Genomic DNA, 70,727 nt, shown 5'->3' with positions numbered 1-70,727 from the left:
CTGTATGCCTGAAATTGTAAGTTACAGCACCGTGATTAATGGATACTGTGCTACTGGACAGCTTGAACAAGTCTTGAAGATCATCAAAGAAATGCAAGTAAAAGGATTGAAGCCAAATGCTTTTACTTTTAACAGTATAATTCTTCTTTTGTCTAAGACTGGCAAAGTGCTTGACGCCGAGAAAATCCTGAGGGAGATGACTTCCCAGGGAGTCGCTCCAGATAATGTTGTTTACACAACTCTTATAGATGGCTTCTGCAAAACTGGGAACATAAGTGCTGCATACAGACTGTTCAATGAGATGCAGTGTTTTAACATTACTCCTGATTTGGTAACATATACTGTCCTTATTTCTGGTCTGTGTCAAACTGGAAAAATTGGTGAAGCAAATACGCTCTTAAATGATATGCTTGGCCGGGGATTAGAACCTGATGAATTCATTTATACTGCGCTTATTGATGGTTATTGCAAGGCAGGGGAGATAAGGGCAGCCTTTTCTCTTCACAACAAAATGGTTCAGATGCAGTTGGCGCCAAATATTGTGACTTACACTGCACTGGTAGATGGGCTCTGTAAACTAGGGGAACTTGATACAGCACACGAACTTCTCCATGAGATGTGTGGAAAGGGTCTTGAACTGAATATCTACACATACAACTCACTTGTTAATGGTCTTTGTAAAGCTGGAGATGTAGAGCAAGCAGTAAAGTTAATGAAAGATATGGAAGCTGCAGGGATCCACCCTGATACTTTTACTTATACTACTCTAATGGATGCATATTGCAAATCTGGAGAGATGGGCGAGGCTCATGGATTACTACGTCAAATGTTGCTCAGAGGACTTCAACCAACAATAGTTACATTCAATGTTCTGATGAATGGTTTTTGTATGTCAGGGATGCTAGAAGAGGGTGATAAACTGTTGAAGTGGATGTTGGAGAAGGGCATAATACCAAATGCTACCACCTACAATTCTCTTCTGAAGCAGTACTGCGTTCGAAATAATATGCGTATGACGTCAGAAATTTATAAGGGGATGCTGGGCCAAGGAGTTGTACCAGATGCCAATACCTTTAACATATTGATACGAGGACATTGCAAAGCTAGAAATATGAAAGAGGCTTGGTTTTTGCACAAGGAAATGATCAAGAAGGGATTTACTCCCACGGTAGATACTTATCATGCACTCATCAAAGGTTTTTTAAAGAGGAAAAAGTATTCTGAGGCCAAAGAAATGTTTGAAGAGATGAGAAGGGAAGGTTTGTTGGCAGATAAAGAACTTTACTCCATCTTTGCGGATATGAACTATGAATTAGGGAACTTTGATTTGGCGCTTGAGCTTTGTGATGAAGCATTAGAAAAGTGTGTCTCAGACAAGACTGATAACAGGAATACATGATAGTTCTCTGTGATTTAAATCTTCTGATAAAAGAGTTTCAGCTGTATTTGTGCTGCTACAGAAAGCAGGAACCTGAAATTGTAGTCATCATCCAAGAACCTTGGTAAATCTTCCACACCATAGAAGAATAAGCTTCCATAAGAATTATGCTAAAGTTTGACTAGCTTACTGCTAGATATTCTTCTTTAGTTAGCGTACCAAATACTTCAGCACGTAGTCTTTTTCTTTTTCGGGGATAAATCAGCTTCAAATTTGTTGTTTCAGGTCTCTTGAGCTACAGCAATATATAGATTGGCTGACTGTTGGTCAAAATTTGGTACCAGCATATGGGAAAATCACTAGTCATTGAAGCATCCAGGAACTAGTGCCTCGAGAGACTTCAAATTGTGGAAAAGAATGATGGTACTTAGCTGCCCAGAAATATGCCATGTTCTTCAAATGTCCGAGCAGTCCCAAAAATTTGACAGCTTCATGGCTTTCTTTGATGGCTTGCATGTATCAGATAAGAAGGTCTCTAGCAGTTTTACTGTAGGTTTGGTTAATTGAGCTAAGAGCATGAACACCGACATGCTCAAGAACAGAGTCCTTGGATGGCCAGAGGGATCTTGCTTATAGCTGCTTCAAAGGTTTTGCTTATTGTCAGAATTGTGTCAATCCGGAGGAAGAAAACATAGAGGCTGCAGGTTTTGAAAAATTCCCAGCAATTTTCTGTTATTATTAGGCCATGTTACATTAAATCTCGGACCTTTGATCTCCTTTGCTAGTAGATTCACGGGTGTCAAAGCTTCATGAAGCTAAGCACTCTCAGACTTTTTCATTTGAGGAACCTAGAGCCTGAGAGAAATGTAGCTTTTTAAGTCTGAATTAGCATTTCGAGCATTTTGAGAAGCTTTCTGCATTGTGTTAGTGGTGATCCTGTAGCTGATTTTGAAACTAGCCATAATAAATCAGGTGCCTTGCTCCTCATGATGCTAAGTCTTTTTGTGCGGTCAAGCCAATTCAAGTTGTTACTCTTTGAAATCATCAGATGATTATTTGAAACAGCTGAGTTCATTATACTTGGTAATTGCGTATTGTTAGTCATTTCTATTTCTTCAAGGAACTAAAACTGAATACAATTTTTGAATGCATGCTGCAATTTAGCGCTGTAGTGCACTTTTTTTTTCTTCTTTTTTTTACCCTTCACTTAGATCTGTAGCATGCGATGCAGGAAGGTGAAAGGAGGACTGATGGTCAGCTTTAAGAAATTCCTGCTTGGATAGGGAAAGAAGCATGAAAGCTAGGTAAAAGTTGAAAATTGAATTGACTGTCAGTTCCTCCAGTAGTTTAGTATGGAAAACAGATAACTCTAGAATGGACTTCCTGTTTCAGTTTCCTCCGGTGATTTGAAGTGGAAAGCGGATAACTTTGGAATGGACTTCTTTTATAAGGGTACAAAGTTAGAGTGGAGAGTGGACTTGTACGTGGCTGTGGTATCCTTTTTTTGTGGGTTTTTTTCTTGTTTTGGGTGGGGTGGGGGTGGGGGTGGGGGTGGAGGGGTAGGGGGGGGGGGTTTCTTGGGCGTTGAGAATGTAAAGTCAGAAGTTCCAAGGAGCAGCATTATTTTAACCTATATTCGATTTCCATAGCTGCAGAAGTGGTAGTGAGTGATCTAACATTCATCTTTCTTCGTGAATCAGGTGTTGTGGGCGTGGAGTTCTACTGCGATGCAGTAAATTACAACATACCATCAAAGATTGACATCCATCTGTGTATTGAATAAAGATCCCAGTTGATTGTGCTTTTCTAAGCTTGGAATAGATGTAAAAAGAACACCGGAAGACTAGGATAAGATTCTGGAGAGGCTGTTGTTTCGATAGATGGAAGTAGTAGTTCAAGGAATGCATGATTGTTTAACCTGGTTAAAACTGTTGGAGGAGGTTATATGATAATCAATGGCTGTCTTGATATGTATGGAAGTTTTAATTGACTCACGGTTTGCAAGCTAGGCCATAGACGTGTGGCATCAGTTTCAGGAGAGGTAAATATGTAAATCACGCATTGCAAACTTCGAATTTAAAGCCAAAGCAGTATTAATCAAGTACCTGTTCCGTTCTTTTTTTCTTGTATCTCACACTTCCGCCGAAGCTAAGGTAGCTTTGCTGTTTTATTCTTTTTCTTAATGTTTTTATTTAATTAAAACCTTGTAGATCATGGGTTCAAGTTGTGGAAACAGGCTCTTGCAAAAAACAAGGTAAAACAACATATAATAAACCCATTGTGGTTCAGCCTTTCCCTTGGCGGGAGTTTAATGCACCGGACTGCCTTTCCTCAGGCCTTGTATTGCTGTCTACATTATTTGATATGCCGTGTCTTCTGTGGTCGAAGTGTTCGGTATTTAAGAGAGAGGACGATCATAATGCTTTTAGGGTTGGTCATGGTTTTAATCTTACAATTGAGTTCTCTTCTGCAACAAGATATACAGTTGCTCCGCCACAAACTGTAGCTTAGTATATAACTGATGTCATAATCACAGTAAAATTTCTACAAGATAAAGCTAGTCAAATGCAGCAGGCAGTAAAGAACAAGGACCAAGCAGAAATCTGGTTTAGCAATGTGACCATCTGAAGGTGCAGAGGGACCTGGGCTCTCAGCAGCCCTCACTATCTCCTTCGAGCAAGTGTAGTTGCAGCGACTTGGACGAACCACTCTGTATACGCCGGTGCTTGTTAAAACATAGGTATCCTTTCTGTTATCCTGTCCAAATGAGAATATGTAACCTAAAGCAGGCAATGGACTATTGGGTACTGAGCTGCAGTTGAGAGGGGAATCATGAGCACAACTAAATGGTATGCCTCTTGTTGTAAAGTTCCCACTATTGTATGGATTTTCTTGAGCTGCCCAGAAATTCTTAGCATACAAATCTCCATATAGGTAACTGCAAATTTAACCATCCTTCTGTTAAGTTTGGTTTGCAAAATTTGAAGTTGCTTCAATTATATATCTAAATGGGTGTTCATATTTACCTTCCATATATGCAGGGATCAGTCTTGGAGCGATAAACATAGCCACCTGAGATAGCTGCAGATCCAACCTCTTTATTTATATCAGAATGGTTGTATCCTAATACTGGGAAGATGGGATCCATAGAATCATCAGCTGAAGCATTTTTAAAGCGGAAAGGACCTTCGTACATGCTCCATCCATAGTTTCCCCCTCTTGTGATGATGTCAACTTCTTCATATTGATCCTGCATGATTCAAATGATTGTTAGAAACTCATCATCAAGTTACAAGTCAGCATGGTGCAGAGGTCTGTAGAAATGAATTTTAACAAAAGTGAGACTATCACTTTACCTGGCCAACATCCGCGCAGATGAAGTAAGAAGGCCTTTCTGAATCGAAGCTACAGCGCCAAGGATCTCTCAATCCTAGAGCCCAAATTTCAGGCTGCAAATCCTTGTCTTGTGAATAAGGATTATCTCGAGGAACTGAATAGTTACCCCAATGTCCAAGGTCTGATATTTCTTCTTGACCTGATGAAAAAAAAATCACCCAGTATCTCATGACATAACTGAAGAAAGTTCAAGACAGGCCAATTAGGCTTTTAGTTTTAGTGTCAATTTTTGTAATAAATCGAAATGCTCACTTGGTATGTTATCGATATCAACCCTCATAATTTTTCCTAGCAAGGACTTCTTATTTTGAGCAAAATTGAAAGAATCACCCTTGCTACCACCATCTCCCATCATAATGTAGAGATATCCATCTTCAGGGCCAATGAGTATTTGTCCTCCATGATTAGCTGTAAATGGGAGCCCCATTGTAAATATTCTTCTCACTTCTGATGGTTTCGCCTTCTCCGCCTACAAAAGTTATGAAATGTCAATTAACAAAGTCAAAACACAGTGCCTAGAGACACATCAAAGAAACCTTTGAAATGGGATTGGAGAAAATTCTATTTCAAGGTAGAATTGTAATGTTGAGTTTAATTTCTATAAACTGATAAGAGTAAAGAATTTTAACACCATCAGCAGAAGCAGATCCAGGAGTTACATTTGATAGGTTCAACTTTTAAGTTCTTACTATTGAATCCAATATTCTGATAGTATAAAAATTCTTTATATGTCAGGTGTATAGAAGCTCAGCTGTATAAAATTTAACTCCCCTCCAAATTTAAAGGTTTAGCTTAACTCCATCATTGATACAGCTGCTGTTTTAGAACATATTGAGAGTGAAAACTTACCTTGGATGGATTTGGTGCAATCCCATTAACACTGAACTCTGCAACAACAGTATGATATTGACATGGCTGCTTATTATCATCTGAGTTTATCTTTGAAGGGTCACAACCAACATCTGAATTACAAGCACATCTTCCAGCACATCTAGGAGACTTAGCTTTGTCACAGTTAAATGATGCAAAGAACCTTCCATTCTTGTCAAAGTTTGGATGAAAAGCCATTCCCATCATCCCAAATCTTGCATCTAAATAAACATCATCTGTTAAATCAGCAAATGGACTTGATTCATCAAGTTCCATTGCTTCTTCTGAGTCTTGTTCTGGTATTGTTGCTAACCAAATTTTTCCAGGCTGATTGGAGAAAAATGCGCGGTTCGATCCATCAGGATGAGGAACCATATTGAGGTAAGCTCCATCAGCAATCTTCTCTAAACACATACCATTGGGAGGCTGTAAAGTTTCATTTTTCTCGAGTAAAACCTGTTCTCCACTGAAACATAATGAATCTTTATCAGAATTTCCACCAAATGCTTCACAAAAATCGTTTTTCGATTGCCAGAAGTCTGTTAACAAGGAGGAGTTTGAGTTTTGGCTCTCTCCTGCTTTGGTTTTCAAGGATGGTGCAAAAGGAGAATTTGTTATTGGTATGTTTTGGCAAGAATCCCAAACAGATGAACAAAAGCTATTCTCTGATGTAGCAGTTGAATTGCAAAGAACAGGGACTGGTCTTGGCCTTGATTTCACCTTAAACAACTCTGCTGAGAACTGATCACATGTCTGCAAATGTTGGAAATCTTTTTTATTAGCTTTAAAGCAAAGTTTATTCATTAGATGTTGAAACTATTCTTATGCAAGTTCTCAAAATTCATATTCTTTCTTCAAGAATTTGGCAAAAAAGCAAATTAGCTATCCAGCAACTACAACATCAACAATCCCAGCATAATCCTACGAGTGGTGTCTGGGAATGGCCGTGTACGCGGACCTACCTATACAGGTAGAGACTATTTCCGATAGACCTCGGCTAAAAAATAAATTTAGCTAACCCCATCAAGAAAAATTAAGGAAGAAGTTTGAAAAACTGCAACTTCAATATCCACTCAAATGTATAAGAATGAAATTAGGAAACTTACTGAGCAGAGTATTGACTTCACAGCAGAACTACATGCTGTATCATCAGTTATATTCATACCCTCAAAAAGCTTCTGCAATTGCAGATCTTTTGAAGAGTCACAACAGACTCTTCCATTATATGGACAAAAGGCCAAAGGCTTCTGTGGAATAGCAGGTGCTCCTACATATATACAATATATAATCAGCAAAAGAAAACAAAAACTTATGTAAAAATGACATTTTGATAGTGATTGAACTGCCCCCATAAAAATCTTGAAAAAACTTACTCAAGTCTGTGCATAAAGGGAGTGAAGAAGATGGATTGAAGAAGCTATACAGAAGGAGACAAATGAATGAGAACAGCAGATTAAGTTGGTTATTCATTTCTGGAAAGATGAAGCAGAGAGGACAAGAACAAACATGCAGCAGCAAATCTGGTATTTTTCCTTATTCTTATCATGATGGAGAAATAAGTAACAAGATATATAAAAAAGGAAAAATAACTTTGTTACAAAAGATGTCATTATTCAAGGAATTTTAAAAAAAATAAAAAAAATTAGTGTTTGGTTGGTGATTTCTCTTTTGTTCCTCCTAGTGCCGGGCTTTATATACTGGTTATTGTTTTACTTTTCATCTATTTTTTGGTTCTGGTAATACTGTTATTTATTCAATGGTTTCTATTGATGGTACTGATATATTGCCTCTTTTCGTCTTCTTGAACCGAGGGTCTTTTGGAAACAACTTTTCTATCCCTCGGGTTGGAGTAAGGTCTGCATACACACTGCCTCCCCAGACTCCACTAATGGGATTTCATTGGGTTGTCGTTGTTGTTGTTGTAGTGTTTGATCAAAAAAATATTTTTCAGAAAAAATATTGTATATATTAAAGATCAATAATAATAATAGTAAATCAGAAACGGTTCTCTTGAATTTTGGAGTATTACTAATAATGTCTAAATATTAGTTGGAACAAATAATATGAAGTTAAAAGGTAAAATTATTATAAGAAAATCGATTTATGTCTATAAGTGAGGGAAATTATTTTTATTCTTTTGGTGAAAATAGTTTTCTCCCTTGGAACGAAAAAGCTTCCATTAATAAAATATACTAAATGATTTTCCGGAAGGAGTTGAATTTTTTTTCAAACTCTTTTAACTTTAAGGTATGATGAATTATCTGTACCAGAAAGGCTTCAAGTTGGTAAAAGTAGTGTTGGAAATTGGCACCCACGTTTGAGCAATAATTCAAGACTTTAGCTTGACTATTACCCTCTCTACGAAATCTCAGTGGATAGGTAGTAGTTGAAAGGGGAAGTAATGATAAAGGACAAAAATAGATATTTTATTGTTATCCAGAAAAAAAAGAAAAGAAAAAGTTAAAATTTTCTAAAAGTTGGATTGAATGTTCATTTTTCATTGATATTACGACCTTACAGATGTGTACATTTGCATTGATTGCTTATACTTCTACGCAGTGTAAATTTAAATTAATTAAATTTTAATACGAATATCGAATGAAAAAGAAAAAAAAACATACTGGTTGTACTTGCCTACAATTTAAAAAGTGGTATAGTGGGTTCACACTTCGGCCACTAAATGGTCATTTTCTTGACAGCCATTTATCACTATAGTACCAATCGACATTTATTTTATTATCTTTTTAAATTTTTTTGCTTATATAGTCGTTGAATGGGATGAACTTTTCTGACCCTAGAAACAAAAGTGAAGTTTTAAGAACAATTACACTTTATAAATTGAGTAGAAAACTCTGGTCTTCCTATTAGAAAGTACCAAGGAATTGTCACAAAAGGAAAAGAACTTTAATTTTCAAGTTAACCAATCAATGACAATTTGGATACAAGCATTTATTCTAATCTTTTGACAATGCAGTAAAATGTTTAACAGAGATTTGTACCTTATAACCGAATCGGATCCAGAATTTTAAGTTTATCGATTCTTACAGAAATTTTAAATTAATATTCAAGGTTCCTAGAGAAGTTCTCTGGAGATGCTTAGAGGCAAAAGGTGTGTCGATTCCTTACATTATGGCAATTAAGGATATGTATGTTGGGGCAAAGACTTGAGTTAGGACAGTAGGAGGCGATTCTGATCATTTTCCGGTTGAAATGGGATTATACCAAGATTCTGCCCTCAGTCCATTTTTGTTCGCCCTGGTGCTGGATGCATTAACACACCATATTCAAATGGAGGTGCCATGGTGCATGTTATTCGCCGATGAAATAGTTCTGATTGATGAGTCGCGAACCGGTGTTAACGATATGCTGGAGGTTTGGAGACAGGCTCTTGAGTCTAAGGGTTTCAGCTGAGCAGGACGAAGACGGAATACCTGGAGTGTAAGTTCTGCACTGAGTTAGGGGAAGTGGAAGTGGATGTGAGGCTTAAATCACAGGTCATCCCAAGTAGAGGCGGCTTCAAGTACCTTGGGTCGGTTATCCAGGGGGGAAGGGAGATCGATGAGGATGTTACATATCGTATTGGTGTAGGATGGATGAAGTGGAGGTTAGCATCTGGAGTCTTGTGTGATAAGAGAGTGTCACCGTTACTTAAAGGTAAGTTCTCTAAAGCGGTTGTTAGACCACCCACGATGTATGGGGCTAAGTGTTAGCCTATAAAGAACTCACATATCCAGAAGATGAAAGTAGCAGAGATGAGGATGCCGAGGTGGATGTCCGGGCACACTAGGATGGATAAGATTAGGAATGATAATATTTGGGAGAAGGTGCATGTGGCTCCCATTGATGACAAGATGCGGGAAGCGAAACTCAGATAGTTCGGGCATGTTCAGAGGAGAAGCCCAGATGCGCCAGTAAGGAGATATGAGCAGATGGTTGTGGAGGGCACGAGAAGAGGTAGAGGACGACCTCAGAAGTATTGGGGAGAGGTGATCAGGCAGGATATGGCGAGGCTTCAGATTTCCGAGGACATGACACGGGATAGGGAGATGTGGAGGTCGAGTATTAGGGTTGTAGGTTAGGAGGTGGTTTGAGTCTTTCCTTACTTTGTACCATTGCGAGACCAGTCTGGTAGGGTTTTTGTCTAAGATAGTTAGTGGCAATATTGTGTCTTACTATTTCACTTTTCAGCGCAGGAACTATTTACTAGCTATCGCTTTTGCTTTGTATCTTTCTTTTGAATTTCATGTTGTTCCTGTTTTTCATATGATTTCTTTGCTGATACTAATATTGTCTCCTTTTGTCTTTTGTTTTCTTGAGCCGAGGGTCTTTCGGAAACAGCCTCTCTACTAGGATAAAGTCTGTGTATACACTACCCTCTCCAGACCCCAGTAGTGGAATTTTACTGGGTTGTTGTTGTTGTTGTTGTTATTGTAACTGGATTAACGGACTGAGTTCTAAGCTAAATATTCTTATACATATAATGAATTTTTCAATACAAATACTGAATCTAGACAAAAGTTACTGAATTCTCGGGAACTCGTAACTAATGCACTGGATCCGCCCCAGCCTTTGAAAATTAATCTGTTTGATTATTGACCGTATTTTGTTAAAGCATAAAGGTACTTGACGGTTATTTATTTAGAGTGGAAGGTAGGAGATAAGCTATGGGGTTCGTATTAATTTGGCAGGGAACGCTTTTTTCGAAAGTGGATTTTTTTCGCAACAATTTAGGTTAGTCGAATTCCAAAGCAAATATCGAATATCAGATTAGAAACAAAGAAAAAAAATTGGAAGATAGGATGTGTTCACTTTGAATAATTAACAGTTAACAACAATATTTTGCTTGTTAATCGATATTTCAAATTATTTGTAAAGGACAAAAAACGTCGCTCATAAATGGCATCATCATTATATATGATTCCATGTAATGTGTATCTTCACTGAAATAAATATTTTCAGAAATTTAAGATAACCAAACACTACACTGTAATTCTTGCAAGAAAATATCATCAAAAAGTTATTTTACGACATACCAAACACAACTAACGATTCGATTATTAATACTTATTAGCACAAATCAAGGTTTCTTGGGTTATTATATGTGAAATATCGATGTACTTCCTCTCCAACCGGACATCAAGATCCTAGAAACAAAGTAAAATCAAACTAAAATGATGGTCACTTTGTCAGACGATCATATTCTTGCCAATACTAATGGTATCATTATCTCATATGTTTAAACAAATAATACAAAATAACAAAGAGATCTCTGGCTATATTTTAGTATTAATAATCTGATCAATGCTATATTACTTAACATTAAACGCATGTTCGTCGTCGTATAAACTATGTCTCTGGTCCAATAACCAAATTGCAACTCTAAATTATCCAATATGATTACTACATTAAGGTAGGTCTATTGATCACGCCAACTCAAGATCTAACAAGGATAAATGGTCGCTGCAAATATAACCTGGCTTATAAGTATAAGGTCGAATTCCACAAAGAACTAATGCTTAACTATAGCTATTTAATATCACTAAGAAAATACGTTCAAACATTTTTTGAGTTATAAAGATTAAGATTTTTGTTTTAAACTAGTTAATTAAAAAAATAATAATGTAATAAGATTATTAACTAAAGAAAGCTATGTGAATTGAAGATTATGATTTCCCCAATTATTAGGATGAATGCTTAACATGTTCGATATAATTACGCCGATTTATTCTCCATTGATCGTGAGTTCTCCTGTTACCACAATTATTTCTCGATAAAAAACAGTAATTTTCTAGAATTATTCTCTAACTAATCTTAGTTAGCAATTCAAGCTACTCATAAGGATCATGCCAAAGCTTCGTTATCTCTGATCCCACTTTTAAATCCAAGTAATTAATCTCTTAACTTACTCAGAGTGACACTGTTCAATAACAACCTAATCAAGTATTCTTTTTCAAGCAACACATGATAAATAGGCACAGTTAATCGATGGACATTCAATAAACAACAAGCAAAACATAGTTGAACAAATAGATTATAAAAACGGCTAATTATATATAAGCATGGTCAATAATTCACCCACTAATTAATTCTATCAAAACCCCTAGAGAAAAGTTTAGCTACTCATAATACTACTCAAAAATACACAACTCATTGTCAAACCAATATTAGGGTAAATGCACATCCATAAATACAAGAGGGTAAAAGAAACTCCTTGGCAGTTTAAGGGTATTCAGACTTCTCCCACGACTTTGGTTCTTTATGTGGGCATCCCACACTTAGTTCTAATCATCTCACTTGCTTTTGCTTTTTTTCTAATAGCCTTGCTTCCAATGCTCCTAAAAATAAAAATAAAAAATACTATAAAAATAATACAATAATAAAAAATAAAAATAAAAATAAAAGAAATCAGTAAAATTAGGTTGCCTCCCAACAAGCGCTTGATTTAACGTCGCGGCATGACGCAAATCACTTTTTGCCTCCACGTGAAGCTTATGAATTGACCCCCCAAGTTTTGCTTCAAGTTTTCTACTATGCTCCAAGGGTCGTGGAACAAATCTAACTGCCCCAAGAAAATAATGTAATATTATGCACTTCTTAGCCTTTGCATGAGGTATATAATTTTGACTTTCTAGCAAGAAGAATTTCAGAACGTAAGCACCTTGTTCCTCATTTCTTGACTCCTCAATCGGCTCGGATGACTCTATTTCTATATCAATTATTTATTTCTAGTTTCTTATATCAATTAAGTACAAATGCTGACTTAATATTATTTTCTTTGTATTTTGTAGGCATATTCTCAGGGTTCATTGATCGGAAAGATTGATCGAGTAAGGAATAAATGACATTCTGCTAAGAGTTGGAATTAATGATCCTTGAGTAACTTAGAAAGATAAAAATTGAGTAACTTAGAAATAATGATCCTTGAAAGTAAGTGCTCAATCTTAAATGTTTTATTGTTAAAGTACTTTTCAAAAAATTCTTTATGGCGTTTAAATAAATTTAATATTAATTAAATCGTTTGTCTTTAATAGATTAAACTCCCATGGTTTAGGAATATAATTAATTGAGCTCTTAATCAAATTTAGTGTTCTTTTATCATTTGATACTCTTTCATTAAGCAGAGAGAAACAAGGAAGAAAATGTAAAGGACCCTTAAGAAGATTTGTTGTGATTTCACGAGATTGAAATGCAATAAAGAATTTGATAGGGATATTAATAAATGATCCATGTGCATTTCTCAAAATTGCCAAACCATACATATAAAGCTACATTTTTCAATCATCTCATTATATATTTCCTACTCGTTTCATCTGCATAAGGCTCCAAATCTTGTATGAATTTATTCAGAAATAGGATTAGGATTTTATTTAATTAAAATTATACTATTAGCTTGCAGATTGTATTTGAGGGTGAAATTCAAAAATAGCCAGATTTACAAGCGGTAATTGAAAAATAGTCACAATTATTTAGCCACTTTTCATGTAAAAGATAAATCTGAACAAAATCCGAAAATATTCCAGCATAATATGTTGGAGTTCGAGTTTTTTACATGTGAACTTCCAGCATATCATGCTGGAATTCCATAATGTGCTGGAATTCCAACATAATATGTTGGAAGTCCATACACAGGTGCTCCAATCTCCGGTATATTATGCTGGAACTTTCCGTAAGTTGGAGTTCCAACATAATATGCTGGAAGTTCATACACAAGTACTCCAATCTCCATTATATTATGCTGTAACTTTTCGTGTTACGGTAAAATAGTGGTTATTTTTTAACAACTTTATAAATACTAATTATTTTTCAATTACCAGTTCGAAAGCTGGCTAATCTGTACTATTTTGACTGCATTTGAAGATGCCATAACTCAAGCAAAAGTTGGTATTGGATGGCCCAATCTAAATAAAATGGGCCGCGTCTGAGGTGATCCAAATTCAAATTAGAAGAATTAACTTATGTACAAGCATTTAAATTTAAAACGATCTGCGAATGTGTGTGTGTTAAATGTGACTGGAATGAATTATTCTTCAGAAAATTGTTAAATGTATTAATTCCAATATAGTTTTAAATATAGAATTACAAACTGTTAACTTTATTCAGGCCCCACTTCTTCTAGAAAAACATCACACGCACAGTGGGGAAGAAGTTTTAACGTGGTCAGTTCTTAGCCATGAAGCTTAACAACCTCCATTTTTCTACAATCCACTGCTTGTATTCCCTCCCTCCCAATTGACGTTGCGGTATTTGATTCGATACGAATTTAAGAAAATAAAAACTTTTAAATATAGTTTAAAATAAAGTATAAATATTTGTATGATTATAAATTAATTCATTAAGGATAAAAGAATTCTAAAGGTAAATTATTTCCAAAAGAAAGATAATGATTTTTTTGGGGACTGACTAAAAAGAAAATAGTGTCACATAAATTGCGACAAATAATATCTTTTTCTTATATATCTGTGATTCCTAGATTGGTATATCTAGGCAAATTTAAAATTTTAATTTAATGGGTTTACTTTACATTTTTTAATCAATGAACCTATTATACTTTTAAAATTAGGTTTATAACGTAAGTTTTTTAAAAAAAAATTATCCACTTTTTAGATACGTATTATTTATATTAGGTATAAAAAAATACTGGTACAGTTAAAGTGTTAAACATACCTTTACACTACATCCACCTTTGATTTCAAGTATCTGGTAACTATACTTATCAAAACTTTGACAAATAAAAAGAAAATCACTTACTAAAAATAATTTTCTCTCTATTGATCACGAAGAATACAACTTTAAACGAGAAAGTCAGTTAACATTTTTATCATTATTAAGAGGGTGTTTGAATTGGTCAAATTAATTTTTAAGTTGTTTTTAGTTAAAATTCAAATAATGCTGGCAAAATACTAGAAAATAGACTCTTTAGTTCCTACTTCCTAGTGCGAAAAGTAGTAAAGTAGCGTCGACAATTTTGCATGGTCAAACAAAGAGAAACAATATTGCACTTAACTTCGGCAAACTCATCTACCATTACCTATTAAAGACTAAAATTTAGCTCTGCCCCTGTTCACACCATATTTTAAAGACTAAAATTTAGCTCTGCCCCTGTTCACACCATATTTTAAAGACTCATCTACCATTACCTATTACTCCCACCACCACCATTTCTCATATTTTGCTTTGATATATCATGGCTGGAAATGATGTGAAAATATTAGGAGCATGGCCTAGTCCATATGTTATGAGGCCCCGTATTGCTCTTAACATCAAATCTGTGGCCTATGATTTTTTGGAGGAACAGTTTGGTTCTAAAAGTGAACTTCTTCTTAAATCAAACCCAGTTTACAAGAAAATCCCAGTTCTAATTCATGACGGAAATCCCATTTCTGAATCTCTCATTATTGTTCAGTATATTGATCAAGTTTGGAATTCTGGTCCCTCTATTCTCCCCTCTGATCCTTATGATCGTGCTATTGCCCGATTTTGGGCCACTTATATCGACGATAAGGTGTGCTCAATTTTCTCTGCTTCATATTTATACTTTGATCTTTGTTTTCGGGTGTGTTTGGTATGATGAATGTCATGTCATTTTACAGGGGAAAATTTCCATTATGTAGTTGTTTTTATGGTGGTTGGTTACCGGAAAATTATTTAACTTTAACTTCTTATTATTTGCTCTAATTAATACGCACTCATGTAACACCCTAGGCCAATCGCAATCGGCCAAAACATAGGAGAGATGTGTTGGACGTAAGGAAGTTAGCCTTAGATCTTAGTGATGCGTATTAAAGCCGTACAGACCTAGGCTTAAAGCGGATAATATCACTAGCTCTGGACGTTTAGTGTCTCAGCTTGTCATTTTCCGTGTGGTAAATTTTCCATCTTTATGTGTGTGTAATAGTTGTGACTCTTGAACAATTAACACGATAATAACATCTATAATGCAAGTATTTTGTGACTGCTAGGTTGTTAATCACGACTCTTGGACAATTAACATGATAATGACTTCCAAATAATGTAGTAAATATTTTGTGGACTGGTAGGTTGTATATCCATTTTAGCCTGTCAGATTTTCTCTTAGGTGTAGTTCAGAAGGAGGAAAGTATTATTCATATGAAATATTTTATAATGGAAAACGTGTGTGATAATTGTACAAGGGCGAAGGATAGGGTATTAGGAGATATTTTTAGGTATTAAAACTTGAAAATACTCTCTCTCTGTTGATTGAACCAAGTATTAGTTAGCATTTTGTAAAGGAAAATGTCTGTGCATAAATGACTTTCTTAAAGAAAAGAAATTCCAAACACTAGAACATGATTTTATTACAAAAATATTTCTCTATACAAAATAATTTGGTGAAGACTGATGAGATACAAGATCTAAGCTATTCTCCTAGACTTATTAAGTTGTTTGCTTTCAGTCCTTTTGCCATAATGGAGATAAAAAAATGTGAAAAGAGGAAAAGAAAAAATTGTACACCTTTTTATGGATCACAGTTTTATTGTACTAATAATCTTATTATAGCTCTTTTGAAACTGTTAAACTAAACTAGTAACCACAATATAATGAGAGAATGCAGTAAAAACTAGTTGCATCTGACGGTTCGTTAGTGGTTTGCGTACCACATTCGAGTACGTTGCTGCAAAAGAACAAAAACAAAGAGCACTTGCAGTAGTGTTTTGCATTTCATTTAGATAGGCTAAATATTTGATTCTTTGTGGGGTTCATGTTTTCCTTATCAGTTGCAGTAGTATTCAGAGGCAGAACAACATGTGTTGAAGGGGCGGAGTTCAACTGAATGCCCTTCGTTAATAGAATTCCGGGCTCCGCCATGAGTAGGACTTACATTTTAATTGATGCTGCAGTGGTTTCCAGCAATGCGTGGCATTGCAGCCGCCCAAGGGGAGGATGCGAAAAAGGCAGCAATGGAGCCGGTAGTCGAGGGGCTGGTGTTATTGGAAGATGCCTTCAATAATTGCAGCAAAGGCAAGAAGTTCTTTGGTGGGGACAAAATCGGATACTTGGACATTGCACTTGGCTGCTTTTTGGGTTGGATCAGGGTGACTGAGAAGTTGAACAATGTAAAACTGCTTGATGAAGCCAAGACTCCAGGTTTATACAAATGGGCTGAAGAATTTTGTGCAGATAGTGCTGTCAAAGATGTCATGCCTGCAACTGATAAGCTTGCTGAAGCTGCTAAGGTCATTATGGCCAAAATTAGAGCCCAAGCATCTAGCTAAATCCGTACCGTCTTCTTCTTACAAGATGTATTTAGACTTTCAAGTCTTGGTAACTATTTTCAATCTCTAGCTAAGAGGATATATTATGAGAACAACATTTTGATATTTGAAGGAGCCTAAAATATGTAATAAATTAACTATTCAGAAATGAGTGCTTGAAGCCAAGAACTAGTGTGTGTTGATTAATTCTAACTGGTGCCTATTTGATGTTTGTTTCAGTTTTTTGAAACTGAAAATGTTGTATATCGAACTGAATTCAGAAATTGGCTAACAATAACAGAGCTGGAATGTATGGAAAAAATCTTGATAGGGTGCCTTAAGCAGCAGGGAAGATTAAGTTAGGAGAAGGAATTAACTCTTGTGGTGATGGTAAAAAGTGATTTCATTTTTTCTCTTATATACGTGTATAATGTCCGACTATAATTGAAGATTCAGATTATAGTATTACTAGCTTATTATCCGACTATAATTGAAGATTCAGATTCCACTCATCTTGTGATTCACTAAAATTATGAAAAACTATAGGCCAAAAATGAAAAAGAACTAGATTCATGACACATATAGCGATACAGCTTGCCGTCTTTATGATTAATTTGTTCGCCATAGATGCTTAATATTGTTTTCGCCGGCAAAGAGAATCTTGTTGATTCCTGCATTGTTTATCTGAAGAGGTCTAAGGGGGCATATTTAACTCCAAAACTGTCTATGACCATTAGACCATCATAAAAGGGTGCCTAATTCTGTGTTAAATTGCTTTACTTCCTAGTTCATTAGTTGGCTATGGCAACCAGCAATGTAAAGCTTCTGGGAAGAAACGGATGTCCTTTTGTGAATCGGGTTCAAATGGCTCTAAGCTTGAAGTCCATCGACCATGAATTCATTGAAGAGGATCCGTTCAAGAAAAGTGAGCTTCTCCTCAAATCAAACCCTGTTAGTAAGAAAGTCCCAGTTCTCTTCCATGCGGAAAAGCCTATCTGTGAGTCTCTCCTCATCGTGCAATATATCGATGAAGCCTGGCCTAATAGTCCCTCCATTCTTCCTTCTGATCCTTATGAATGTGCCATTGCCCGGTTTTGGGCAGCCTATATTGATGAAAAAGTAAGTATTCATTATAAAAACAGCCTATTTTGCTCATTTTTCTTTTTTGTTTTTGCTATTTGAGTCCAAGTAGAGGTTTTTATCTTCATAACTTTCCTGCTGAAGCTACAAAAGATTTTGATGTGAAGTTGCAAGCAGGTCCTTTTTGAGTTCAGATGTATAGTTTTTTCCTATTCATGTTGATAATTATCTTGTCATCAGAGGTGGACCTATGCTATAGCAAGAGGGGTCATTGGCACCCGTAAAGTTCGGCAAAAATTCCATGTATACATGTATATGTTTTTAAAAAATAGTGATATATTAGCAGTGGTACCCTATATACAAAGCAGTTTTTGGTTGAATCCAAAAGTACACCGGCGATCTTCAAATCTTGGGTCCACGTCTGCTTGTCATCTAAATGATCAAGAAATTTGTATGCAGTGGTTTCCTTTAACAGCAGAGTATAGGAAGGCAGAGGGAGAAGAAGCAAAGGCAGCGGCGAGAGACAAAGTGGTCGAAGGGACATTGCTGCTAGAGGAAGCTTTTATCAGTTGTAGCAAAGCCAAATCTTTCTTTGGTGGAGATAGCATTGGTTACCTAGACATTGTTCTTGGCAGTTTATTGGGATGGCTTAAAGCTGAAGAGAATTTAACTTCCACAAAAATATTTGATGAAAACAAGATTCCTCAATTAGTGGCATGGACTGAAAGATTTTGTGCAAACAAAGCAGTAAAGGATTTCATACCAGAATCTGAGAAACTTGCAGAAGGTTTCAAGAAGTTTGAGAAACTAAAAGCTGCCTTAAACTCAAACTAAGGGTACTTTTAATGGAGTAGTATGTGTAGAAACTTGATCCTGCTTCTATGAATGTACTTGAATAACATAGCCAATTCAAAAGGCTTTACAAGATCTAATTCGACAAATTGGAAATGATTGTTACTCCTATGAATGGACTGAATAAGATTGTGTTTTAATCTTTTAGAACTGACGTGTAGAACAACTTGATCAAGCCCCAGAACAATATCTTGGTAATTTTATATTTACAAAGTACAAACACCAAACCATAGCAATAACATAAATATTTGATTATCATAGGATAAGATTAAAACAAAAAGTACTAAAATACTAACTTCATGGTAGCATTATGCTGGATGTGTAGGAGAAGGAAACCAAAAAAAAAAAAGGATGAAAGAAAAACTAAACTGATGTTACGGAAGGATGTAGTTTTTGAGTTTTATGGTCTATAAGATGCCTTTACAAAGAAAAAGATGCCAAAATCTTCATGGTATTCTAAGTCAAATTAAAAACCTAGTACCATATGTTGTTCTCAACTACATTGTTTATTTGGCAACAAGGACAATCTGGCATATTTTGCAAGATAGCTCTTATGATCAAGAATCATCAAATACTGAAGAATGGTCCCTCCATTACTCCCTCTGATCCCATAAATAGATGAAAAGGCAAGGACATGTTGTTTGGACTAGTACATAAGCTAGCGTCTATCGAAGTTTCCTTTTGTTTTCCCCTTTCATCTTCTTGAAATCATTGTTTATATTGGAATTTTCCTTTGAAGGAAAGGAAGCAAAGGGGATCACTGCTAGAGAAACTAAGTGAAGAGGATTTGCTGCTGGAGGAAGTTTTTATCAAGATCAGCAAAGGTAAACCTTTCTTATGTGGAGATAGCATTTGTTACCTTGGCATTATTCTAGGGAGTTTCCTGTGTTGGGTGAAAGCAGAAGACGTAATGGCTGAAATGAAGATACTAGACAAAACCAAGACGCCTAGCCTAGTAGAATGGTATGAGGAATTTTGCTCATACCATGTTTTAGAGGATATCAATCCAGACCTGAGAAACTTTTGGAAATGCACCTATGATATTTTACATCTGTAAAATGTAGTACTCTATTTCTCCAACAAGAACTAACTTAACAGACTGAAAAGTTAAACAAACCACACACCCTCCTCACATTTTGGCAGCATCCATGACCGTTATCTAAATCAATTTGAGATATTATTTGGATTATCTAATGGACGTTTCTGATTCCATGAAAAATCTAGAGTGTAGTATTGAATATCGTAGCCATTTTCAGTATCTTTATGTATCAGGTTGTGGAGATGTTGAGACCACGAGAAGCATAACGTGTATGATCCAAGCAATGTCACTAGTCCAATAAGACTTTTAACTTGAAGTTTGGTACCCTCGATTCCTTCTCTCTTTCCTTGGTGACTAGTGGTTTCCTATCTTGCATAGTATATCATACGAAGGCTGAGGAATCGAAAGAGGCAGCAATATAGAAAGCTGACGAAGTTTTGAGTTTATGGCCTATAAGATCCCTTTTACAAAGAAGAAGATGCCAAAAATGTTCTTGATATTTTACATCAATATGAAAACCTTGTACCACATGTTGTGCCAACCTACATTGTTTATTTGGTAGCAAGGACAGACCGGCATAATTTACTGGAAAGCACTTATGTGCAAAAGGCATCAAATGCTGACTGATATCTGTTATAAGAGTGATGTATTCTGCTCATTAGTCATTCCTTCAATATTAGTTGTTGAGGAAGCTAGCCATGACAGCAGGTAACGTAAAGCTACTAGGAGTATGGGCAAGCCCTTTCGTGAACCGGGTTGAAATAGCCCTCAAAATAAAGTCTATTGATCCTGTGTTTATACAAGAAACTTTGTTACCCAAAAGTGAGCTGCTCCTCAAATCCAACCCCGTTTACAAGAAAATCCCAGTCTTATTCCATAATGAAAAGCCTATCTGTGAGTCCCTTGTCATCCTTCAGTACATCGATGAAGCTTGGCCGGATGGTCCATCCATTCTTCCTTCTGATCCCTATGATCGTGCTATAGCACGGTTTTGGGCAGCCTATATTGATGAAAAGGTAAGACTTATTTTATACTTAATAGATATCACATCCTAAATTTAAAAACTTTTTGTTTGGACTTGTATTTAAACTCTATGATATTTCACTAATAATAATCACTGACTTTTACTAACTATAACAGTAACGACACTGAACTATTTCTTGTCATATTAAAGTAACTGAACTTTACCATACTCGAAAAGTTGTTTGGACTAATAGTTAAGTTCATCAAAGTTTGTTCTTGATTTCCTCCTTTCCGTTTCTTGATAATCAGTTTGTGTACTGGAATTCTCAATTAAACTCTAAGATTATGGTTCCAGTGGTTTCCAATGGCGCTGGAGTTTAGGAAAGCGGAAGGAAAGGAAGCGAAGGCAGCAGTGCTGGAGAAAATACCTGAAGGGAATTTGATGCTGGAGGAAGCTTTTATCAAGATCAGCAAAGGTAAACCTTTCTTTGGTGGCGATAGCATCGGTTACCTTGACATCGTTCTTGGAAGTTTACTAGGATGGGTGAAGGCACAAGAGATAATCCATGAAATGAAGATACTAGATGAAACCAAGATACCTAGCTTAGCAAAATGGGATGAGAGATTTTGCTCAGACAAAGTTGTAAAGGATTTCATTCCAGAGCCTGAGAAACTTGCAGAAGTCTATCGGAAGTATTATAATTTGAAGAAAGCTACTTCAAATTAATAATGTTGCTGATTTCTTTGCCTGTGCCTATCAAGTAAAGGGTATCTTAGGCCCCTCTATAGGAAGGGAGGATTTGGTCCTAGATCTTGTTTAAAATATGTGAGAATAAAAGAAGTTTGATCATATTAACGAATGGAACAAACACTCCTTGTTTGACATTCCTACATGTTGATCCACATTATAAATAAATGCTGCAGATCTGCCCTCTCTATTCGCACTCATGGCTGAACCTATATCCGAGCAACGTAGATTTTAGCTATGTCTCTTTATATTCAACAAGATGAAAGATGATATTTCTTGTAGTTAAAATCGCATCGTTGTATGTTATATCTGATGAAACCATATGCCATAGGCAAGCAATGCTGTGTGATCATGTCAAAGTCATCTTAGTACTAACCAGTCCAAATCAATTGCTTCCTTGTTTGCAAAACAATAAAAAAAGCCATATTAGTACTTATGCTAAGTTATTCGAATATGCCAAGTTAAACAAGTATTTAGCATTAGTTAAACCAACCTCAGCGTGAATTTCTATGTTGCCAAAGCATGTAAATACTTGATTAGCTGTTGCCTGTTAGCTTCAAGTAAATAAGTAATTATCAAGAACATTTAGTCATGGCAGCAAGTAATGTTAAGGTTCTAGGTATACAGGCAAGTCCAGTTGTGATTAGAGTTCTAATTGCTCTCAATGTTAAGTCTGTGGCCTATGAGTTTATTCAAGAGGATATGTCCAATAAAAGTGAACTTCTCCTTAAATCCAATCCTGTTCATAAGAAAATCCCAGTCCTCATTCACGGCGACAAGCCTATCTCTGAGTCCCTAGTCATCGTCCAATACATCGACGAGACGTGGACTAATGGCCCCTCCATTCTCCCTTCCAATCCCCATGACCGCGCCATTGCCAGGTTTTGGGCTGCCTACATTGATGAAAAGGTATTGGTTTCATTTACTGTTGCATTGGTTGAGAATCGTTTCATTGAAGCTAACAAAAGTTAATGAATAACTTTCAGTGGTTTCCTTTGATGTCGGAGCTCGGAAAAGCACAAGGAGATGAAGCAAAGGAAGAAGTGAAAGAGAAACTAAAAGAAGCACTGATGCCTTTAGAAGAAGCATTTGTTAAGTGTAGCAAAGGGAAAGCTTTCTTTGGTGGAGACAATATTGGTTATTTAGACATTGCTTTGGGTTGCATTTTGGGATGGATAAAGACAATAAGGTTGATTTTAGGAGTGGAAATATTCGATGTAGCGAAGACCCCTGGCTTGGTTGGATGGGCTGATAGGTTCTTGGCAGAGAAAACTGTTAAGGATGCCATTCTGGGACCAGAGAAACTTTTTGAAATCGCCAGGTTACGTCTGGCCAGAAGAGACGCTGCTAACGCAAACTAAGGCATGGTGTTCTTCATTTCTTGTTTCTTGCTGGTTTAATAAGGAATAAGGATTGCCTGTTGAATCCACCTTTGCTATAGACAATCTTTGCAGTATAAAACAGCATGTTTCATTTACTACTGTTGCATTTCGTTGAGAATCTTTTCTTCAAAAAAAAAGTGTTGTATTTAGAGTACTTAGTTCGATCTAACAAAAGTTAACTTTTTGACAATTCTGTGAATACGCAAAGTTGCTAACATCCAATCGCAATCACAAACTAAAGAGAAAGTAAAACCTTGTCATCTGTTGATAATTGGCTGATAATGCCAAGAATCGAGTTAACTGTCTGGAAAGTTGAGTCCTCTTTGGCAACATATAAGAATCACCGAGGACTCGACAACACAAAAAACTACAGATCTATGATTGATGAGACCATAAATCTATATGAGGGCCTTACCTTGATTACATTGTTTACCTTGACATTGATATTGGGAGTTTACTGTGTTGGATTGAAGACAGAAGAGATAATGGCTAAAAAGAAGATACTAGACGAAACCAAGATGCCTAGCCTAGTTGAATGGTATGATAGTGATTTTGCTCAGACAAAGCAGTAAAGGATTTTACTTCAGAACCTGAGAAACTTGTGGAAATTTATATGAAGTATCAGGAGATGAAGAAAGCTACTTCAAACAAATAATTTTGCTGATTTCTTTGTTTGTGCTTATTAAGGAAAGTATGTCTTAGGCCCCTCAATAGGAATGGAGAATTTGGTCTATATCTTATTTAAAAGAATTAAGAATAAAAGAAGTTTGTTCTTATTAATGAGCTAAACAAACTATCCTTGTTTGGATTCCAAGATTTTGATCTACATTATACATATATGTTGCATATAGTTTTCTCATTTGAAGTGGAGCCTTGGCGCAACTGGTAAAGTCACAATCATGTGACCAGGAGGTCACGGGTTTGAGCGGTGGAAATAGCCTTAGGGTAAGACTGCGTACAGTAGACCCTTGTGGTCCGGTCCTTCCCTAGGTCCTGCGCATAGCGGGAGCTTAGTACCACCGGGCTGTCCTTTTTATAGCTTTTCTCATTTAAGAACTAAAATTACACTATCTAATAGCTTTACTAGGATCTATTCTTCCAATTGGACCACATATTTACTTTTGCGAGTACTTAATAGATTAAGAGGCAGAGAATAGAAAAGCACCTAAAAAATTGTGGTCTATGTAATATTCCTAGAAAGACTTGAATGAAATAATGTAATGAATGTCTCATCTTCTGCAACATGCAAGTAAATTATGCTTAAACTATCACCATGCTAGGTAGATCAATTGCAGATCAACTCAATCAGGCTCATTGAACTATGATTATCTGTGGGTTCAGAATATAATATTTGTTTCTATAGAAAAGCTCCATTCGCCTCCGGATATATCTCTAATTATAAGTTTGCTTCTATATACATGTATTCCATATGCCATATGCCTGCAATGTTGTGTGACCATTTCAAAGTCCTCTTAGTATTTTCTGAAACCAGTTCATCTTAGTATTCTACGTATGCTAAGTTATTAGTATATGCCAAGTTAAAAGATCAGTTAGCATTACCACTACACTAAGTTATCATTATATGCCAAGTTAACTACTATTATTTAACATTGAAAACACCACCATCAACGTGAATCGCAATGTTGCTCGTGCATATAAGTCTTTGATTAGCTGTATGTTTCATTAACATTTGCAGCCACCAAGTAAACTATCAAGAATAATTTAGTCATGGCAGCAAGTACAGTGAAGGTTCTAGGTACACAGGCAAGTCCATATGCAAATCGAGTTCAAATTGCCCTCAATATTAAGTCTGAGGACTATGAGTTTATTCAAGAGGACATGTCCTACAAAAGTGAGCTTCTTCTTAAATCCAACCCTGTTCATAAGAAAATCCCAGTCCTAATCCACGACGACAAGCCTATCTCTGAGTCCCTAGTCATCGTCCAATACATCGATGAGACATGGACTAATGGCCCCTCCATCCACACGACCGTGCTGTTGCCAGATTTTGGGCTGCGTACGTTGATGACAAGGTATTTGTTTCATCTACTGTTGTTTTTTTTTATCAAAAATAAATCTTTCTGTACTTTAATTCAGTGACATACGCCAATTTTTTTTCTTAAGTAGTGTCAACATTTTGTAATACACTATAACGATGTCATTATCACTTTAGTTTTTATGAAGGGCCTTTTGCCCATTGATTTAGTTGAATCTTATCCTAGAAGAGGTTTAGGGTCGATTCTGCATAATAATATCTTTCTTTTAACAAAAGCTGAAAATTTGAAAACACACATATACAGGTTAAGGTTTGTGTTAGAACCTCATCTGTGCAGCCCAACATGGAAATGGTCCAGAAGCATGGAAATGGCCCAACAATTGAGGACCCAGGCCCAACATTTGATTGGTCTTCCAATAGCTGTCAAATTGGAAACAAAATATAGTTGTTCCCATCCGGAAACCACTAGATAGTAGGCATGCTATTATGTAAATATAATAAGACATAGTTGTGTATATAAATATTGTATAAAGTTATACATAGTACATTAATTTGTTTGTATTCAATAGACAATAGGTAGTGGACATGTTGCTATGTTGGTATTAATACCAAAGTTTCAGAATGGTTGACACACAGAAAAAAAAAGGGGAATCTCCTAAAAATTTTGGTCTTTCAAATTCTTACATGGTATCAAAGCAGTAGCTCTAAAGTATCGATCCTTTAGTTTTTTTTTCTGTTCACTCTTATCTTCAATATCTTGTTCTTCAATGGGTTCTATTCTTGAAACAGCTGAGGTCAGTTCAGCAAATGTCACCACCTCTGCAAATAATGGAGGTGGAATGAAGGACTCAAGTCATCCTTACTTCCTTCACCCCTCAGATTCACCCGGAATGAACTTAGTAAACACAAACTTTGATGGTAAAAGCTATGGAGGGTGGCGCAGGTCCATTCTCATTGCTCTTTCTGCCAAAAACAAGGTGGGGTTCATAGATGGAACCTGCCTTGCACCAAGCTCAGAAACACCTGACTTCAAGTTATGGAATAGGTGTAATGACATGGTCATATCTTGGTTGTTGAACTCCCTTTCCAGAGAGATTGGTGAAAATTTCATCTATTCCAAAACAGCCAAACATTTGTGGGATGATTTGGAAGATAGATTTGGTCAATCAAATGGTGCAAAAATGTATCATTTACACAAAGAGTTGAGTGATTTGGTTCAGGGGTCAAGCAACATAGCAGGGTATTTCACTAAGATTAAGAGGCTATGGGATGAGTTAGATACCTTGAATACGCATGTCAACTGCTCATGTGAATGTAGTTGTGGAGGTAAGATGAAAATGTCCAAATCACTCCAGGATGAGAGGTTAATTAAGTTTCTCATGGGGTTGAATGACACCTATGCCTCAGTGAAGAGTAGTATCTTGATGTTGACACCCCTTCCAACTGTGGGACATGCATATTCCCTGTTGATGCAAGATGAGAAGCAAAGGGAAGTTTATGTAAACTCTCAATTCCCTGGAGATTCTTCATCCTTCATGGCTGCAAATCAAAGTCATCCAAGTCAGAAATTTGGAAATTCTGATTTCCAGGGAAAGAAGAACAATTTGAGCTGCTCTTACTGTAAAAAACCTGGGCATTCAGTGGATAAATGCTACAGGATCATTGGATTTCCAGCAGACTTCAAGTTCACAAGGTCAAAAAGGTTCCAGGCACCTGTTAAGAGCAATGCAGCATATTTTGACAGTGAAGTAGGAGAGCAGAGCATTGTTAATGGAAGCAATGGAAGTCAACAACTCACACAAAGCCAAGTTTCTCAGCTGGTTCAACTTCTTCAACAGGTGAAGGGTGGTCAGACAGTGTCTTCTAACTCAGATGTTGTTGCAAATGTTGCCAACTGTGCAGGTAAAGCATTTAATGGTTCACCTTCTACATCTTCCAATTTCAAAATCACCTCTTGGATATTGGATTCAGGAGCTTCTGAACATATGTCTTCAGACCCTACAATTTTTTCCACATTCAAACCTCTTCCAAAACCTTTAATGATAAATCTTCTTAATTCATATAGAATAAAAGTGACTCACATTGGAGATGTATCTATTCCAGGCAATTTGACTCTAAAAGATGTCTTATATGTGTCTTCTTTCAAATACAATCTACTTTCAGTTCAAAAAATTTGCAAACAATACAACTGTCTTCCAATCTTCTCCGCTACTACATGCATGATACAGGGCCTTTCAATGAGGATCCCTCAGGGTCTTGGTGAAGCAAAAGGGGGCATCTATCTGCTAGATTCTTCAAGCCATAAGCTTAAGAAGTCATCTGACAACAATGTAGTTTCATTACCTAAAGCAAGACAATCTAGTCATGTTATTTCCCTTTCTTCAGTTTCTTTTCCTGAAAAGGTTAATTCCAATGTAAGGCTATGGCATCTTAGATTAGGTCATATGCCATTTTCTGCAATGAAAAACATTAATATGCCATTTGTTTTCCCTTCTATATCTAATGTTCACTATCAATGCGATATCTGTCCTTTAGCTAGACAAACAAGAATTCCTTTTCATTCAAGCAATATCACCAGCAAACATATTTTTGAACTAATTCATATTGATACATGGGGGCCATATAAGACAACTACCTATAATGGATATAGATATTTTCTTAGCATCGTTGATGATTATAGTAGGGGAACTTGGACTTTTCTGTTAAGCACAAAAAGTAACGCTTTTTCAGTATTAAAGGACTTCCTGGTGATGGTAGAAAGACAATTTTCCACCAAAGTTAAAATTATCAGATCAGACAATGCACTAGAATTGGGTACAAGTTTAACAACCTCTGAATATTTAGTTTCTCAAGGGATCATACACCAAACTTCATGCACTGCTACCCCTCAACAAAATGGAGTTGTTGAGAGGAAGCATAGACACCTTTTAGAAACATCCAGGGCTCTATTGCACCAATCTAAACTTCCTATTTCATATTGGGGAGAATGCTTACTCACTGCCACTTTTTTGATCAATAGATTTCCTTCAAAAGTCATCAGGAACAAAACACCTTATGAGATTTTGTTTGGTCAAACTCCTAATTATGATTTCCTTAGATCCTTTGGTTGTTTGTGTTATGCCTCAACTCTTTCTCACAACAGGGACAAGTTAGGAGCAAGGGCTAAGGTTTGTGTGTTTATTGGGTATCCTTATGGTAAGAAAGGTTACAAACTGCTAGATTTTAATACTAAGAAGATCTTTGTTTCTAGAGACGTGCAATTCCATGAATCTATTTATCCATTTTCTCTACCATCCAGTTCTCATCCTATGTTCCCTGGATTTTTTCCAGTTACTGATTTGGTTGACAGTAGTTCTGATGCCATCAATGGACCTTTTAATTCCATTCATCCTATTTGTAATGCTCCTAATCCAGTTCATTCTTCTACTCTCATTTCTCCTCCTAGTCCTACTTCAAACCAAAGATCAGAATCTCCAATTCATCATGCATCAGAGTTGGATCATTCACAACATGATACATCTCCACTAATTTTGAGAAGATCAGACAGACCTCATACTAGACCAGCCTATTTACATGATTATGTTTGCAATAATGTTTACTTGACTACTTTAACTGATTCATGTTTCAATCAACCTGTTAATCCTACCATTTTTTCCTTTGCTGGACTTTCCACTATCAATCAACATCTTATTAACTCTATTTCAAACATAGTTGAACCTACCAGTTTTTCCCAAGCTAATATGCATCCTGGTTGGCAACAAGCAATGGACACTGAGTTTAAAGCACTAGAAGCCAACCAAACTTGGGAAATTGTGGAATTACCACATGGAAAAAAGGCTCTTCCTTGCAAATGGATTTATAAAGTAAAACATAATGCAGATAGAAGTGTAGAGAGGTTGAAGGCTAGGCTGGTTATTCGAGGTGACATTCAAAGAGAAGGGATTGACTTTAATGAGACATTTTCCCCAGTGGTAAAAATGACTACCATACGATGTCTTCTAGCTATTGCAGTCAAGAAAGGATGGGGAATCTCACAGCTAGATGTAAACAACGCATTCTTACATGGTGAATTACAGGAAGAGGTATATATGAAGTTTCCAGCAGGCAAAATTCCAACTAATCCCAACCATGTGTGTTTACTTCGCAAATCACTTTATGGTCTGAGGCAAGCCTCGCGCCAATGGTATGCCAGGCTAACAGCACTATTAAGTTTCAAAGGGTTTCATTCATCTCTTAATGACTACTCACTCTTTTACAAGAAATCACTGGATTCAATTTCAATTGTCGCAGTTTACGTAGATGACATCCTACTTACAGGAAATAACAAGGAAAAACTTCATCAATTGAAACAATTTCTTCACCAGGAATTTCAGATCAAGGACTTAGGTGACTTACACTATTTTTTGGGTCTGGAGACTCTTCGCGAGCCACAAGGTTTAATCATCAGTCAACGGAAATTCACCTTGGAAGTTCTTGAAGAATTTGATTGTAGTCGTTTGCCCTCTGCCACATCTCCATTGGACCCTTCATGCAAGCTTAGTGCTGAATCTGGTGACCTTCTTTCTGATCCAACTGTCTATCGCCGACTCCTAGGCAAATTGAATTATCTCACTCACACAAGACCAGACCTGTCCTATCCAGTGCAACACCTCAGTCAATTCATGCAACAGCCCCGAGTGCCTCACTTTAATGATGCCCTACGGGTGGTTAGATATCTCAGATCCAACCCTGGACAGGGTATTTTCATGTCCTCTGCTCCCTCCCTCACACTACTTGCATTTTGTGATGCGGATTGGGGATCTTGTGTTGATACACGACGATCTATAAGTGGGTATTTTGTCACTCTCGGTGGATCTCCAATTTCATGGAAATCCAAGAAGCAAGCTTCAGTATCGCTCTCATCCGCCGAAGCAGAGTATCGATCTATGAGGCGGGTAGTTGCTGAAGTCACTTGGCTAACTCGACTCTTGACAGATCTCGATACACCACCGTCTCTTCCGATTTCTGTTCATTCTGATTCACAAGCTGCAATTCACATCGCTCGGAACCCTGTATTCCATGAGCGAACAAAGCACGTTGACCTTGATTGCCATTTTGTGAGGCAACAATTTCTCTCTGGTTTGATTTCTCTGTCCTTTGTCCCATCATCCTCTCAATTAGCTGATATATTCACCAAACCCCTATCCGGCCCATCTCATAATTTGGTTCTTGGCAAGTTGGGCCTCGCTACACTCCCCTCCAACTTGAGAGGGGGTGTTAGAACCTCATTTGTGCAGCCCAACATGGAAATGGTCCAGAAGCATGGAAATGGCCCAACAATTGAGGACCCAGGCCCAACATCTGATTGGTCTTCCAATAGCTGTCAAATTGGAAACAAAATATAGTTGTTCCCATCCGGAAACCACTAGATAGTAGGCATGCTATTATGTAAATATAATAAGACATAGTTGTGTATATAAATATTGTATAAAGTTATACATAGTACATTAATTTGTTTGTATTCAATAGACAATAGGTAGTGGACATGTTGCTATGTTGGTATTAATACCAAAGTTTCAGAATGGTTGACACACAGAAAAAAAAAAGGGAATCTCCTAAAAAATTTGGTCTTTCAAATTCTTACAGTTTGAACCCCTGACCTCTATAAAGGGCACATGACGCGCTTGACCAATGGACTAAGAAGCAATGAATTGTCAAATGGTATCATATTACCACTACTAATTTGCTTTGCACATTGTTTAATTTATTGTATATTTAGCAAAGTTTTGTGATGAAGTGGTGTTGGATGACACCCCCTTCGGGCATCTATTCTGTAACAGCCCAGTCCGCTAGTAATATTGTCCGCTCTGGGCCTAGACCCTCACGGTTTAAAACGCATCACGAGAATCTAAGGCTTGTTAACTTATATACCCAACATCTCTCTCGCCGATGTGAGACTCTGTCTAAAGTCTGGGCGTTACATGCCCATGCTTGGATTATTTCATATAGACTAACACAAGTTAATGAATACTAACTTGCAGTGGTTAACTTTGATGTCGGATCTTGGAAAAGCACTAGGAGAGGAGGCAAAGACAGAAGTGAAAGAGAAATTAAAAGAAGCATTGGTGCCTTTAGAAGAGGCATTTGTTAAGTGTAGTAAGGAGAAAGCTTTCTTTGGTGGAGAAAATATTGGTTACATAGACATTGCTTTGGGTTGGATAAAGGCAATAAAGATAATGCTAGGAGTGGAAATATTTGATTTAACAAAGACCCCTGGCTTGGCTAAATGGGCTGATAGATTCTTGGCAGATAAAGCTGTTAAAGATGTGAGAAACTTGTTGAAATCCTAAAGTTACATTTGGCCAAAAGAGAAGCTGCTAATGCAAACTAAAGCATGGTGTTAGATTTATTTGATCATTTTCTTTCTGGGTAATAAAGATTGTCTGGTGAAGCATCTTAGCTCTGCTTCTGCTGTGGTCATCGCTATATCCTACTCCTAGGACCGTAAAATTGAGCTATTGAGTTCCAGTAGTCTTCTACACTAGGTTGGACTAATGTTGGTAAATGGTAACCAAATTTTGTTCCTATGTCACCGACAAAGAATTTCTGATTTGATAGCTTGCTTAATCATTGGAATCAAAACTAGAGCTCTCAAAACGGGTTAGCCCAGCCCAAGTCTCATGGGCTTTTAAATTTGGTGGGCTAGGGCGGACCGACCCTCCATCTATATGGGCCTTAAAATGGCTAGTCCAGCCCCGTCCTAAGAGGGCCGCAGGCTACCTTCAATTTTTTTAGAAAAAAATATTTTTTCAAATCTCTAGATATTTTTTTGTGACATAATCTCTTAATCATATGAACGTCTTCTGTTTATCTAGAGTGTACAAGAATCTTGATATTTGACAAGGAATCTCGTAATTGAAATACAAATTCTCTATATCTCTAGCTCTTCTTTTTTTAACATTACATAAATATTTTTTTAGTACTTTTCTTTCACTTTCCTTAGGTTCGGAAATTGCTTCAATAAGTTTATATGTTAAGGTTTTTAATTTAGGTTTAACATTATTTGTTGTTTTCATTATTATAGTCCATAAAATTTTAAAATTCATGAAATTTGCTAGTTTTGTCAATTTACTTTGGATATTAAAACTTGACATTTTTCTATACTGAAAAGCAATTTAATAATTAATAACATATTAAAGTAACCAAACTGATTATTGGCCACTTAAAGTAATAAAAAATTATTATTGACCACTTAAAACTTTCCTAACTCGTTGTTAATTAAGCAAAAGAAAAACTAATCTTGTCATACTATATGCATGTCAAAAATATAAATTATAGTTGATATGAAAGAGTAAATGAGCAATCTAAGGTTGGAAAATGAGGATTATAGTTAATATTTTTTTAGTTTTTACTTTTTAAAAATATTTAAATTTGAATTTAATTAATTTTTGGCCCACGGGCCGGCCCAGGCCCAACCTCGGTCAAGCTTAAAGGGCCAGCGGGTTGATTGGGCCGGGCATATAAGCCTCAGTTTTAAATGGGCTAAAAAAAATTCAATCCAACCCTACCCAAGTTGCAGGCAGGGTTGGGCTCATGGGCCAAGTCCATTTTGACGGCTCTAATCAAAACCAACACAAGGATGAGAGAGCATTTGAAATACAATAAAAAATAAAAGCTACTCGATGAAAGCCATAATATTACTATTTGAGCCATACAATTGCAACCAAATAATTATGAGATCTTCGACACGTGAATAGCTTATTATCTTGAAAATTAGGGCCCCTCGTTGAATTTTAGCTCTTGTTCCAATTGACAAAAGACAAAGTTGTTCCATTTCATTAATTTCTGATGGAAGTGAGATATTTCCTATCCTAGCTTGTTAAAGAAAAAGGAAGATCATATCATGTTATAGTTAAGATTAGAACAAACTTCATTTATGGCCATCTGCTAGAAATTAATATCAGCCGCCAGCCACAAATTGCAATATGCATTTTCGGCCCAAAATGGTTTAGCCGGAAAGCTTCACCGGGAAATTCACGGTCACCGGAATTGCAAATAGCAAGCAAACCATCTTTTAGATCTAGATTTTCATAATATCAAAAAAGCCCCAAAAGCAATAAATAAAACGGGAAGAAAGAGTAGACGGATTTAATGGAGAGTCACTGGTGTTTGAGTTTGCGTCCAGATCTAAAGCCAACGAGATCTAGCACACAGTGGGTTACATTGACTGGGTTTTGATTTCGATTTCATAATTTGTGGTGAGGTCGAAGCTGGAGCCTGGGGACCATTAATATTAATACTACAACGGCTGAGATTTGATAAATCTTGTATTCAATTCATTGAAACCTTCCATTTCATCATAAGTCAGCAGTGTCTTTTCTGATCATTGTCATTTTCTCTTTGTAATCTGTTTCAGAGTGTTCGCTCCCATTTGGCCTCCAAGTATCAATTACTCTCCCAATCCTCTGTTGCAACTCGTACATATCAAACATGAATAGTTTATCAATCTCTTTTTTGGACCAGCTTTTTCATAAAAAATTGTATATGAGGCTAACATTTAAAAGTCATTTTAGATTATATATTAGACCGGAGAGCATTTCTTTTGAATATTGGTATATTACAAAATATATATACAAAATAGACAGTCAGTATACAAAAATTATACAAAATAGACTATCACTATACAATTTATATACAATAGATTGTCACTATATAAAATATATACAAAAATAGACTGTCATTATACCAAAAGTATACTAAATAGACCGTCACTATACAAAATATATACAAAATTGATTGTCACTATACAAAAATATACTAAATAGAATGTCACCATACAATAGACTGTCACTATACAAATTATATACAAAATAGACTGTCACTATACAAATTATATACAAAATAGACTGTCACTATACAAAATATATACTAAATAGGCAATCACTATACAAAAAAATATACAAAATAGACTGTCACTATACAAAATATATACAAAATAGACTGTCACTATACAAAATATATACCAAATAGGCAATCACTATACAAAAAAATATACAAAATAGACTATCACTATACAAAAAGTATACAAAATGAACATTTTGGGCTATTAGATGTAATATATTTGGGTCGGATGACTATTTTGTGTCAATGGCCAAAAATATGGGCTACTAAAATTTTGAGGGGCTATATAGGGTAGTTAGATGGAAGTTTTACCTCATATAGCAAATGTTAACACCTTATTTATTTTAAATAAATACCATTTAAAAAAATTATATTCTATAGATACCTTTTAAGGTTTATAGCAAAATATTTAATTTTGGTTACCTCCTAGCCCTAAGCCACTAAATACACTAATCAGTTACATTATTTTCTTTCTCTCTCTACTTTGATACATCTCATTCTCTTCCCACATCCCATTAAAATTTCCGATCTCCTCCTCCTTCCACCGGATTTGTGCAAAGTATGAAAGATTCAAAAGGTAACCAAACACTTTATTGGTGATATTATATGCAAGTATGAAAGATTCTAAACAGTTTGGGTCTATGTCTTCTATGAATTTGCCGCCAATAAAGGTTCATATTAAGGAGAATCAAAAGGGTGGAAATTTTGATGAGCAATTTTCACATATGACTCTTAGGGTAGTGAAGCAGAAGCATGAGGAAGGAGGATTTGTGGATTTATCTTCGCCGCCTGCGACGGCTGTTTTAGTGCCAATGACAGAATGTGTCAATTCCAGATCTTATGCAAATTCTGTGGAATATGAACATTTCAGCATATGAATTGCCGTGGAAAAATCAATTCTTTTCTACAAATTTATTGAAGTCCTAGAGCACCATTCTGCATCAGTTTTAATCAGATACATACACCTGCAAGTGTCGTATTGTGCCCTCATCAAGACTAAACTCTTCCTTTTGCCCAAAGCCGAGACATATATACAGTGAGTCGTGCATTTGAGTGAATTTTCTAATGGTTGCTGCACATTTTGTTGAGGTCTTGACATATACTTCTCTTGGTAGTCCATCTGATTTGCCTTCCCCTGATTCAGTTTCAAATCAACTTCATCAATCCAGAGCAATTCTACGTGACATCAACGCAATAACTTTATCTTTCGCGATGAAGAAGAACATTTCTTTTAATATATTTCAATGTAATTTCAACGTATTACGCTGTATTTTCATGTATTTCATTGTATTCATTGTCTTTTTTTTAATTGTAATTCAATGTATCTCGTTGTATTCCATGTATTTTATTGTATTCTCTGTTTTTTTTTTCATTGTAGTTCAATGTATCCCACTGTATTCTATGTATTTCATCGTATTCACTGTCTCGCTATATGCCATGAATGTATTCATAAGTTTTTTTTAATTAATATAATTTATGTATTCAGATGTATTATATAATTTCTCTGAAAATTGCTATGTTTATGGGATATTTTTCAGTTGAGAATCTTTTTTATAACTGAAAATACAAAATTTGTGTTATAATTGAGTTTGTTGAGTTATATTAGGAGTCTATTATGTTAATTGATTCACTTCCCATTCTAAAAACAGTGTAATCCCCTATTTCACGCCGTGAATACAGTCGAATACAATAATTTGTCCAGCTGTAATCCCATGTTTCACTCCATGAATACAGTCGAATACACTCGAATACAACAACTGATTAGCTGGACTTCCCTGATTCACGCTTATTTTTGTTACTGTATTTATGAATACAATAGCTTAAATACATCAAATACAACTTATAACCACATAAAAGGTATCTATAATCCGTAATATAGCAAATGGTATCTATATATGGCTAATTACTACTAAAAGATAGTGCTTTATGAAAATTTCCCTAGTTAGATTATGTGACACTAAGAGCCTGTTTGGCAATGAAACTTTTTCACTTTCTCCGATTTTTTTTTTTATTTTTTTCGAAATAAGTGTTTGACCATAAAAATTTTAATTTTCACTTGAAAATGAATTTTGGAATTTTTCAAAAATTTGAAAAACTCCAAAAAGTTGTTTTTCAAAATTTTCACTAAGATCACTCGCAAAAATTCAAAAACAACCCAAAATTATATTCATGTCCAAACACAACTCTTATTTTCAAATAATTTTTTTTTTTTTTTTTTTTTTTTTTTACTTTTTTCGAAATTTTACGATTCTTATGTCCAAACGCCCACTAATATTTAGCTTTTTGAAATGTTTAGTACAAGCATCGTGTCATATACAAATGTAGTAAGTAGAACTACCAATCATTTTAGATGGAACGGGAATTATTTATATCCACTTTTGAGTCATCCCAACGTTAATTAAATGATTCAATATGTCAATTCAATAAACAGGAGTTTAGAGGTCATAATTTCAATTTACTTTTATTACTAGTTCGAATTTCTATAATTTTTGATGACATGGTTTAATAAGTCTTTGTTACTTTCTTTCTTAGTGAATTCAATTATACGTTTTTAAAATAGTATAAATAAAATTATATATACATAAATAATTCAACATAACTCAGTGTTTTGAAATTGAACTCAATATAAATATGCTTAAACAGTTAAATTGTACTAATATGCATTTTTGAATGCTCTCTTAAGACAATGCCTTACCATCAGATGGGTTCGAGGTTCTAGTACTTTCAAGTTACTGGATTCTAAATTAATAATTTATATATATTCAATAAATTTTTTAAGACAAATACATGGGGTGGACCAAAACAGCTGAATTAGACCGAACCCAAACCCATACTTAATAACAAACAATTGCTACTCTACTTTTTATTATCAAATTAGTTTGGATAAGATATATTCATCATATGATAAATACTAATAAATGTTTGGATCCAAAGAATCAAGGCGTTATATGCAGCTGTCACTCAAGAAACAAAAGATCAAAAGCTATCTGCTATCCTAGTCAAGAAAGATAATGCATTATTTGGGGAAGTGTCACAATATACGGGTCTATTACGCAACTTTATCCTATATTTTTATAAGACGATTCGAATTCGTGACCTCCTGATCACATGATAATAACTTTATCAACAACTTACTATGTTTGATGAGATATGCAATTTATATTAAAATTAATTTTTGAAATTTGTGAACGGAAATGAGTTGCATCAACTTTTGCGAGGATATAAATGGATAAAACTAAAATTAAATTATTTTTAAATAATTATGTAATGATGTAGACGTTTGACCACGCATGAAGTTTTAAAAAAAAGACTTTTAAAATTTATAGTCTAAAATAAAATATAAATATTGCATGATTTTAAAATAATTAATTAAGGTATAGTAAAAATATTAAAGATAAATTATTTTTAAATAAGAAAAGATACATAAATAGACATGGATGGAGTAATATAAATATTTGAGACTGATTAAAAAACTTTTGTATTATTTTAATAAGACTATGATATGATATGAGTTAAGTTTAAAGAAAGAAATGAGATTTATGTACTTAATACTAACTTATTTAAGATTGGGTAATTATTATTGTTGTTGTTGGCGGACGGAGTAACCTTTTGTTTTTTGTTTTTCTTTTTTCCGCTTAAAGTTTACTATATATATCTCTCCTCCTTGTAACTTTCCCAAAGGCAAAAAAAGTTTTCCCCATTTTCATGAACCAGCTGCAGACCAAGTTTGAAAGAAAAAAACCCTCAAAAAATGGAAGGATTAAAAGTAGATAAATGGGGTTATGAAGTAAAGACCAATTCTGATTCTTGCATATCTTCCATTAATTCTTATTATCATCAGGTACATACCCTTTTCATATCTCTTTAATTTTTATCAGTTTCAGCAAAAAAGATTAGATTTTTTTGTTTATATTGAGTTAATGTGAAGTGTATAACTTCTTACTGTATTTGAACTTTGATTTCTTGAGCTCAGGTACTTAGTTATGGAAGAGAGAGGTCAGTAATATTAGAAGCACCAAAACAAGACCCAAATTGTGTTTTGGCTAATATTTTAGCTGCTCATTATCTTTCCTCTGCTGATTCTTCACGTGCTATGCCTCTTCTTGAAGCTGCTAAGTCTTATCTTGTACAGTTTTATTAACTTTTGTTTTTCGCATATTTTGGTAATTTTCATTTATCTTTTTGTATTTTTGGGAGTTTAGTTTTACTTATGTCTTGTTAATGTTTGTTGTTTAGGAACAAGCTAGCTTGTATGAGAAGGTAGTTTTTGATGCAATCAATTGTTTGATTTCACCAAATAGAGATGATGATGTTGCTGTTGAACTACACTTTAAGGTGGGTTCTTTTTTTGTTTCTTTTTTTGCTGCTTGTTTGAAGTGTTCTTCTTTTTCATAGATTTGGTTATTTTTAAGTTTTATTCATTTCTGCTGATATTTATTTATGGGGTCTTATCAGCTTTTGATTATCGATAGTTGTAATAGTTACAATTTGCTAGTATGTTCAATAAAACATAGTGTGTCAAATTATTCTATCCATTCTTTATTTTCTTTTGACAACTCTTTTCGTTATGTAAGTCCTAATTCAATTTAATCTTGAAAAGTTATGCTCTGATGAATTCACATTCGGTCTTCGTTGAATCTGAAAATAATGTGTCATATCTGCTTTGGTTGGTCTGTGGCGTAATTAGCGAAAATATTACTTTAAAACCATAAGGATAATAAGATGGACTAATCAAAAAGCAGACAGGCATGGTCGGATGGATAATATGAGTTTGCATTTATGATCTTTGGCAAAATCTTTCGATTGATAATGATAATTCATTACCTATTTGCAGCTGCTTAAGGATTTCCCAAGAGATCTGGTCTCTCTTAAAAGGGCTCAAGTGCTTTGTTTCTACATGGGTTGCCCTGATTTGTCTCTGAAACTTGTTGAGCAGGTTCATAATTGAATATCGCCTTGATGTCTTCCTTAATTTCCTAGGCAATATAAAAGAAATAAATAACTTGTGCCTGACATAATATCCAGAGATTTAATAGGAGTGACTATTGTAGTCATTTCCATATAAATGAATTCAGGTTTCTTGAATTTTGTCTACAGGTCCTATCAGTAAATAAACAAGAAAGTTACATTTATGGCATGCTCGCTTTTTCCCTATTAGAACTTGGTCGATACACAGATGCAGAAGAAGCTGCAAACAAAGGCTTTGAGATTGATAGTGAAGATGCCTGGACACATCATGCTGTGAGTTACTCTTTCCTTTCTAGCTGATATCTGCTAGTGAAACGGCTAATATTAGTTGGATTGGCTGAAGAAATCGTCTAAATACATGCAAATATGTTGGCGGCTGGAGGAAATTCATTTATTCATTCAATGATATTTTTACTTTTCTCATGACAATCTCCTTGCAGCTCTGTCATGTTTATCAGTACAAGTGTCGTTTTAAAGAAGCAGTACAATTTATGGAGAAGTGCTCAAGAACCTGGAGTTCTTTGTCATCTTTTATGTATGCGCAGAATCCGATACTATTTCAGCTTTGAATTTTATAATTTTTAAAAGCTAACCATTAGGATATTGCAGGTATACACACAATTGGTGGCACGTCGCACTTTGTTATTTGGAAGGTCATTCTCCCATGGAAAAAGTAAGAGATGTGTATGACCAGAACATCTGGAAAGAGTTGGAAAGAAGTGATGCCTCTCCAGCTGAAGTAAGTTAGTGGTTTGTAGTCAAACAACTTCTTTCAATAATACTTGCTGAGAGTTGCAGTGTTCTTGGAAACATGCAGGTGTACTTGAATGCTGTTGGTTTGCTACTCCGGGTATATGTACGAGGTGGGATTAATGTCTTTGGGGATCGTTTGAAGATCCTAGCTGATTGTCTCACAAATAAAGTGAGTTCAGGTGCAGAAGCATATTAATTTCTCTTTTTAGGTTACACCATAATTGCATGTGTATGCACTTTAGTTGGAGTTATGTAGATCTTTCCTATATTAGAAGTGAAAAATCAGCTAAACAAGCTAGCACCTTTAACTAGTCAAAGACTTTATGAAGAAATGTAGGAACAAATTTCATATATTTATGCTTTTCTGCAATGACCTTTAGTGATTTAAGTTACGCATCACTACGTGCTTTTGAGAAATCCCTCCCTTACCCCCTTACCAAATATAAAACTAAAAAGAAAAACTTCTATATTAGGCTTTCTGGCATCTTGAATGGCACCTGGATGTATTGGTGGTGTGGGCCCTATCTTGTACAGGCGAAGTTTCTAAAGCGGAAGAGTTACTCGAGGGTTTGAAATCCAGGTCAGAACAAATTTAGCCATTCTTTTCATTCATAGACCAGGCTATCCAACCACTCACTTTGAAAGTTTGTTCTTTTTCCTGTAGAATTTCCAACATGACCAAGAAAAAACAACAACATATGCAGCGAGCAATGCTGGTTTGTCCCTTTCTTTTTTCTTTTTCTTTTTTGTATTTACCAACTTCTGAATAGTTTTTTGGAGAAAATATACTCATACCTCGCAGTTTCTTTTCTCTTTCAATAGCATAGACTTTTTATTTTCAGAAGGTTTTTCCAATTGATTTTAGTACTATTTTTATGACTCGGCCTTTTAAAGTGACTCGGTCTATCACAAGTTTGAAATATTGATGCATCTATTAGTTGCTTGATTGATATATGATAGATAGAAACTGTTTCATTCACTTTAACTTTTTAATTCTTTCCTTATATATTATTTTAGCTTGCAGAAGCTCTATTTGAATATGGCAAGGGTGAAAATGAACGCGCGTTAGAATTTCTTGACGAGACATTTGATGCTATTAACTACAAGGTAGTTTGGGATGGCAGGGGGGAAATTCTATAGTTTATTTAGCATTATCTCTATTTTTTTCATGTATGATAAGTAAATACGACTTTGTGACAGATTATTGGAGCATCAGACGAACAGCTTGATGTTTTCAATGAAGTTTGGATCACTATGTTGTTAAACAGTGGTCAAGCTACAAAAGGTATACCATTTCAGTGAACCTCAACTTTTGTTTTTATTTTTTCCTTTTTTTTTTTTTGGATTAGTACCTTTTGATATTCACTTAAAAGTGTCGTAGTCACTTATGCTTAAGTTGCGATTTTGGAACTCACAGCTATTCAGGCGATAGAGAAGCTGCTAAAGAAGAGGGAAGGAACCCCGTTCTTATGGCGCCTCCTGGTATGTCTTAGCTCGCTGCTCCATAATTTTGGCTTCAGCTGAATAGATTGTTCAGGAACAACTGCACTTTTTCCTTGCCATCTCTTAGGTTTTGTCACTCCTAATCCAAGTAGTGTCAATTGCCTCACATAAAACCTTTAATCTTTTCTGACATGCCTCAACAAGACAAATTGATGATGAGGAATTACAGTTTAGTTTGACTTTAGTTTCTCCAAATTCGGCAGTAATTTTATGTAATAATATGAAGGTAAATGGAATATTGTACCAACAAAGAGTGTTCTTTCATGTACATATGCAATTATAAGTATCTACATACACATATTCCAGCTATAAAAATGTCCCATGCGTCAACAATCAGCATTTAATGTCCTGATAAGTTTCTAATGGCACAAAAGTTTGATGCGTCAATAACAGTGCGCATTCCAGTCATCATCATTTGCTCTTCTTTCTCTCCACCGGTACATTCACACAGCAATACAAAGGAAGAGGTTAAGTAAAGAGATTATTTTCTTACAAACATTAGGAAAGATAGACTAGTGAATAAAGTACCAAAGTGAATGTTTTTAAGTATGAAATATGTTTGGACCTAGATTTCAAACTTTTAATGTCCATAGATTCACCTCTTGGCAAAGGGCGCAAACATTGGAGATGCCACCAGAAGCCCAAACATGAAAGCAGATAATATGACACCATAATAAAAATGATTCAAATTAAAATCACCCCAGCAAACAAACAGAAACAAGCTCATGATAACTTCAAAGTTAAGCAGAACCTGGTAGGAAAGATTACAAATCACATAGAATACGACAAGTAACCTGATTATTCGCAGCAAATGTGTCATAAGCAAATAGTTCAGATTAGATCAAGAAAGAAAAAAAAGCAATAAGGATGCACCATCTTACACCCTGCTCAATTTTAACTTTATCTAATACAAAGGCTAAATCTTTCCAACTATTTTTGCCACTTTCTGGTCCAAACATAGGATGAGTCCAAAGAATATCAAAATAGGTAGACAAAACTTGTTAAAAAAATATTATATGGGAATTTTTTAACAGACAAAACATCAACAAATAATGTATTTATTTTAAGCAATTGAATTGGGAGTGATTTGAGCACAGGTTCTGGGAAAATAATTGAAGCACAACGTAAAATAACATCAAGGTGTTGCTCAGAAGGTCATGTGGATCTGGAAAAATTAATTAAACACACATTGAACATTCTTTAGGTGTTTCATTTTTTCAAGATCCACATGACCTTGTGAGCAACCTGCGGATGTTATTCTACGAATTTGTGTTCAAATCACTTCCAATTCAAAAACTTAAAAGAAACACATTGTTTATTAATGTTTTGTTTGTTAGAGAATTCCCCGATAATTTTTTTTTACAAGTTTTGCCTTACCCATTTTAATATTCTTTGTACTCACTCTATGTTTGGACCTGAAAGTGGTAAAGATAGTTGGAAAGATTTGGCCTTTGTGTTTGATAAATTTAGAATTGGTGAAAGAAGAGTGTAGGATGGTGCATCCTTATTGTTTTTTTTCTTTGATTTAATCTAAACTATTTGCTTATGATGCATCTACTGCGAATTATCAGGTTACTTGTCGTATTCTGTGTGATACGAAATCTTTCCTCCTAAGTTCTGCTTAACTTTAAAGTTATCATGAGCTTGTTTCTGTTTGTTTGCTGGGGTGATTTTAATTTGAATCATTTTTATTATGGTGTCATATTATCTGCTTTCATGTTTGGGCTTCTGGTGGCATCTCCAATGTTTGCGCCCTTTGCCAAGAGGTGAATCTATGGACATTAAAAGTTTGAAATCTAGGTCCAAACATATTTCATACTTACGAACACTCACTTTGGCACTTTATTTATTGGTCTAAATACTTTCCTATTGTTTGTCAAGAAAACAATCTCTTTACATCGTACTTTGCATTGCTGTGTGAAAATACCGGGGGAGAGAAAGTATGCGAATGATGATGACTAGAATGCACACTGTTGTTGATATATTCTGTGGAATGTGTCTCAATTTTGAGGACTTTTTATTCAGAAGTTGCATCAAGGAATTAAAGCAAATCCAATTATGTATTTGTTGATTCAGTTTAGGAAAAGTGTAATTATTTTGGTTATGTAAGACTGTTTAAAAATGAATGAAGTTGTGATTATACTTTGCTAGTATTTTGGATAACCTTGGTTTTGGACCTTTTGGTTCAAGTGAAACTTGTTATAAATGCATACAGATGCCCACATTTTGTTATTGATGAATGAAGTTGTGATTATAAATGCATTAAGTGATGTTCCTATGTTCTGTTATTCGTTTTCTCTTTTATGTATTTGGTCCTAGTTTAATTTGGTAAAAAAAATATGGCATTCTAGATGTAAGCATGTAGTTGTTCCTCTTGCTTATAAAATTCGTGTGACAAGACATTATCTGTCTAGACACCATTTTGCACGATAATAATTTTAGTCTTGTAAAAAATATGGGTACAAAATATGAATACCCATATTATCCGTGAGTTTATACGTTCAAAAGATGGGCGGCTTGGGTTTTTTCCTAACCCATATTTGATCCAACCCGCCCATTTGCAAGCACTAGTCATGATTAGTCTCATTGGAAAAATAGTTAGAAGTCCTGCAGTGTATCTAAAGGTGTCAAAATTGGCCTAGAAAAATATGACCCACCAAGGTTGGCCGGTCATTGACCTGCCTATTTGTTGAACTTACCCTATCTAAAGTTGGGCTGATTTACTTTGCCAAAATATCTTTAAAATAATCTTTTTTGTTTGGTATGTTATATATGACCATAAAAAAAAGAAAACAATCTTATTTTGTAATTAAATAATTCATAAGAAAATAACACATATTAATTAAAGCTTGGTAAGAGTTGGACGGCCCTACACGTGGGATTACACTGGGTTGTTGTTGTTGTAAGAGTTGGACGGGTTAGACTATGACCCAAATTTTAGCCCACCTTGAACCACTTCATTGCAGCCCAAGTAACTTTTGAGCGGGTCAAAGACCCTCCCATTTATTGACATCGACTATTTTGACCCACCCAAAATCAGTCAAGCGCGCATTTGACGCCCCTAAGTTTAAAAAAGATGGCAGCTCAGTGCACTAAGCCTCCCGCTATGCGCGGGGTTCGGGGAAGGTCTGGACCACAAGGGTCTATTGTAAGCAGCTTTACCCTGCATTTATGTAAGAGTTTGTTTCCACGGCTAGAATGAAAACAGCCGAGAGGTGTATGATGTATGAAATGAAATTAAATGGGGATATAGCTGCAGTCTTAATTGCGAATCTGAGAGGTGCAATTTCCTTTGGAGGACTTCTTTTTCTATAAAATTCCACCTTGTGATGTCAAAGGATCAGGCACAGACCTATACCAGTATATTAGAGTCTAAAAATTAGACCTGAAGTCTCAGTACACCTGACCACTTTCAAGTCCCATGTACTATATAGATTGAGAACTCTATTATCAGAGGCAGTAAATTGGATTATCTTGTATTATTGTTGCTTCTTGGTGCAGGAAAAAAGTTATTCAATGTCAAGAAAGCAGGAAGCAATAGATGCAGGCAAAAAAGCTCAGGCATTGGAAGCGGCATACTTCAATTAATCAATCCAGCAGAGGAAGATAGCTATCAATATTAGTGATATTTCACTTGTATTCCTCTTTTCTAGAATTTGAGTAGTGCTAAAATGTAAATTTTCTCCCTGTTGTATTTATAAATAAAGCAGTGTCCCCTGAGCCAATTTTATCGTTGGAAGCTGGAGACACTCTGTGCAGGTTAAGATGTAAGCTCTGAAATCTTAAATAAATGGACTGAAGTTTAAGTTTTGTGTATTGTATGTTTCACATCATCAATTGAGTTAACTCACAACATTAATTTTTCAAAACAAGTTTGATATTGTTACTTGAAAAACAAAACAATAACATGTTATTTCAGCTGAAATTATTACAAAGTGATTTTTTTTTACATTATCGGTGTATACAAGACTTAACATGGCACATGGTATGGTAGTTCTGTGCCATAATGTTGGCCAATAATCTTGTACTCTTTTAACTCACGAGGTGACCTTACATTACTTCTTGTTCCTTTTTGCCTGAATAACTTGCTTTTTTCCCCACACCTGCTCATACTTGTAAACAGAAAAAGTCAAAACCATGTTTCCCAAATATTTAAAACTTAGATGGCTCCAATTTTTAGTTGAAAAGGACATGAAAATAGTGTCAGTATTGCAGTTTTGGTATGAAAAGAGCATCCAATACTATAGCTTTTCCTATATAGTAGAAATGATTGTTTTAGGTAGGTTGTTTACATTATACCCCTTAGGGTGCGATTCTTCTCCGAACCTTGCGCGAAAGTGAGATGCTTGGTACACTCTACCTTCTTGATAGTTTAATATAAGTATTTTCAAGTTAGCTAAGTTAGCTTTTTTGCATGTCAAAGTGTCTGATAGACTAAGTTCCTTCTGTACATTTGAACCAAAACTAATGGTTAAAAAAATTGTAGTGTATTTTTAGATATGAGAAGATCTCTATTGAGAAAAAGGGCTATCATTATTTTCTCAGAATTAGAATCAACCTAGCATTATCTGATAATGCACAAATTTATTGTCCAAAACAGTATTCAAGATCTTGTTTGAGCTTTGGGAGTAATAACATTCTCAATAATGATCAAGGTAAAGTCAAAAAGCAAAAAGTAAATTCACGAGGGGTTGTGTATGTAAGAAACAAACACTAAAGAAAGTGGGATCGATTCACATTCCATTTTACCACAATCAAACAAAACTTCACCTGACACCTTTTCAGTCCAAACCCCCACCCCTACCCCACATGTGTAATTCACATTTGCATTTTTTTTTTCCAAGTAACTTGTGCACAACTGATTATTCAATGAGATAATTGGTACCTCTCATTAACACAAATATCATGCACAGCTTGACTCTTCTATTATAGATATCGACTACCTCCCATTAGTACAATAGTCGCGCAGATTGCGACTATACTATCAAATATAGACTAAGTGTATCAATACAAGTACCGTTAACTCTGTCAACCAAAACATGCAGACTTAGTTGATTAATCCTAGTCCATCAGGAACCACCATGTTACTAGAATTTGAAGTCCTCAATATACCACCACCACCACCACTTCCAACTCCTCTTGCCCTTCCCCTTATCCGTCTCAACTCTGCCACCACATCCCTTGAATCAGGCCGATCATCCTTATCGGCCGCTACGCACCGGAACGCGAGCTCCGCCACCGCACCAACCCCTTCCATCGCTTCTCCATCCACCACCAAAACAGGGTCCACAACTTGCTGCAGCAACCCCATTTGGATTCTTGAAACTACCATATCAGCCAATGCCATTTCCCTCTTCTCCCTCTTTTGGTCCACAGCTTTCATCCCTGTTATTAATTCCAACAACACAACCCCAAAACTATATATATCACTCTTTTCATTCAATCTAAATGACTTGTGATAATCAGGATCCAAATAACCAGGAGTTCCTTGTGGACCTGTCCAAACTTCACCAGTAGAATCACCAGAAGCAACTGTTGCATCAGTGCATACTAAGAGTCTTGAAAGCCCAAAATCACCAACTTTAACCCTCATATCTTTTTCAACAAAAATGTTGGTTGAAGTAATATCTCTATGTACTATAGGTGGAACAACAGAGAAATGCAAGTACTCAATTGCCATAGCTATTTGCAGTGCAATATCAACTCTTAAACTCCAAGTTAAACAACCCTTTTTGTACAAATTCTTGTTTCCATGAAGATGGTCAGCAAGTGTACCATTTGGAACATAGTCATAAACCAAAAGTAGCCCTCTTGGATCACTACAATAGCCATGAAGTTTGACTAAACTTGGGTGGTTAATTGATGACAAAATCAAGATTTCATTACAGAATGACTTTGTTGAAAAAGCTTTAGCCCCAGCTGGAGAATGCTTATGCAAATGCTTAACAGCAACAAGCCTACCATCTTCAAGATTCCCTAAATACACAGAACCAAATCCACCATCCCCTAATTTCCTCTTAGGATCAAAGTGATTTGTTGAGTTTTCAAGTTCTTCGTAAGGGAAAACTGGTGGAAGTAAACTAGCAGACCTATGCCTTCTAAGGTAAATTATTGTAGGATCTTCTTCTGAACCTGAACCCTTTTTTCTTGAACGAAAAATGAAGGTTCCAATTGAGAAAACAACTAAAAAACACACAAGTAGAAAGAGCATTGATAACATAACTACATGATTAGCACTTTTTTGTCTAATTAAAGGAGGTGAATACCTAACTTGAGATAAAGGAAAACATAAAAATGGTTTCTTGGGGTGTGAAGAGTTGAATCCACAAGCACCATTATTAGCTCTACAAGTTTTGCAGCTAGAAAAGTAAGAATCTTGATCCTCATCATATTCTACTTCAATACCCATTTTCAAGAAATCATCAAGAAATCCAAGAATATCACTTTGGCATCTTTCATCAGAGTCAAAATGATGTCTTGAACCACATTCATGTAGTAGTGAAAGTGGGTTCTTGATTAGCTTACATTGCATTGGACAGTGGCTGCAATTTGGGAGATTTGGAGGTGGACAAGGTTTTAAAACAGACAGCCTAGAACAAGAAGAATCAGAGACCTTAAATGGAGAACCAGAGATTGAAATGGATCTTGAAAAAGAACAATTCTTGAACTCAGATTCTTGTGGAGAAAGGAGAAGAGTGGAGGAATTAAGCTCAAAATGGAGCAAAGAGAAAGTGAAGTTATTGACTGAAATGAGAGCATGTGAAGGTGAACATTGGATTTGAAAAGAAGGGTGACCACAACCAGGAGATGAAGAAAAAGGAAAAGGAGGAAAAGAAGTAAAAGGTGGACATAAGATTTCAGCTTCAGTTGATGGTTTTGAGCAGATATGAGCTGCAGCTGTCTTATTGCTAACAAGAAAAAACAAGATAGACAAAAATGGTAAAAATGACATTATGTTGATGAACTCCTACTAGGTACTGAAGTCATTCAAATGAAGAATAGCAAAGAAGAAAAGATTGAATCTTGGGGGAAAAAAGGAGCCTTGAATTTATGATCTAGATTTGGGTTCAGATTCTTTAACTAGTAATATTATCAGTGTGCATAGGATGTTGGAGTTTTTTTTTTGGTTAGTAGAGAAGTGGAGTGTATGGGGGTCTCGAGGAAGAAAGAAAAGAGAGAGGGTCACGTGAAGATAATTTAGAAGAAGACAAAAAACAGAAAAAAGAAATGATGAATTGTTTGGTCATTTAGGAAAGGAGACCACAAGGGGCTTGGATTTTTCAAAAGAGAGATCTTGGAGGAAATTTTGTAAAAATAGCACGGTATAGTCAGTTTTCGGACTAGTCATTTAAAAATAGGCAGCATTTATAAAGTCTTAAAATATAGCCACTATTTTACTGCAACAGAGATCGGTCCAGCATGATATACTGGAGTTCGGTACACCTGTGTATGAACTCCAGCATATTATGCTGGACCGATATATTTTGCTTAGACTGGAGCACTAGTGCTCCAAACTCCAGTATATTATACTAGACAATTATACTTGCTGGAACTCTAGTATATTATGCTGGAGTTCTAGTGTACTTATGCTGGAACTTCATCATATTATGCTGGAGTTCGAACATACTTATCCTAAAACTCCAGTATAATATGCTGGAGTTTAAGCATACTTTTGCTGGAACTCCAGTAGAATATACTAGCGTATTTTTCGGGTTTTGAACAGTGTTTTCGCTCAGATTTATCTTTACATGAAAAGTGGCTAAATTTCGATTACTTTTGAAACTGGGCTATTTTTGAACGACCAATTGTAAATCTGATTATTTTTTAATTTCAATTTTGTTTGCTATTTCTTTGAAAAGATTCAAGAAATGTTATTGACCGAGAGTTGTAATAGGATAAATAGGATCTTATCGCTTTTAATTAGAAATCTTGAATTTAATTTTGGCATAATGGCCTGGGAGACACTTGTACTTGTTCCAATTTGTCATCCCGGTCCCTACACTCCATAAAATTTCATCAAGACACTTCAACTTAATCAAAACAAGACTTTAAACCCTTCTGACCGTTGACCGAGCTTATGTGGCATTGATATGGCTGAGGTGGACAACATGAGTGATTTACATGCACATTAGGTGCGTGAGCTGATAATTTTTCTTTACTAAAAAAATAAAAATATTAGCAATGACTCCCCCTTCATTCTGCACCCCCTCCTCTTCTTCTTCTCATCCCTCCCCCTTCGTTCTGCCTCCCCCCCCCCTCGCCTCTTCTCCTCGTCTTCTTCTTTAGATTCCCTTCCTTCTCCTTTTTCTTCATCCCTTCTTTCATTAGATTTTCTCCTTGGTATGTATTTCTTCTTCCATCATGTCATCATCCCATTCTCTATGACTCCTCCATTTTTTCTGATGGTTTGAGTTTTCAAATTTTTTTCACACCCCTTTCAAATTGGGGTAGAGGAATAAGTCAAAATTCAAAAGACTTAATTCTCTGCTCATGTATTTTTCATGGATAGATAACTTTATTTAAAAGAGGAGTGAAGGAAGTAGTGGTACTCATAGTGGAGGAGCCATGGCAGGTGGGTTATTGTTTTAAGAAGGTTGAGTGGGTGGGTTTGAAGAAGGGAGGAGGGATTTTATTAATTTTAATTTTAATTTTTTGCTTTTTTTATTTTACTTTTTGTTTATGAAATTAAAATTTTGTTAAATAATATTATTTTGGCACAGAATCTGATATGGATGCTGATTTGTTATTCACGTCAAGTAAGTGAGCATTACACGATTCCGGAGGTATTTAAAAGTCTTGTTTTGATTAAGTTGAAGTGTCTAGATAAAACTTTATGGAGTGTAGGGACCGGGATGACAAACCGGAATAAGTACAAGTGTCTCCTAGGCTATTCTGCCTTTAACTTTTGGAATAAAAGATCTTGAAACAATATATCTTTAATAGATTACAAAGCTTAGGAGCAATATTAACAATAAATTCAGTGTGTATTTTTATAAGTGGAGTCTCGAAAAAATATTGTATAAAAATAAATTTTATATACACTTTGTGAAGATAGAATGAACGTTTTTTGATAGATCCTCGACTCAATAAAAACATAATCACAATATTATTGCGAAGCTTAGGTACCAAAAGTCAGTTGGAAAACAAGAAAAAGAAATGTTATTGATTTCTTTTTTTATTACATAGAGGAATTCAATGTGAATCTGCTTTGGCATGGGAGAAGAGTCGGTAAAGAAAGGCTATATAAGTGAAAGAGGCCAAGACCTCGTAAACGATGAAAGTCTTCCTCTTTCCCTCCACTCAGCTCAAATTTTCAGACTCAATTCTCACTGTCAGATTAATCTGCTCAAGATTTCTTTTATTGTATAACAACTTTAATTCTTTTTTTTATAATAATTAATTTTTTCAGATATTAAAAAGTAATTAATATTTGTTTTCAAACTTGTTCTTGGAATAAAGAACCTACGAATATTTGTTATATTTTCAATGAACAAAATAAGGTTAATATAGTCAATTTCATTGTTAATTAATTCTAAAAGATAAATGCTTTAATATGTGTGAAAACAACAAAACAATCAATTAAAATGGACCAAAAAAAGTATTCATTATTATTTACTTTCCTCTTCAAAAGAATTATCAAAATTCAATAAAGAGATAAACAGAACCACCAATTTATTTTTTTTAGATTGGAGAAAATGGCTAGTAGTTAATAATGATACTTGTCAATTAACCCCTTCATCTTTTACCTGTCAGGCGTTAAAAATTCTAAATTCAATTCTCAATCAGATTTACCTCTCAAGAACTAAAATATGTAGACATTTGGACAATATTTTGTTGAAATAAAACAAATTTTCCGACTAAATGTCAATTGAAGAATAAAACTAAAGATTAGTTAGTGAAAACTATTGCCATTTCACTTGAAATACTTTTCTAACATACTTCACCAATATTTTAAATACTGAACTTTAGTATTTACAAATATTAAACGTCAATTTTAATTTATTATATTTGGGATCGACTTTAATATCTCTTTAATATTCACTTTAACACCTTCCATCCCTTACACAAGTAGCCGGCTAGATTCAATATTTACTTTTTTCTAGAACATTTTTTCTATCCGATATATATAGATTATACATAAATTATATATTACATAGATTTTTAGTTTAGACGGCTATTTGGATTACTTACTAAACAACACAACGGTAACATTGAAAATATCTGTGCTTCCTTTTTTCACACTCATGTCTTAAGCACTATTAACGAAAATAGGTAATCAAATCCCTGTAAACAAGGAATGGTGAATTATTCTGATTTACTCTCAATCGCAAAATTCTTGATTTAGCTCTGTTCTCGAAATATTTTGCACAATTCTCCTTCAATCTCCCCATTTTCACCATCAATTAACGAACAACAGCTCCTATTTTCTTATACATATTTGTAGTACATTCAGTTCCTTATTTCTCACGTATATGTTTCCAAATTAATTACAACACTTATATTATAGACATAGAGAACATTTCGAGCCTTAGAAACCATTTGTTATTCTTATGGTAAGCGGTTTTTAATGGAAGGAGCTCGAATCATGTGTTGTGCATGTGGCCGTGGTTCAATTGACCTCCCTTTATCCAAAAATTATGCCGTGCAAATAGAGTCAAAATAATTTTTTTTTAATTATATGTAAACTGTTCAATCTTCTTTATATAAGAGAAAATTATATTGTGGTGGTAAAAGAATTTAAAAAAAAACATAGTTTACAAATATCTTGAGGAATATATTTTGCTAAGCGGAATTTTATTAAACCTCAAGTCAACTTTTAGTGATCCCTTAGATTAAGGACTCCACGTAAAAAAAATAATAAGTGAGCGTTTGGACATAAGAATTGTAAAATTTCGGAAAAAAAGTGATTTTTTTTTAATGTGAAATAATATTTGAAAATTAGAGTTGTGTTTGAACATGAATATTATTTGACCAAAAAGTTTTAGGCTCATTTTGTTAAACCAATTTAATAAGTAGATAAAGGGTGAATCCTAGTTAAATGTAATAAATCCCAAATATGAAGTCCAATAATTCTGATGGTGCGAGACCGTGTTCAAGCCAATGGATGTCAAGTTAATGTGCAATGACTATCAATAAATATGAGAATGAAAACATGCAATAAATGTGACAAATGACATTATATGTAATAAGAAGGAATTTGCCACCCAAATATTGAATGAGATGAATGATTCCTTCTACTAACTATAGCGTATGACAACAGACTATGAAAATGAGCAAAGTGTTCTTGGATCTTGTGAATAAAAGAGGAATGTTTAGTAATGGAATCAAACGGAGGAGACAAGACAAGCTTTTTGTATATTCTTGATAGTCAACCCTTTACAAGATGTATTCCCATAAAAGTCTCGAGAGCCCCCTTTTGTTCTCTCTCTTCCTATTTATAAGGGGTATACCTAGAAAACCCTAAAAAAGTACAATTAGGGAAATATTCATTGGAATATTCTTATTCATAATCCTAAGAATATTCTAACCGTTGCTGTTGTTTGTTCTCTACTCGACCTTGGCACTGGCCTCTCTTTCTCTGGGCGACTCCTCGCCACTGGACCGTGTTTGGTTTCGACCTCAGACTCAGCTCATCCGTTTGTATTCACTAAACTCGACCTAATTTTGACCCACACAAATATAATTTTGGATTGTTTTTCAATTTTGGTGAGTGAAAAATTTGAAAAATAGCTTGTTGAAGTTTTTCAAATTTTTGAAAAATTCCAAAATTCATATTCAAGTAAAAATTGAAATGTTATGACCAAACACTAATTTTGACAAAAAAAGTGAAAAAATTATCAATGCCAAACGGGCTCTTAGGAAAAGATCATGCAATTTTTTCTGTTTTTCTTTTTCTTTTTCAAGAATTAACGGGTTATCAGATAGAAAGCACAGCTAGTGCCTAGTGGTGAATCCCTTTCAGTCAAGATGCAATCCAACATGGCTTTGAATATTGATGTATCTTTTAGAAAGTGAAGGTCCAATATGAAGGGCACATTAGCTGCTAATCATTTTTTATCAACTTTCTCATACTAAATGCTTCTCTCCAAGAAATCCTAAATGCAGTGGACAATTGGATATTGATTTAAAATTGGCATTCTCGTTCGTGGTTGATTCAATTTAATGACCGTATTCTTTCTCACAGACACATATCAAATTATAGATTGCAGGGGAATGGCCATATTTATTTTTCAACTTTGTGAAATGGGCCAGATTTGCCCTTCCTTGATATAGTGGAGACTTGAGATTAGATTTACCTATGCCATTATAAAAATGAGCTAAATTTGTCCTTAACGTATGTGAACCTTTCCTACAAGAGAAAAGGGCCAAATTTGCCTGTAAACTATATAAAAAATTCCACATATATTCCACGTATAAAAAGTTATACGATATATATTAGTAATTGTATTTAAAAACAGCAAAATTCTTGTATAGAAGAATTATTTGAATCATTTCCCTGTTGGGGTGGTTCAAATTTTATGTGAGGTCTTGTGTTCGATTATAACTAATGCCTCTCCCAACTTTAATTTTTCGTTTGGGAACAGAGGATGTGCAACCAGCTTCCCAAATTAAATTGGGCTTTGTATGTCAAATCAACCACAACGTCTTCTAAATTTATTAGTCTTCTATTTGTCATATTTCCTATTTCACTTTAAGTTTCTTTACTTCTTCTTTTACAACATGTTTCTTTACTTGAATTCCGTGAAAATCATTCTAAAGTTATTCTATTTCGAAAAATCAAACCTTTCAACAAATTTATTTTGGTTATCAGTTGTTATAAATCACTTACACATGCAAGTACATTTATTGAAATTACTTATGACTTGCTAGTTTAACTTAATTTAGTTTATGTTGAAATTATTTGTTTTATTGATTGTTTTGTTTTAGTGTCTAGCTATATTTCTTTAATTATTGGTATTTATTCGCAATTTGTTTATCTTTTTTTATTGTCGTCTGTTTGCAAATAACTACTTCTTATTATAAAATACAAAAAGTTCTATAATTTCTTATATATATTAAAGCTAGTAAGTTTTTAAAGTGGATAAATTGATTTTTTTTTAAAGTTTGAAAATTTGTTAAATGTGTTAAGTTAAATTGATAAAACGTTAAAAAAAAAGAAATGAATAGGCTTTTATATGTTTTTCATATATGCCCAACTTTTTTAAAAGAGTTGATCACCAACCTTAAAATGACTTTATTTCGAGCTAGGCGTTATGAACAAAAAGAAAATAAAACAACTACCAAATCATGTTTGTCATACTCGAAATCGCATATACTACTTGTTATTATTGTCGTTAACTTAACCCCCCTTATTCAAAATCTAGGGTCCGCTACTGATTATGCATAGAACCTCCCACGGCCAGGTATTTTATCCCTCAAGTCTCAACATCAACCCAAATAGAACCTAAATAATGATCAACTAATTATACCACCAAGTTGAATTCCTACTATGTTAGAACTTCATCGATACAACTTTATATATCTTTGTATACGGGTAAAATCGGGGGTAATGTCTATCTCGATTCCCCAATGAGAGACGAAGGGGGAGCACAAATCCGCGAGAATGTGATCGAGGCCAGACACCCTTTGTATCAAGACCTAGGAAGAATGGACGATATATCCGACATCGAACATGGTGAAGCGATGCACCTCGAACCGAGTATAACTTCTAGACCTTGGTAGACATGGTGGACGATTATGCACGATGGATGGGGAGCCGTAATTATCGCCCTCAATGGGATATTAAAGCGTGAATCTCGTCCAAAATCGACTATGGATCAACAATTACCGGGAGAAGGAGATTTTTACCTCTTTTAGACTTATACTAGGACTAAAATTCTCCTACTATATAAAAGGAACTTTTTTTTTATCTGACACATTGTAACATGCAATTCAAAGCAATAAAAGTTTATTTCTGTCGTCTAGCTACTGTTAAAGACATTGCTCACTTCTTTTGTTCTTCATTCACGATTGGGTTTGAACGGAGGGTCCAATCGAGGACGAGGTCACTATTCATTCTAAGATCAAATTTGGTCATAACACTGCAATTGGTTTGATTATTTGTTTCGTCTTTAATTCATTTATCTGTTACTCTTAATTATTCGTATTGAATTAAACCACGTACTCTTTAAACTACATACAAATCTAAATGTTACCTAATTTTAGGGTAAACAGTTTGGCACCCACTGTGGGGCTAAGAATAATAGTGGTGATTTAGTACGAGTCTACATAACACACCCTGTTTTATGCTTGCTCTTTGAAATCTTAATTCAGGTCAGCCTAAAAATGTCAAACTTTCAGTTTGATCACTTGTTCATTGATGTTGAGTCAGGCCATCACGACAAAATTAATTATCTGGTTCCCAGTAACGATGTGCTTCCTACCGATCCCTACGATGTCCCAGCCGCCGAATCGGTCGATGCTAGCTCACAGGTGGCCATCAACATTAATTTGCCAACTGATCCCGAAACAATGTTCAAGGGGGACCCCGACCAACAGCTCGAGAAGCGCCCAAAGGTGAAGGTGATTTGGTGAGCCTATGGATGATTTTCGAAATGTTTCAGGCTCAACAAGCGGCAATAACATAGCTGTAGAATCAAAGCCATGCCCTCAACAAGGTAGAGCCCGAAAAATCCCCAAAAAGCACTTGAAGAGATGAACAAATTACCGAGAGACCGAGGGAAGCTGAGCCCGGGGTAAATTCCGAGGTAACAAATATTCTCGAAGCATTGACAAAATGGGTAGAGTCATGCGAGAAAAAGATTGAGGCTAATGACAATATGGTAGAAACAAACAACTCCAGGGTCGATTAAATCCTGGGAGCACTCCCTATATTGAAGGAACTGGACTCCAAATTTTTTATCTAAAAGCCCTTTCCTCGGAGCGCGGAACCAAAACCGATCCCAAAGAGGTTTTGTATGCCTGACATCCCCAAATATAATGGGACCACGAATCCAAATGTGCATATGACCTCCTATACATGTGCAATCAAAGGGAATGATTTGTAAGACGATGAGATCGAGTCGGTGTTGTTGAAAAGTTCTGGGGAAACTTTATCCAAGGGAGCGATGATATGGTATCACAACTTGCCCGCAAATTCCATTGACTCGTTTGCTATGCTTGCATATGCTTTCGTAAAGGACTATGCCAGGGCCATCAAGATCGAGACTAGAAAATCGAATATTTTCAAGGTCAAACAAAGGGATAACGAGAAGATCAGGGAGCTCATGTCAAGATTCCAAATAGAATGGATGGACGTACCACCGGTTGCAGATGATTGGGCTATTCAGGCATTCATTCAGGGGCTCAACCCCCGAAGTTTCTTGGCCTCTCAACAACTAAAATAAAATTTGGTGGAGTATCCAGTGGTAACCTAGGCCGATGTCTACAACAGGTACCAGTCGAAGATCAAGGTCGAGGGCGACCAACTCGGGGCCCCTTCTGGATCTATTTACCCTATCAGGGTCGATGATAGATCTAAGACAGCCATTGATCAAGAGCCATGACCGGTCCGAGATCGATATCAACCATATAGAGCAGATTGAAGGGGAAATGGATCCGGGCATCACCCAGCAAGGAACGAGAAGAGAAGCGATCGAGGGCCTAGTGGTCAGATCCTGATGAGTAAGAATGGATTTGATAGGTCACTCGGGAGTAGGAAGGCACCAAGGTTATCGAAATATAAATTCAACATAGACATTGCAAGCATCGTGTCGGCCATAGGGCGCATCAAAGAGACCAAGTGGCACAACAGTTGCAGTCCGACCCAGCCTAGAGAGATCCTAACTTGATGTGTAAGTATCACGACACTCACGGTCATAGGATCGAAGATTGTCGACAGCTAAGATAAGAAGTTGCTCAATTGTTCAACAATGGGCACCTTCGGGAATTCCTAAGTGAACGAGCCAAAAACCACTTCAAAATAGGGACGCCAATAAACATGTCGAAAAAGAGGAGCCTCAGCACGTGATCAACATAATCATTGGGGGAGTCGAAGTCCCCCAAGGGGAAATGACAAAACGAACTAAAGTGTCTATTATAAGGGAAAAACGCACTCGAATTTTGTTCTGGATGGAGTCATTTCGTTGAGCGATAAAGATGTCAAGGGCATCGTACAAGCTCACAATGATGCACTGGTAATATACATACTTATTAATAAATCTCGAGTTAAACATGTGTTTATTGATCCAGGTATCTCGGCCAACATCATCAGATCAAGGGTCGTAGAGTGATTGGGGTTACAGGATCAAATCGTACCAGTAGTCCCGGTATTGAAAGTATTCAACATGGCGTGTGAGACCACGAAAGGAGAGATAACTTTGCCAGTAAACACTGCTGGGACAACTCTCTATTCGGAAGGCCATGGGTCTACAACATGATGGCAGTACCTTCAATCTTACACCAAGCGCTAAAATTTCCCGAGGGGTTTTGGGGGAGTCAAAACGCTCTACGGAGAACAGCCGTCCGCAAGAGAAATGTTTGCTATCGATGAAGTGATCTCGGTGCCCGTGGTTTCAACATCAAGGAGCACAGAACCGACCAAAAAATAAGAGATTAAATAGCAATCCGAACTGGAGAAACAAGAAGAACAAGGAGTAGACAATGAGGACGAGTACAACGTCCCCAGATCATTCACAACTCCTGATGACACCGACGCCACCAAATCAATAGTTGAAGAGTTGGAGCAAGTCATATTAATCAAGAATCTAGTGGATCGAAAGATATACCTAGGCATTGGGTTAAACCCCGAGATCGGGAAAAAACTTATTGATTTTCTTAAAGCTAACGCCGATTGTTTTGCTTGGTCCCATCTTGGCATGACAGGGATTCCACCAGAGGTTATCACTCACAATCCGAGTTTGGACCCGAAGTTCCATCTGGTTAAGCAGAAGAGGAGACCACAGTTTGAGATCAAACACGCGTTCATCAACGATGAGGTATCCAAACTTCTAAAAATAGGATCCATCCAAAAATTTAAATACCTGGATTGGTTAGCTAACGTAGTGGTAGTGCCTAAAAAAATAAACTAAGGATGTGTGTGGATTATAAAAACCTAAAAAACCATTCCTAAAGGATTCTTTCCCTTTGCTCAACATCGATCGAATGATCGACGCAAAGGTCGGGCACGAGATACTTAATTTTATCGATGCCTATATCGGGTACAACCAAATTCAGATGGACCGGGACGATCAAGAAAATACTTCTTTCATAACCACATTGGGCACCTACTGCTATAACGTACTGCCATTTGGATTAAAGAATATCAGTGCCACCTACCAATGCCTAGTAATTCGGATGTTCGAAGAACGAATAGGGAAATTAATGAAAGTTTATATTGACGATATGTTGGTCAAGTCCCTGCGAGTAGAGGGCCATTTGAAACATTTTCATGAAACCTTCGGCATACTAAGGAAATACAACATGAAGCTAAATCAGGTGAAGTACACATTTGCGGTCGGATCGGGTAAATTCCTTGGGTTCATGGTATCTAATCAGGGGATAGAGATCAGCCCTGACAAAATAAATGCCATAAAGGACATCACCGTAATGGACAACATCAAGGTGGTTCAAAGACTGACTGGGCATATAGCCGCATTGGGCCGGTTTATCTCGAGGTTATCGGACAAGAGCCATCGATTCTTCTCACTGTTGAAAAAAAAGAATAATTTTTCTTGGACTCTGGAATGCCATCAAGCTTTGGAAGATCTCAAACATTACCTATCGAGCCCTTATTTGCTACACACTCCGAAGGTAGACAAATAGTTGTACCTCTACTTGGCGGTTTTCGAGGTATCGATAAGTGGTATCTTAGTCCAGTGGGAAGAAGGTGTGTAATTTCCTATTTACTATGTTAGTAAAACACTAGACAATGCCGAAACGAGGTATCCTCACCTAGAAAAATTAGCGCTCGATTTTCTAAGCACTTCCAGAAAGCTAAAATCGTACTTTCAATGCCACCCCATATATGTCATAACCTCTTACCCCGTTGAAGATTATCATGCATAAGCTCGAGCTCTCGGGTCGGTTGGCTAAATGGGTCGTGGAGATTAGCGGGTACAATATCGAGTACCGACCCTGAATTGCCATAAAATATCAGATTTTGGTAGACTTCGTGGCTGACTTTACACCAGCCTTAATACCCGGAATTGAAAAGGAATTATTGCTCACCTCAGGGGCTAATTCGGGAATCCAGACTCTATTCATGGATGATGCCTCCAACGCGAAGGGGTCCGGGCTTGGTATCATTTTGCAAACCACCAGCGGGAAGCGTAATTAGACAGTCTATTAAAACTGCAAAATTGACTAACAATGAAGCCAAGTATGAAGCCATGATTGAAGGTCTAGAACTGGCTAAGAGCCTCGGGGCCAAAGTGATCAAAACCAAATGTGACTCCCTCCTTATCGTAAATCAAGTCAAAATAACGTCCGAAGTAAAAGAAGAATGGATGCGGAGGTACTTGGACAAATTGCAGGTGACCTTGTACTAGTTCAAGGACTGATGTCTGCAGCATGTACCAGGGTAGGAATTGTTTGGTCTAAGTAGGTTCCATCTTCCCTTTAGCACTTTTTTTGCTTCATTTTGGCACACATTCACTCGACTTTTTGAGTCATTTCACTTATTTCTAAGGGGTTAGAGAGACACACTGTCACTTTTTCTTGTTCATTTCAAATCTTTTCTTCTTTCTCAACTTTCCATACCTTTCATTCTTTGCTTTTATTGAATCCCTTCACTCATTTCTACATTGAACACTCTTTTTGTGTTTTTGCTTTTCTTTCTTTTTCATTGCCTTTCCTTTTCTTCATTTTGTACCTTTTTACCACTTTGTTGCAATCCTCGCCCCCCCCCCCCAAACTTATACTTTTGCCATGTTCTAAGGGAATATCGGGTGCCAAGAGAGGTTATCTTTTAGAACGGGTAAAAACTTGTATCATGGTTCTTGAAGGAAAAAGGTTTAAGGCTCAAAAGGGTTGACTAGGAATTTATCATTGGTAGGCTATGGAAGTGTTCAAGCTATCATTCGGATCAATGAGAGCCTATAATTATGTCTCAAGTCAAATTACACTTAGGATTTCGCCTCGACAAACATTCAGGGCAAGTTCTAGACTAATGACTCGATACTTGGACTTGCAATTCAATTTCTTATCACACAAGCTATGAGATCGCTAAAGACACAGAGTCAGGGCCCACAACAAACTTAGATAAGATTTGAGCACACAATGGTCTCGAAAAACCACTTGATGATTATCGGCCAACACAAAAGTCTCAAGGTCACAACTTTCACCATCATATACATAACTATTTGTTTTTTACCTTAGGATCAAAGGCAAATGTGCTAGGCCCAAGTGAAGCTTTGCTTGAGGCACCCTTACCACTAACTAGTAAAAAGCAAAAAAAGAAAAGAAAAATAGACTCAAACCCTTAAGAAGGTTGTCATGCCATCCATCTTCGGGAAGAGCCATCCGGTTCACACAAATTCCACCTTTGGAAAGAACCGTGACATTAAGAAAACTAAATGCTTATTGCAAAAACTCAAAACAAGAAGCTACAAACATAAAATAAGAAGCTAAGAAAAGGGAAAATGTGGAAAGTAAAATGAATATGTACAAGAGGGGATTTAATCGAATATACAATAGGGGAGATGAATATATATAATGGAACATAACTTTTATATACATGCCCAGGGTAAAAAGTGCAAAATATGTAATGAAATGCTGAAATTATATACATACCAAAGATAAAAAAGAAAGAAAGAAATCATTCATATATACAATCATCCAAATCCAAGTAGGATCTACCCTCTCAAATGAAAGCTGGCATTGTCCTCAATGCCAACCAAGCAAAATAAACACCAAAAATAGAGGAAAGAGGATACAGAAACTCCTTATAGGTCGTCCGTCAGGATGGGATCCTGAGTGGTCCCTGGGTCCTCTGTATGCTCGGGAATCTGAGACTGGCTCCCTATGACCTGTGGCTCTGCTGCTGGGATTTGGGCCTGGACCTGGACAGGCTCCTGGGCTGCATCCTGTGGTTGACTGGAGGAAGTCTCTGGTGGGTCTGCTAACTGGATAACTACATCATCGGACTGGGGGATCACCCTCTTCCTCTTAGGAGGCATCTCAGAATTCTCTGGATGGGGATGGGCTGGTGGCATAGGGTCATGTAGTAGCAAATCCAAAGGCAGGTAATCTACCTTCAATCTCTCTACCTTGACCCGTAACTCCTTCACGGACTCTTAGGAAGCCCGAGTCTTTCTCATCTTCTTAGCCTCCCTAGCAAGCTCCTTGGGAGCCTTTATGTGTGAATCAATAGCGTCCGTGAAAAATTTCTGGTTCTCAAGGATCTTCTTCTGGTTGTCCAGAAGATCCTTGAGAGTGTCCTCAATGGATTGTGGGACCTGTGGAGGAGGAGGTGCTGGCTGAGCTGCCACAGTAGTAGATAATACAGACAGCTTAGATGTAGCTATCTGCATCTAGTTGTTGATGCTGGTGAGGGCCTGGCTCAAACGGTGAGCAATCAATGGATAGGTAGTGGTGGAGGGTATCTTTGGATCTGTTGAAGTGGATGGACCTGGGGCCATATCTGCTGAAGTGGAGGGAGGCTGTGGAGTAGTCACAACCACTACTGGCTCTTCAGACTGGCCAGTTGAAGTAGTAGATTTTCCCTTGAAGTGCTTTCCCTTAGGGTTGTCATCACCCTGTATGCTATACCACGAGAAAGATGCCTTTGCCTTCACTTTCACGTCAAATTTGCGCTTCTCCACATTTTAGCCCTTCAGGTACATGGTTAGGAAGTTGGAGAATGGGTAAGACCTGTCACCCTCATTCACTACCCGTGTAATTACGCGGGACATCACATTCCAAACATTGATCGGGTACCCCGCCATGATGGATGCTAATAAGATCTCCCGGTGAATTGGGAGTGAGTCATGGGTGGTAGGATCTAGCCTGCTACACACAAATGTCTCCCACCCCTTCGCCTAGAAGTTCAATGTCCTCTTTAATATCTTCACCCCCGCAGTCAACCACTCGGGGGTGGTACCTGGGATTGCCAAGTACTCTTCTAACCACGGACGAGCTTCTTCTCCCAACTTCATTTTGTCCAAGTACAGGGACTCATCCTCCTCCGTGAAGCCCAAATAGTCATTGATGGTCTTACCATCAAACTTTACTTTCAGATTTTGCACTTTGGTGACCGTGGTACCCTTTTTGATGTGGGCCACGTTTGTGTAAAATTCTTTTACCAAGTGCTCATTGACATCATCCACCAGCCCTATGAAGTAGTCTCATCCAGCTATTTCTCTGAATTGCCTCAACACATTGGGATTGTGAGGCAAAAGATCACGGGTGATAATTTTTCTCTCAAGTATTAACCTCTTTTATGGCCATAACTCTCTGAATTTGTGGTAGGCGATCTCCCTGACGAACCGGTCCTCCCATGCCTTCGGGTTCCTAGTCCGCTCTATCCCACCAACTTGGGGCTCACCCCCTTCTGCTTCTTCCCCTTCTTCTGCTACTGCATCCTCTCCGAATAATGAAGCTGTAGGAGAGGTGGAGTACTCATTTCCACTACCGGCAGCTGAGCCCTCAGACGACTTAGAAGATACGTGCACTGAAGCTTGGGTAGTGGGGGAAGGTGGGGGTGTATCTCTCAACCTGTTTCTCTCCGGCCAGTTAGGAATGTACTCTGGCACGGAGTCTGATGATATATCCCGGGAAGACTCATACTCACTCTCCGACTGGTCAATGGCCCTATCTACAGCTTTAATGATTTTCCTTGTGTTCTTAATGTTTTATCTGACTTGTGGGGTCAACTTTATCATCTTTTGTTTCCCACCCCGGGAGGACTCTCCTCTTCCTGTTTGTTTACCACCTTTTCCTCTTAATCTCACCATTGTCTGCAAACAACATTCATTCAGACATTGTTAGTATCCAGCAAAACAATGAAGTTCACAGTTACAGAAAAACTGTTGCAGATAGTATGAAATTGTATAGTGCGGACCGCACAAAATGCAGTGTGGCCATAAAGAGGCTATTGCGGACCGCACAAAATCCATTGCGGTCCGCACAGAGGTGGGGTTCAGACTACCTATTCTCTGAAACTATACACTGTGGACCGCACAAAATGCCAATGTTGTCCGCATTGAAGCACCGTAGACCGCACAAAATGCAATGCGGCCACGGTCCTCAAATGTCAGCTTTTAGGACTTTCACCATTGTAGTCCGCACAAAATGCCATTGCGGACCGCATAGGGCACCGTAGACTGCATAAAATCCACCGCGGTCCACACTGAATGCCCAATAGTAACACCAACCTAGGGTTCATGATTTGTTCAATTTTAGTCCAATTTTACACCTATTGATGACTCCCTAAGTGTTGGTTTAGTGTTTTAACTACCTAAACCTACTTTTAAACAAAAATTAACTAACATAAGCTACAATATTGAAATAAAAACGAGTAGGGAAAGAAGAAGAAACAAGGGAAACAAAAATTTACTGAAAATAATAAAATTAAACAATTGAAAAGGGATTAAAGTACCAAAAGTAAGATGCTGAGATGATGAATAAGCCTTAGTGGTTGATTACGTGCAATAGAGAGATGAACAATGATTTTTTTAGGCTTTGAGAGTAAAGGGATCGAAAAGTTCAAAAGGAGGGCCTCAGGTTCTATTTATAGAAAAAGGTCATGGGGCCCAGCTTACCTACCCACCGCGGACCACACAAAATGGCACCGCGGTCCGCGGTGCTCGAAACCACAAGTCACTGACAAATTGACCCCTGCGGACCGCACAAAATGTGATGCGGCCGCAGTGGACCACCGCGGATCGCACAAAATGCAATGTGGCCGCGGTGGTAAACTTCAGAGATCCCCCACTTTTGTCAAATCATCAGTGCGGTCTGCATTGATTTCTTGCCTCGCACAAGGGTCTTTGCGGTCGCACAAAATGAGTGCGGTCCGTGTTGACAACTTCAGAGAGTGGTCATTTTCCAACTTTTTCCTGCACTGCATCAACACAATCCTACAGCATCTCACAACCAGTCAGTCCAAAAATAAATGCTACACTACAATGAAAATCAAAGAAAAACACATGGGTTGTCTCCCAAAAAGCTCATGATTTAATATCGCAACACGACGCAGGTTACCATCAAATCATTTGAGATGAAGAAGAGTCACCACGTGGCTGTCATCAATTTTTCCCAAGTAGTGCTTGACCCTATGCCCATTCACTCTGAAAACTTCCCCATTTTTGTTCTTCAAATCAAGTGCACCAAACGGGGTCACAAATACCACTTCAAAAGGTCCACTCCATTTTGACTTAAGCTTTCCTGGAAACAAACGTAATCGAGAGTTGAACAAGAGAACCAAGTCACCCACTTTGAACTCCTTGACACGAGCATATTTATCATGAAGTTACTTCATCTTGTCCTTGTACAAGGACGAACTAGAGTAGGCATGGAATCGAAATTCATCAAGTTCATTAAGCTACTCCATACGAAGATTTGCTGCCACATTCCATTCAAGATTTAATTTCCTCAAAGCCCACATGGCCTTGTGCTCTAACTCAACCGGTAGATGGTAAGCTTTCCCAAACACCAACCAATACGGAGACATACCAATCGGAGTCTTGTAAGCAGTCCTATAAGCCCATAGAGTATCATCCAACTTCTTTGACCAATCAGTCCTATTTGCATTGACCATCTTTGACAATATACTCTTGATTTCCCTGTTTGAAACTTCAACTTGGCCACTTGCTTGAGGATGATAGGGAGTAGAAACTTTGTGGTTGACACCATACTTTGCAAGCAAAGTGTCAAAAGCTCTATTGCAAAAATGAGACCCCCCATCACTTATGATTGCACGAGGAGTGCCAAACCTTGTAAAAATGCTCTTCTTGAGAAATGCAACAACACTCCGGGCCTCATTGTTGGGTAAAGCCACGGATTCAACCCACTTTGAAACATAGTCCACCGCCACAAAAATGTATGTGTTCCCACACGAGCTAACAAACGGGCCCATAAAATCAATGCCCCATACATCAAAAATATTAACATCAAGAATGGTATTGAGAGGCATATCATCTTTCTTCAAAATTCCACCCGCTCTTTGACATTCGTCACACCTATTCACAAGTTCACTTGAATCTTTGTACAAAGTTGGCCAATAAAATCCACAACTAAGAACTTTGGAAGCCGTCCTCGCCCCGCCATGATGGTCACCATAGGGAGAGGAATGACAAGCCTCCAAGATACTCAATTGCTCTTCCTCCGAGACACACTTTCGGATCACACCATCCGTGCAAATCTTGAACAAGTACGGCTCGTCCCAATAGAAATCCAAACTATCCCGTTTGAGCCTCTTCCTTTGGTTAGAAAAGAGCTCACACGGGATTATACCAGTCACAAGGAAATTAGCAACGTCCGCAAACCATGGCATACCATTCACCGACACCGAAAGGAGTTGTTCGTCGGGAAATAAGTCATTGATCTCTAGGCCATCACGAGGCCTCCCCTCCTCCTCCAAGGGGGGAAAGTGGTCCGCCACTTGGTTTTTACTACCCTTCTGGTCCACAATCCCCAAATCAAACTCTTGAAGTAACAAGATCATCACATCAGTCTAGCTTAGGAATCCTTCTTTGTCATCAAGTACTAGAGTGTGGCATGATCGGTATGGACTATGACCTTGGCACCCATAAGATACGGCCAAAATTTCTCCATTGCGAACACAATAGCCAAAAGTTCTTTCTCGGTCACCTTGTAGTTCACTTAGCGTCATTCATTGTCTTGCTCGCATAGTACACCGGAGGAAATATTTTGTTCACTCTTTGACCCAAAACTGCCCCAACCGTAACATCACCTGCATCATACATGAGCTCAAATGGCAAGCTCCAATTAGGTGCGGTAATGATAGGAGTGGTGGTCAACTTATGCTTGAGAAGTTCAAAGGCTTGCATACATCTCTCATCGAACACAAACTTGGCATCCTTTTCCAAAAGCTTGCACAAGGGGTTCACTACCTTCAAAAAGTATTTGATAAATCTCCAGTAAAACCCCGCATGCCCAAGAAAACTTCTAACTCCCTTGACAGAGGTAGGGGAGGGAGCCTTGAAATCATATCAATTTTTTGCTTTATCTACCTCAATACCGTGCTTTGATATTTTATACCCAAGAACTATGTCATCTTCCACCATGAAGTGACATTTCTCCCAATTAAGAACAATATTGGTTTCTTCACAACGGGACAAAATTCTATCAAGATTTTTCAAACACTTATCAAATGAATCACCCACAACACTGAAGTCGTCCACGAACACCTCCAAAATACCTTCCACCATATAAGTGAAAATGGCATTTATATACTGCTGAAATGTAAACAGTGCATTACACAACCCAAAAGGCATCCAAGAAAAGGCAAAGGTGCCATATGGACAAGTGAATGTGGTCTTCTCCCGATCTTCCGGAGCAATCAAGATTTGGTTGTACCCAGAATACCTATCCAAGAAATTGTAGAAGGCACGCCCAGCAAGTCGGTCTAACATCTGGTCAAGAAAAGGCAATGGAAAGTGGTCCTTGTGGGTCACTTTATTCAACTTGTGGTAATCCATGCATACCCTCCAATTGGTGATGGTTTTGGTAGGAATCAACTCATTTTGTGAATTTGCAACCACGGTCATGCCACCCTTCTTCGATACACATTGCACCGGCGAAGTCCAAGAGCTATCAGAGATGGGGTACACAACCCCGACATCCAACCACTTGATCACCTCCTTTTTCACATCTTCTTGTATTGCCTCGTTCAACCTCCTTTGATGTTCCAATGAGGGCTTTGCATCATCTTCCAGAATAATCTTGTGCATACAGAATGCGGGGCCTATCCCCCGGATATCAGCTAGAGTCCATCCAATTGCTTTTTTCCGCTTTTGAAGCACCGCTAATGTGGCATCAACCTGCATATTAGTAAGACAAGAGGAAAGAATAATTGGCAAAGTAGAACTAGGGCCTAAGAACTCATACTTGAGGTGTGGAGGCAACGATTTCAACTCCAACACCGGAGGCTCCTCAATTGAAGGTTTTGTTGGTGGAGTCTTCCGATTCTCAATGTCCAAAGATAGTTTTTAGGCTCATAAGAGTAAGATCCCATCCCATGTAAAGCATTCACACACTCCACTCGACCCTCATCATCATTGACATCAAGATTCAACAATACGGCCTCCAGAGGGTCCTCCACATTGATCATTTGGTATCATCAACTATCACTGCCATGATAAGGTCCACAAAAGAGCACACCTCAGAACTGTTGGGCTGCTTCATTGACTTGCACACATGAAAGACCACTTTTTTATCACCCACCCGGAAGGTGATTTCCCCTGCTTCCACGTCAACTAAGGCCTTCCCAGTAGCAAGGAAAGGTCTCCCTAATATGATTGGAACTTCATAATCCACCTCACAATCCAAGATTACAAAATCAGCTGGCAAGACAAATTTGTCCACCCGGACAAGCATATCATTAATAATACCCAATGGTCTCTTCATCGTTCTATTTGCCATTTGCAATCTCATGTAAGTCGTCTCGGTTGCCCAATACCCAAAGTCTTGAAAACTGAGTAGGGAATCAAGTTGATACTTGCCCCCAAATCACATAGAGCCTTAGCAAAGTCCGCACTCCAATGGTGCAAAGAATGGTGAAAACACCGGGATCTTCAAGCTTCGGGGCCATTGAATACACTATTACACTAATTTGGTGGGTCATCTTTATAGTTGCACAATCCATGGATTGTTTCTTTGTCACCAAGTCCTTCATGAATTTAGCATAGCCCAGCATTTGTTCAAGAGCCTCCACCAAAGGCACATTAATGGATAAGCTCTTCATCATATCAATGAACTTTTAAAACTGATTCTCATTTTTCTACTTCACGAGCCTTTGAGGATAAGGTGGAGGTGGCCTTGGAAAAGGAGCCTTGACTTTAGTCACAATCGGCTCCGGCATGTCTATTACATGTTCCCTCGATGGGTTCACATTCAATCCTCACTTCTTCATTCACATTCTCATCAATCACATTTTCAACCACCAAAAGAACTTCATCTTCTTGCAACTCAACTTCATCACTCAAAATTTGCTTTTGTTTGGAGGTATTCACATCACTTCCTCGTCCACTCCTTGTAGTTACTGCCATAACAGGATTCTTCCCACCCTTTAGGTTTACTACCATATCACTTGGTAGAGCACCCTTAGGGCGAGTATTCAAGGACTGTGAGATTTGGCTTAATTGCACCTCCAAATTTCTAATTGAATTATTGTGGGAAGACAATTGAGCATAGGAATCCACACTCTTTTTCATCATCTGTTCAAACATCATTTCAATTCTCCCCATGTCAGGGTTAGAAGAACTAGGACCTTGGGATGGAAGTGGGGGCAGATTGTTTTGTTGTTGGTACATTGGGGACCTTTGAATGCCCTGCCCCTGGTTTCCTTGATTACCATTGTTCCACCCACCTTGATTGTTGTTACCACCCCAGTTGTTGTTGTTCCCATTCCAATTACCCTGATTGTGCTGATTATTGTTCTGATTGCCCCAGTTGGAGTTTTGGTTGTTGTTCCCCAATTACCACTACCTTGTTGTTGATTGCCCCAATTGCCTTGGGGCCTTCATTGTTGTTGGTTGGAAGAATTGCCCTTTTGTTCTTGATAATTGTTCATGTATTGTACCTCTTCATTTTGCCCATCTAACTATCATCTTAGAATCCACCATAAACATTGTCAAATTGCTCCGAATTCCCTTGGTTCTGTTGACCTCGTTGTCTTCTTTTGTTGACTAGCATGTTGACACCCTCCATAGCATTTACTTGGCGAGGATTTTGACTTATTGCAATTGTGCCTTTGCTAGTTGGTTCATTATAGTTGTCAACTCAGCTATAGCCTGCCCATGATCATGAAACTCCTTGTGCAAATGAGTGACCGTGGGGTCACCCTGGGGAACATTGGCTCTACTTTGCCAAGCAGAAGAAGTGTCAGCCATCTCATCAAGAATGTCACAAGCCTCATCATAAGACAGCTTCATGAAGTTGCCCTTAGCAAGTTGGTTCATCAAGAATGGTTTGTTGTGTTAATGCCCCGGTAGAAAGTCTGTTGGATCATCGCCTCAGTCATATCATTGTTGGGGCATTCCTTTACCATTGTTCTATAGCACTCCCAAATCTCATGCAATGGTTGCTCCTGCTTGAAAGCCAAGATCTCATCTCTCAATTCTGCCATATGCCCCGGTGAGAAAATATTTGCAATAAACCTGTCCACCAACTCATCCCAAGTAGTGATGGAATGGTTGGGAAGTCGCTCAAGCCAATCCAATGCCTTCCCTCTAAGTGAGAATGGGAAGAGTCTCAACCGAAGTGTATCCTCGCACACATTACTTTGCTTGCTCCCCCAACAAGTATCTACGAACCCTTTAAGATGTTTGTAAGCATTTTGATTGGTAGAGCCCGTGAAATACCCACGCTGCTCCAGCAATGTCATCATCACATTGATAATTTGAAAATTGCCCGCCCGAATTCGGGGCGGGACAATTGCACTTGCATAGCATTGGTTTGGAAGCACTTGAGGAGCCACTCTTGGAGGAGGGTCTGGAATATTATCATTGGCCTGTCGGCCTCTCCTTTGTCCTTGAGGCACAATAGAGACCTCATCTTCAACATTGTCATCTACTTACTCCCCCGACAGAAGATCTCCAAAAGATGCGTTATTTAAGTTTGCTGCCATTTTGTACCTGAAGTTGTGACACACACAAATTAGTAACAAGGAAGGACAGAAGAGCAATACACAAAACTATTTAGATAGATAGCCAAAACCGTTAGCTCCCCCACAATGGCGCCAAAAAGTGATCGAGGCCAACCATGTACTACTATTGAGTAACAAGAGAGGTCGAAGCAGCTTTTACCCGAGAAGGTCGGGATCGATTTCCACAGGGAGCTAGATGTTGGAGTTGAGTTTCTATCTAAAGTGGAGTTGTGTATTTGTTCCTAATTGCACTTCTGAACATTTTTGGTTTTGATATGAATTCTAATTTTATAATACTACAATGCTAAATTAGGCTAAGTAAAGCTAAAATTAAACTATTGAGAGTTGATCAAATAGATAAAAGGCACTAGGGTAGTGACTTTCTCCTAGGTGGTCAATTGACGGATTCTTGAGTCTAAAGCTAGATTGTCATATTTGTGGAGTATGATATAACCATTGCACGACTCTACTCACTCTATACCTCTCGATAGTTCGAGTGATTTTACCCTAATTGACATTTTCAAGACCAATTGGGTATGCAAATTTGTGCAAGCAATCAAGGTTCAAGTCGGGTATTACTATCTCTAGGTTTAACCCTTTAATTGGGGCTATCAATCTCTTGAATACGCCCCAATTCCTTGTTGGACTAATTTCATGGACTTAGGCTCTCTTTCTCAAGAAGAGCCAAAGTTTACTAGGCATAAACTAGTGTTTGCAACCACTAATTCAATATTAAAACCCTAAATTAGTCCAAATATCAAACACTCATAGACAATCAAGCATCAAAACACAAGACTCATCAATTACCCACACTAGGGTTGAGCCACAACCCTAGCTAATGGGTCTAGCTACTCATAATTGGAGAAGAAAACAAAGAAATAAATGAAGATAAGCCCATA

The 70,727-nt window shown here is 36.9% G+C and overlaps 8 protein-coding genes and 1 pseudogene across 19 annotated transcripts in view; 7 read left to right on the top strand and 2 right to left on the bottom strand.

Moving 5' to 3' along the window:
• Positions 1-5,115, top strand: part of LOC107769083 (uncharacterized) — an 8,621-nt gene extending 3,506 nt beyond the window's left edge. For 3 of the 12 annotated variants that reach the window (XM_075239880.1, XM_075239882.1, XM_075239881.1), the window contains exons 2-7: positions 1-1,502; positions 1,664-2,461; positions 2,610-2,682; positions 3,079-3,419; positions 3,589-4,312; positions 4,420-5,115. The exon at positions 1-1,502 is cut by the window's left edge and continues 950 nt beyond it. In XM_075239880.1, coding sequence (XP_075095981.1) covers positions 1-1,399 — 1,399 coding nt within the window. In that variant the 3' untranslated portion in view covers positions 1,400-1,502; positions 1,664-2,461; positions 2,610-2,682; ... (1 more) ...; positions 3,589-4,312; positions 4,420-5,115. Of the gene's footprint in view, positions 1,503-1,663; positions 2,462-2,609; positions 2,683-2,770; positions 2,859-3,078; positions 3,420-3,588; positions 4,313-4,419 lie in introns of those variants that run through there. The other 9 variants (XM_016588271.2, XM_075239887.1, XM_075239888.1 and 6 more) reach the window with 8 other exon arrangements.
• LOC107769084 (HIPL1 protein) lies at positions 3,799-7,200 on the bottom strand. The gene is made up of 7 exons (XM_016588274.2): positions 7,018-7,200; positions 6,751-6,911; positions 5,624-6,397; positions 5,027-5,243; positions 4,735-4,913; positions 4,405-4,628; positions 3,799-4,316 (listed from the first exon to the last, which is right to left on the bottom strand). Exons 1-7 carry the CDS (start codon positions 7,112-7,114, stop codon positions 3,923-3,925), a joined length of 2,046 nt encoding a protein of 681 aa, XP_016443760.2. The 5' UTR covers positions 7,115-7,200; the 3' UTR covers positions 3,799-3,922.
• Positions 7,201-14,697: 7,497 nt separating this feature from the next.
• Positions 14,698-17,065, top strand: LOC107769085 (glutathione S-transferase U17). Its single transcript, XM_016588275.2, has 2 exons — positions 14,698-15,146; positions 16,504-17,065. Exons 1-2 carry the CDS (start codon positions 14,829-14,831, stop codon positions 16,876-16,878), a joined length of 693 nt encoding a protein of 230 aa, XP_016443761.1. The 5' UTR covers positions 14,698-14,828; the 3' UTR covers positions 16,879-17,065.
• A 137-nt stretch (positions 17,066-17,202) lies between these two features.
• On the top strand, positions 17,203-20,212 carry LOC107769092 (glutathione S-transferase U17-like). The gene is made up of 2 exons (XM_016588283.2): positions 17,203-17,976; positions 18,397-20,212. Exons 1-2 carry the CDS (start codon positions 17,659-17,661, stop codon positions 18,769-18,771), a joined length of 693 nt encoding a protein of 230 aa, XP_016443769.1. The 5' UTR covers positions 17,203-17,658; the 3' UTR covers positions 18,772-20,212.
• Positions 20,213-20,485: 273 nt separating this feature from the next.
• LOC107769091 (glutathione S-transferase U17-like) lies at positions 20,486-21,739 on the top strand. Its single transcript, XM_016588282.2, has 2 exons — positions 20,486-20,844; positions 21,147-21,739. The coding sequence occupies exons 1-2, from the start codon at positions 20,527-20,529 to the stop codon at positions 21,516-21,518; spliced, it is 690 nt and encodes a 229-aa protein (XP_016443768.1). The 5' UTR covers positions 20,486-20,526; the 3' UTR covers positions 21,519-21,739.
• A 265-nt stretch (positions 21,740-22,004) lies between these two features.
• LOC107769090 (glutathione S-transferase U17-like) lies at positions 22,005-23,005 on the top strand. Its single transcript, XM_016588281.2, has 2 exons — positions 22,005-22,448; positions 22,526-23,005. The coding sequence occupies exons 1-2, from the start codon at positions 22,131-22,133 to the stop codon at positions 22,898-22,900; spliced, it is 693 nt and encodes a 230-aa protein (XP_016443767.1). The 5' UTR covers positions 22,005-22,130; the 3' UTR covers positions 22,901-23,005.
• A 1,617-nt stretch (positions 23,006-24,622) lies between these two features.
• Positions 24,623-31,436, top strand: LOC142174819 (glutathione S-transferase U17-like; annotated as a pseudogene).
• Positions 31,437-37,453: 6,017 nt separating this feature from the next.
• LOC107809292 (uncharacterized) lies at positions 37,454-44,837 on the top strand. The gene is made up of 14 exons (XM_075240686.1): positions 37,454-37,638; positions 37,771-37,923; positions 38,034-38,132; positions 38,632-38,733; positions 38,895-39,038; positions 39,206-39,300; positions 39,375-39,504; positions 39,583-39,687; positions 39,992-40,098; positions 40,183-40,234; positions 40,536-40,625; positions 40,719-40,803; positions 40,936-41,000; positions 44,523-44,837. Exons 1-14 carry the CDS (start codon positions 37,549-37,551, stop codon positions 44,607-44,609), a joined length of 1,404 nt encoding a protein of 467 aa, XP_075096787.1. The 5' UTR covers positions 37,454-37,548; the 3' UTR covers positions 44,610-44,837.
• Positions 44,838-45,735: 898 nt separating this feature from the next.
• LOC107762257 (LEAF RUST 10 DISEASE-RESISTANCE LOCUS RECEPTOR-LIKE PROTEIN KINASE-like 1.5) lies at positions 45,736-48,236 on the bottom strand. The gene has a single exon (XM_016580610.2). The coding sequence runs from the start codon at positions 47,971-47,973 to the stop codon at positions 46,069-46,071; it is 1,905 nt and encodes a 634-aa protein (XP_016436096.1). The 5' UTR covers positions 47,974-48,236; the 3' UTR covers positions 45,736-46,068.
• Between the last annotated feature and the right edge of the window lie 22,491 nt (positions 48,237-70,727).

Source organism: Nicotiana tabacum, chromosome 20, assembly GCF_000715075.1.
Source record: "Nicotiana tabacum cultivar K326 chromosome 20, ASM71507v2, whole genome shotgun sequence".
Taxonomy (NCBI): domain Eukaryota; kingdom Viridiplantae; phylum Streptophyta; class Magnoliopsida; order Solanales; family Solanaceae; genus Nicotiana; species Nicotiana tabacum.
This window is presented reverse-complemented; position numbering and strand designations above follow the sequence as displayed.

Bases quoted from the DNA above. Each gene is read 5' to 3' on its own strand.
- LOC107769084 (XM_016588274.2), bottom strand. From the start codon at position 7,114: ATGAATAACCAACTTAATCTGCTGTTCTCATTCATTTGTCTCCTTCTG. The intron at 6,398-6,750 runs GTAAGTTTCCTA...CAACATTTGCAG, and splicing joins TGAAGTCAATACTCTGCTCA to ACATGTGATCAGTTCTCAGC. The intron at 5,244-5,623 runs GTAAGTTTTCAC...TAACTTTTGTAG, and splicing joins TTGCACCAAATCCATCCAAG to GCGGAGAAGGCGAAACCATC.
- LOC107769085 (XM_016588275.2), top strand. From the start codon at position 14,829: ATGGCTGGAAATGATGTGAAAATATTAGGAGCATGGCCTAGTCCATAT. The intron at 15,147-16,503 runs GTGTGCTCAATT...TTGATGCTGCAG, and splicing joins CCACTTATATCGACGATAAG to TGGTTTCCAGCAATGCGTGG.
- LOC107769092 (XM_016588283.2), top strand. From the start codon at position 17,659: ATGGCAACCAGCAATGTAAAGCTTCTGGGAAGAAACGGATGTCCTTTT. The intron at 17,977-18,396 runs GTAAGTATTCAT...ATTTGTATGCAG, and splicing joins CAGCCTATATTGATGAAAAA to TGGTTTCCTTTAACAGCAGA.
- LOC107769091 (XM_016588282.2), top strand. From the start codon at position 20,527: ATGACAGCAGGTAACGTAAAGCTACTAGGAGTATGGGCAAGCCCTTTC. The intron at 20,845-21,146 runs GTAAGACTTATT...TTATGGTTCCAG, and splicing joins CAGCCTATATTGATGAAAAG to TGGTTTCCAATGGCGCTGGA.
- LOC107769090 (XM_016588281.2), top strand. From the start codon at position 22,131: ATGGCAGCAAGTAATGTTAAGGTTCTAGGTATACAGGCAAGTCCAGTT. The intron at 22,449-22,525 runs GTATTGGTTTCA...AATAACTTTCAG, and splicing joins CTGCCTACATTGATGAAAAG to TGGTTTCCTTTGATGTCGGA.
- LOC107809292 (XM_075240686.1), top strand. From the start codon at position 37,549: ATGGAAGGATTAAAAGTAGATAAATGGGGTTATGAAGTAAAGACCAAT. The intron at 38,734-38,894 runs GTTCATAATTGA...TTTTGTCTACAG, and splicing joins CTCTGAAACTTGTTGAGCAG to GTCCTATCAGTAAATAAACA. The intron at 40,099-40,182 runs GTCAGAACAAAT...TTTTTCCTGTAG, and splicing joins CTCGAGGGTTTGAAATCCAG to AATTTCCAACATGACCAAGA.
- LOC107762257 (XM_016580610.2), bottom strand. From the start codon at position 47,973: ATGTCATTTTTACCATTTTTGTCTATCTTGTTTTTTCTTGTTAGCAAT.